Raw genomic sequence first — 72,089 nt, 5'->3', positions numbered from 1 at the left:
GTTTAAAAAGGAAATTTTTGAAAGGATGTTAAAACATCGATTTTTTTTTAAAAAAAAAAGTGGTGTGATACCAACTCAAGCGTTTAGCAAAACTCCTAGGAGTCAGTTTACCGTATTCTCGTTACAGTATGCTTTCGAATTAACCCTGCTTCAATTAGGACTTTTGAGGGTTGTAACGTGGCCAGGTTCATGGTTTTAGAAAAAAAAGATTTTTAGGCTCAAAATTTATTGGTGCCCACCCCCTTCGTGATGTTCTCCAACCTAAGTTCAGTTAACTTGACGTGAGCATTCATCCTTCAAGAGGAGTTTGAGACGTACGATTGAGGAGTAGACGAGGTGTTTTGAGATGGCAGTCACTTGCCTTTTATTCTTGGTGTCTGATCACACGATCTTGAATTCATAGACACACGAATTTGCCCCTTTTTGTTGAGGATCTTTTTTTGTTTCCCTAACTTTTGCCTGGACAAATTCTTTTGAATTATGAGTTTGAAGTCCAGCGGGATGCCCTAACTTTTGCCTAAGTCATATGTTTTCAATTTATTGACTTAGCGGGCTTTCTTTTCTCTTTCTTTTTTTATTTGTTCTTTTTTATCCTTTTTTAGCAAGTCGTGTGATCCTGAGACGTCTTTGATTTGTAGGAAAGATTGTGACTGCCGCATTTCTTGGTTGACGAGGGATAGTCGTTGTTGTATCGTCATATTTTAACCTCCTATTGCGAGAGATGACCATTGCGGTCTCGAATTTTCCTCAACCTTTTGAAGGATAACCATTATTGTATCTTTAGATGCGAGCTCCTGCTGAATTTTGACCACTCAATCAGGTTAACTGAACACTACCCTGCCCCTGGGTTAAATGTGAGGGTTTTTTCGTATAGAAAAGAAAACTCCTACTTCAAGGCTCAAAGTGGTTGACAAGGGATTAACTTCCTTATATCTCCAGTGTTTGGATTTGAAACGATGCCTGTACATCATCAACAGGGTTTTACTCGAAAGCACACCATTTGAGACTATGGGTATTATATGTTCGTCATTCTCCCTTCAGAGTCATCATGCTTTATCACTGAGAGTTTGGTATCACAAGCAAATAAAAACATATTAGAGCGAGAGCGAATGATTTTTTTCAAGACAAACATATCCAATGCATCGTTATTATAGTTCAAAAACAAACAAGTATTGCATATAGACAGTATTGAACAAGAACAAGAAAGATTACGCATGAAAATGCATGAGAAATTACGAATTGCCAACATTGAGGAGATTTTCTCCATATGGACTTATTGCTTCAGAAGGTCCATTGAGTCGAAGGAGAACTTCAAATCTGGCCTGCAGGTGTGAATATGATATCCTTTGCATCAATCAGGTCTTGTACCTTATCTCGGACTGGTTGGCAATTATCGATCGACTGACCAAGTGCCCCAGAGAGGAAACCAAACCAAGCGTTCGTATCTGAACTACAGATTACTTCTACGAAGAAGATTCTGAAGAAGCTACAAAGGAGTTGTAAGTATCAAACTTTAGGGATTTGAGGTAGAAAATGAGAAGCTCGTTGTCTGGAAACCTGTTATGCAATGATATGTATGCAAATGCATATGCAATGCTTTCAAGGATCCTTTTGGAACCCAATTTGCAACATTGACATGTAGTTGCAGCTTTGTTGAAGAACTTCGACTTCCATCTTTGAACGTCCTTTTGTAAGAATCAAGCTCACCATGTCCAGTGGGTCATAGCCTCTGATTCGGGGTAAGGTACTTTTGAGTTTGAAGGCGTATGGATAAAGGAAAATAAATCCTCTTGCCCCTTGATAGGAATTGTGCCTTTGAGTGTGAAGACATCTGGCTAGAGGAAAATAAATCCTCTTGCCCTTTGATAGGAATTAAGGCTCTTGATAGTCCTTCAATAACAGTGCCTGGGAATTATGCATCCTAAATACTTAAGATCTCTGAAAAAGGTTAGTCAACACGTTATGTAAAAGCATAGGGTAGTATGGACAAGTAAGTCCTACAAACAAAACCTGCAAGGAGATCAAGTGGTTAGATAACAAACATGTCACACAAGAGTCCTTAGGTTTACAGCTTGCATGGAGTATGCCCAGGTGATTACCCTTCCCCAAAGGTACTTCTAAGGATAAGGATGATATCAGCAACGGGTTCTACCAGTGACCCAGAATTGTCAGCCCCTTCTAAAGCACCCTCGAACATGGTACATGCATACCACGCAATGATACTTTAGGAAGAAACCTATCTGAGCTGTAGTATCGGGTCGCGACCATAACTTGGCATGCACCAAGAATAGCCCTCCCACTACGTCCCTAAAAGTTAAGGTGGGTTAAAGGTGACTAAAGGTCCTTGAGCTCCGACGCACCCAAAGATACATGCGTAAACCTCTCTCATGCAAAAGAGGTACACAATAACCAGTGGAGGCCTAACTCAAGTGCGAACTTCACATTGACCAATCCCAAGCATGCACAAGGGAGGTCTCCATGACTATGCCGCTCCTATCTTAAAGTGCACTCGAATCCGGGTATAGGATTCATCTTCCACAAAACCCAAGCAACAATGAAAATTAAAACAATCAAACAAACAAATTAGTGATCTAAGCCCTAAGGTAAACCCCTCTTTAGAGAGTCCCCAGCAGAGTCGCCAGTTCTGTAACTCGGTGAACTGACTTTATTATTTTAAAGCAACAGATGTTGCGGTGAGCATGAGTCGCCACCGACTTTTATTTTGTCCAACGTTAGGAAAGGTAAAAAGTACAGAAAAAGACCTTATTTGAAGAAAACGGGCTCGGGGGGTAAGTTATGAAAAGGGAAGGTGCAAGCACCCTTTTCATCCGTAGTTATCTACGGGCTCTTAACTTGCTTAGCTCATGTTTGTTTGTTTTGAGTTTGAAAAGGGACATAAGGACTTTAGCGTAAATGCGTAGCCTTAGTTTTTGAAAGAGTGTTGAGAAGATGTTTTTTAATTGAGCTAGGCAGATTAAGAGCACTACCCTAAATAGTTGGTCTTTTTCTATGCCTTTTAAAGTTCCTAGGACTATCCATACTATATAGAAGTAGGTAGTCCTTGTTTATATTGGACGTGTGGGTCGTCGAAGGGTCGTCGTATGGTCGTTGAAGGCAACAAGTAGAGGAACCTTAGCATTTTAGCAGGACTATCATCATTTTTTGAGGGACAAAATCATTTACCGAAGGCAACCTTAAGGGACATCGAGGGACTATGATCTTTTATGATGATTTTACTCGAGGGTCATCGTTTTGCTAAGATACCTCTACTTTCGAGGGACACGACCTTTATAATTATCCGTAAGGCAACCAAGAGGGGCGTACCCTAGAGGTGAGTGTGTGCAGCAATCACGTGTGTTATGTTCAGTTATTTTATTTATCTTTTAATTAAAGGTGATCTAACGATTAGTTTTATCTTGTCATACAATCCTAAGGCATACATCTAAACAGTTAAATATGTACAGGAAATAAAGAGCGGAAAATAAAGTTTCTACGCTATTACAAGGCTTCGGGGAGGGGGTTACAAACTTAACATATGGGGATAAAACTAAATTAATTATTACAACCCAAACGAAAATTAAAACAAAAATATATACAAAAAATACTAATTAAGTTGCAAATGTCGGTAATAGTCCAATAGTTCAAAGTGGCTCCTCAAAATCAAAACAAAAAAATGTTAGTAATAATATATAAAATGAAATATGAGAACAGACAAAAAACTAAACAAATATTGATCAAAATTAATAAATAAATCTAAAATATAAATTAAATTCTAAAATAAGCTAAATGATCAACATTAATTAAAAAAAAATCTAAAATATAAATTAAATTCTAAAATGAGCAAAGCATAAAATAACACATGTATTTTTTTTTTAATATTTTTTTGTTATATATAAAAAAATCAGTTATATCTAATAAAAAAAAAATAATCATAATAAAAAACTAAAAAAAACTCCTAAAAAAAACTAATGAGGAACGGCTCATCTCACCATTTTTTTTTTATTATTTTTTCTTATAGCTTTAATGTTAATTAAATGGAAATAAAACTAATTTAATCTATTTAAACTTTAATAACTAAAATGGGGAGAAGTCATGAGTTAACCGTACTGCCCCTTTTAATCTCTAAGTTAGTTTCTTTTTATATTTATTTATATATTTTTAAAATAAACTAATTAATTAAACAAGTAAAAATAATTAAATAGCAAAACTTTGACTTTTCAAACCAATAAACAAGAACTACACAATGTACATGATAGAAAATGTAGAACCAGAACCACACAACACGCATAATCTTTCTTCTTCCTCCAACAAAAGACTCAATCCTCTCTCTCTCTTTCTTTATATGAACTCAATTTTTTTTATAAAGCCATAAACAATCAAACAACAAGATGAAGGCATATGTGAATCAAATAGATCGAGGTTACCGGATCGAAGCGTGAGCGAATGAACTCGGTGGCGGCTGGATCTGGTCGGAAGGGAGTCGTTCGCCGAACCCGGAGGAAATCGCCGGTGTTGTGCTTGAACGGCGATGTTGTGGGGGGCTGCGCAGATCTGAACGTGAATTGGTCGGAGGATGCGTTGCGGTGATGGCCGAGTGGTGTTCGTCGGTCTTCATCGGAGGGTGAGCGCGGAGGCGCAGCAGCGGATGGTGATCCGACTGGATCCTGACCGGTGTTCGCGGCGGAGATGCTTTCTTCCTCCTCCCATGTGTTGTTTTTTTTTCTGCAAAATGACTTGAATAAACAAACAGATTAGTGATGATTTATGTGTTTAGGTTATGAGTTTATGGAATTCTTGGCAATTGGCTGTTGTTAGAGTTTACAGGTTTTTTGTTTTTGTTTGGGAGTTGTGTTATGGTGTTAGTTTATGTACGTGAAAGTTAAGATTAGTAGTGAAGTTGAAACTTTGTTTCAATGAAATTGTTGGTAAGTTCTACAAGTGTGTAAGGATGGAGGATAAGTGGGGTTCACAGGATGGTGTGGTTTGTACCGTGTATTTTTTTGAGTCCCCCTGAGGGTTAGAAAAGATGTCAATTTATAGAGTGGATGAGTGAACATTCATGGCAAGAAAACATGCTTTTGATGACCATGAAGATTGATGATTCTTTCCTTGTAATTTTGAAAAAAATTCCAAGTTTATGAAAACATGTTTCTTATGGTTATTAAAGCTTTGAAAAAAATGGATTTGGTTTCTAATGGGCGGCCAATTATTTTGTTTTGTTTTATTTTAAAATTTGAATGAAGAATTGCATGAATTAAAATAAATATATAAAAATGTAATAATAGAAAAAACAATTTTTGTGATTTTGAAAATAATTTTAAAAAAAATAGAAATAAAGTTATTTACAAATAGAAGGAAAAATGTTAGGAGTAGGATTTGAACTCAAGATCTTATACTTGCAAACCTTACCAATTGTGCTATATTACTTATTCGAAATAAAAAGCCAATTGAAAGTTTAAGAAGCATCAATCAATATTTTGCTATTTAAAATATAACAATTTAAGAGTAAACTATTATATTTTAAAATAGATTTTAAATCGAATATTTATAAAATTCAGGATATCAATGTAAATGAAACCTAGATTTTATAAAAACCCAATTTTTGAAATAGTTTTGAATTTTTGAAAAGTGTGGGCAAATTTTGGGGTATGACAGCTGCCCCTGTTCAATCTTCTTAAACCTGAGGATGTAGATTGGCTTGTGTGCCTATCAGAATCTGAAGGTGGAAGAAGATTGAACACTAGAATACCCAGAAATTTGCCCTTGTTGATGGAGGGACTTTTGTATGAGATGGGCTTAAAGATGCCATCCGGAGGTTGACAGAGAACTGTCTGAGATGGGCTTAGAGATGCCACCTAACTGAGATGATTGTCAGCAACCTGGGGGGTCATGCTTCCCATGGCGCGTATATGATAGATCTTCAGAATGTTTGGGGTTCAAGCTTCCAAACGTATATCTGGAATAGAGATTCATAGATGTTCGGGGTTCGAGCTTCCGAAACATCTACCATAGAATTCAGATCAATCGGGGTTCAGGCTTTCGAAACATATCTGCCGTAGATTTCAGAACATCCGGGGTTCAGGCTTCCGGAACGTTTCCGTTGTAGAATTCAGATTATCCAGGGTTCAAGCTTCCGGAACATATCTGTTGTAGAATTCAGATCATTCGGGGTTCAAGCTTCCGAAACATATCTGCCGTAGATTTCAGAACATCCGGGGTTCAGGCTTCCGGAACGTTTCCATTGTAGAATTCAGATTATCCAGGGTTCAAGCTTCCGGAACATATCTGTTGTAGAATTCAGATCATTCGGGGTTCAAGCTTCCGAAACATATCTGCCGTAGATTTCAGAACATCCGGGGTTCACACTTCCGGAACGTTTCTGTCGTAGATTTCAGATTATCCGGGGTTCAAGCTTCCGGAACATATCTGTTGTAGATTTCAGATTATCCGGGGTTCAAGCTTCCGGAACATATCTGTTGTAGAATTCAGATCATTCGGGGTTCAAGCTTCCGAAACATATCTGCCGTAGATTTCAGAACATCCGGGGTTCATGCTTCCGGAACGTTTCTGTCGTAGATTTCAGATTATCCGGGGTTCAAGCTTCCGGAACATATCTGTTGTAGAATTCAGATCATTCGGGGTTCAAGCTTCCGAAACATATCTGCCGTAGATTTCAGAACATCCGAGGTTCATGCTTCCGGAACGTTTCTGTCGTAGATTTCAGATTATCCGGGGTTCAAGCTTCCGGAAGATATCTGTTGAGAATCTGGGGTTCAAGCTTCCAGACTGTATATTTGATAGAAATTGGTTTTGTAAATGATATTTTCATGATCGGTTGGTCGACCTGAAAGGAAAAGTTAGCTTTTGTGCAATGTCATGATGCATGTAATGTATTGTATGTTTTTTTTGAAATGAATGGGAGTGTTATGCATATGCCACGAGGTATATGATGCATGAATGCAAAAAGTTGTTAAAGACGACAGCAGATTGCAATAGTGTTTTGCGGGGAAAATAAATCCCTGGCTTTTCAGCACCTTTGAGGGATTCTTTGAATCTCGACTTGACTTCCCCAGATGAATTGGATAATAACATGTCATGCCCTTTGTACGTATTGGCGTTTTAGACAACTGAGCCCATCGTAGGAGATATTTTTGTTTCTCGGAGTATTTCTAAAGCATGCCTGTCGGGAGGGCTTCTTGAGATTTATGCTGTTATAAGTAACATGCCCCAGTATCATGAACTTAGGAACAATGTCCCTGATTAATCCGGGTCGGAGGTAATTTTCAACTATGCTTGGGTGAATGCCCCTGATTGTTCAACACTTTTGAGAGATTCTTCAAACCTTGACCTGATTTCCCCGGATTGACTAAACTATTACTCAACGGAGTATCCAACTGCTTTTGCGCCCCTGAGGGTGATCAGAATTTGAGATATTCTCGCTCGAACTCAACGAAGTTTTGAAGACAACTTGTCCTTTGAAAGGATTAAAATTTTCATTTACAGTTCATGATGGAAGCTTTCCTGGTGTCAAGTACTTGTTCATATGCAAAGAATGTTTATTATGAGAAACACAATTTTAAAGCAAAGTTCATGTTTGTCTTGAAGTTTAAAAAGGAAATTTTTGAAAGGATGTTAAAACATCGATTTTTTTTTAAAAAAAAAAGTGGTGTGATACCAACTCAAGCGTTTAGCAAAACTCCTAGGAGTCAGTTTACCGTATTCTCGTTACAGTATGCTTTCGAATTAACCCTGCTTCAATTAGGACTTTTGAGGGTTGTAACGTGGCCAGGTTCATGGTTTTAGAAAAAAAAGATTTTTAGGCTCAAAATTTATTGGTGCCCACCCCCTTCGTGATGTTCTCCAACCTAAGTTCAGTTAACTTGACGTGAGCATTCATCCTTCAAGAGGAGTTTGAGACGTACGATTGAGGAGTAGACGAGGTGTTTTGAGATGGCAGTCACTTGCCTTTTATTCTTGGTGTCTGATCACACGATCTTGAATTCATAGACACACGAATTTGCCCCTTTTTGTTGAGGATCTTTTTTTGTTTCCCTAACTTTTGCCTGGACAAATTCTTTTGAATTATGAGTTTGAAGTCCAGCGGGATGCCCTAACTTTTGCCTAAGTCATATGTTTTCAATTTATTGACTTAGCGGGCTTTCTTTTCTCTTTCTTTTTTTATTTGTTCTTTTTTATCCTTTTTTAGCAAGTCGTGTGATCCTGAGACGTCTTTGATTTGTAGGAAAGATTGTGACTGCCGCATTTCTTGGTTGACGAGGGATAGTCGTTGTTGTATCGTCATATTTTAACCTCCTATTGCGAGAGATGACCATTGCGGTCTCGAATTTTCCTCAACCTTTTGAAGGATAACCATTATTGTATCTTTAGATGCGAGCTCCTGCTGAATTTTGACCACTCAATCAGGTTAACTGAACACTACCCTGCCCCTGGGTTAAATGTGAGGGTTTTTTCGTATAGAAAAGAAAACTCCTACTTCAAGGCTCAAAGTGGTTGACAAGGGATTAACTTCCTTATATCTCCAGTGTTTGGATTTGAAACGATGCCTGTACATCATCAACAGGGTTTTACTCGAAAGCACACCATTTGAGACTATGGGTATTATATGTTCGTCATTCTCCCTTCAGAGTCATCATGCTTTATCACTGAGAGTTTGGTATCACAAGCAAATAAAAACATATTAGAGCGAGAGCGAATGATTTTTTTCAAGACAAACATATCCAATGCATCGTTATTATAGTTCAAAAACAAACAAGTATTGCATATAGACAGTATTGAACAAGAACAAGAAAGATTACGCATGAAAATGCATGAGAAATTACGAATTGCCAACATTGAGGAGATTTTCTCCATATGGACTTATTGCTTCAGAAGGTCCATTGAGTCGAAGGAGAACTTCAAATCTGGCCTGCAGGTGTGAATATGATATCCTTTGCATCAATCAGGTCTTGTACCTTATCTCGGACTGGTTGGCAATTATCGATCGACTGACCAAGTGCCCCAGAGAGGAAACCAAACCAAGCGTTCGTATCTGAACTACAGATTACTTCTACGAAGAAGATTCTGAAGAAGCTACAAAGGAGTTGTAAGTATCAAACTTTAGGGATTTGAGGTAGAAAATGAGAAGCTCGTTGTCTGGAAACCTGTTATGCAATGATATGTATGCAAATGCATATGCAATGCTTTCAAGGATCCTTTTGGAACCCAATTTGCAACATTGACATGTAGTTGCAGCTTTGTTGAAGAACTTCGACTTCCATCTTTGAACGTCCTTTTGTAAGAATCAAGCTCACCATGTCCAGTGGGTCATAGCCTCTGATTCGGGGTAAGGTACTTTTGAGTTTGAAGGCGTATGGATAAAGGAAAATAAATCCTCTTGCCCCTTGATAGGAATTGTGCCTTTGAGTGTGAAGACATCTGGCTAGAGGAAAATAAATCCTCTTGCCCTTTGATAGGAATTAAGGCTCTTGATAGTCCTTCAATAACAGTGCCTGGGAATTATGCATCCTAAATACTTAAGATCTCTGAAAAAGGTTAGTCAACACGTTATGTAAAAGCATAGGGTAGTATGGACAAGTAAGTCCTACAAACAAAACCTGCAAGGAGATCAAGTGGTTAGATAACAAACATGTCACACAAGAGTCCTTAGGTTTACAGCTTGCATGGAGTATGCCCAGGTGATTACCCTTCCCCAAAGGTACTTCTAAGGATAAGGATGATATCAGCAACGGGTTCTACCAGTGACCCAGAATTGTCAGCCCCTTCTAAAGCACCCTCGAACATGGTACATGCATACCACGCAATGATACTTTAGGAAGAAACCTATCTGAGCTGTAGTATCGGGTCGCGACCATAACTTGGCATGCACCAAGAATAGCCCTCCCACTACGTCCCTAAAAGTTAAGGTGGGTTAAAGGTGACTAAAGGTCCTTGAGCTCCGACGCACCCAAAGATACATGCGTAAACCTCTCTCATGCAAAAGAGGTACACAATAACCAGTGGAGGCCTAACTCAAGTGCGAACTTCACATTGACCAATCCCAAGCATGCACAAGGGAGGTCTCCATGACTATGCCGCTCCTATCTTAAAGTGCACTCGAATCCGGGTATAGGATTCATCTTCCACAAAACCCAAGCAACAATGAAAATTAAAACAATCAAACAAACAAATTAGTGATCTAAGCCCTAAGGTAAACCCCTCTTTAGAGAGTCCCCAGCAGAGTCGCCAGTTCTGTAACTCGGTGAACTGACTTTATTATTTTAAAGCAACAGATGTTGCGGTGAGCATGAGTCGCCACCGACTTTTATTTTGTCCAACGTTAGGAAAGGTAAAAAGTACAGAAAAAGACCTTATTTGAAGAAAACGGGCTCGGGGGGTAAGTTATGAAAAGGGAAGGTGCAAGCACCCTTTTCATCCGTAGTTATCTACGGGCTCTTAACTTGCTTAGCTCATGTTTGTTTGTTTTGAGTTTGAAAAGGGACATAAGGACTTTAGCGTAAATGCGTAGCCTTAGTTTTTGAAAGAGTGTTGAGAAGATGTTTTTTAATTGAGCTAGGCAGATTAAGAGCACTACCCTAAATAGTTGGTCTTTTTCTATGCCTTTTAAAGTTCCTAGGACTATCCATACTATATAGAAGTAGGTAGTCCTTGTTTATATTGGACGTGTGGGTCGTCGAAGGGTCGTCGTATGGTCGTTGAAGGCAACAAGTAGAGGAACCTTAGCATTTTAGCAGGACTATCATCATTTTTTGAGGGACAAAATCATTTACCGAAGGCAACCTTAAGGGACATCGAGGGACTATGATCTTTTATGATGATTTTACTCGAGGGTCATCGTTTTGCTAAGATACCTCTACTTTCGAGGGACACGACCTTTATAATTATCCGTAAGGCAACCAAGAGGGGCGTACCCTAGAGGTGAGTGTGTGCAGCAATCACGTGTGTTATGTTCAGTTATTTTATTTATCTTTTAATTAAAGGTGATCTAACGATTAGTTTTATCTTGTCATACAATCCTAAGGCATACATCTAAACAGTTAAATATGTACAGGAAATAAAGAGCGGAAAATAAAGTTTCTACGCTATTACAAGGCTTCGGGGAGGGGGTTACAAACTTAACATATGGGGATAAAACTAAATTAATTATTACAACCCAAACGAAAATTAAAACAAAAATATATACAAAAAATACTAATTAAGTTGCAAATGTCGGTAATAGTCCAATAGTTCAAAGTGGCTCCTCAAAATCAAAACAAAAAAATGTTAGTAATAATATATAAAATGAAATATGAGAACAGACAAAAAACTAAACAAATATTGATCAAAATTAATAAATAAATCTAAAATATAAATTAAATTCTAAAATAAGCTAAATGATCAACATTAATTAAAAAAAAATCTAAAATATAAATTAAATTCTAAAATGAGCAAAGCATAAAATAACACATGTATTTTTTTTTTAATATTTTTTTGTTATATATAAAAAAATCAGTTATATCTAATAAAAAAAAAATAATCATAATAAAAAACTAAAAAAAACTCCTAAAAAAAACTAATGAGGAACGGCTCATCTCACCATTTTTTTTTTATTATTTTTTCTTATAGCTTTAATGTTAATTAAATGGAAATAAAACTAATTTAATCTATTTAAACTTTAATAACTAAAATGGGGAGAAGTCATGAGTTAACCGTACTGCCCCTTTTAATCTCTAAGTTAGTTTCTTTTTATATTTATTTATATATTTTTAAAATAAACTAATTAATTAAACAAGTAAAAATAATTAAATAGCAAAACTTTGACTTTTCAAACCAATAAACAAGAACTACACAATGTACATGATAGAAAATGTAGAACCAGAACCACACAACACGCATAATCTTTCTTCTTCCTCCAACAAAAGACTCAATCCTCTCTCTCTCTTTCTTTATATGAACTCAATTTTTTTTATAAAGCCATAAACAATCAAACAACAAGATGAAGGCATATGTGAATCAAATAGATCGAGGTTACCGGATCGAAGCGTGAGCGAATGAACTCGGTGGCGGCTGGATCTGGTCGGAAGGGAGTCGTTCGCCGAACCCGGAGGAAATCGCCGGTGTTGTGCTTGAACGGCGATGTTGTGGGGGGCTGCGCAGATCTGAACGTGAATTGGTCGGAGGATGCGTTGCGGTGATGGCCGAGTGGTGTTCGTCGGTCTTCATCGGAGGGTGAGCGCGGAGGCGCAGCAGCGGATGGTGATCCGACTGGATCCTGACCGGTGTTCGCGGCGGAGATGCTTTCTTCCTCCTCCCATGTGTTGTTTTTTTTTCTGCAAAATGACTTGAATAAACAAACAGATTAGTGATGATTTATGTGTTTAGGTTATGAGTTTATGGAATTCTTGGCAATTGGCTGTTGTTAGAGTTTACAGGTTTTTTGTTTTTGTTTGGGAGTTGTGTTATGGTGTTAGTTTATGTACGTGAAAGTTAAGATTAGTAGTGAAGTTGAAACTTTGTTTCAATGAAATTGTTGGTAAGTTCTACAAGTGTGTAAGGATGGAGGATAAGTGGGGTTCACAGGATGGTGTGGTTTGTACCGTGTATTTTTTTGAGTCCCCCTGAGGGTTAGAAAAGATGTCAATTTATAGAGTGGATGAGTGAACATTCATGGCAAGAAAACATGCTTTTGATGACCATGAAGATTGATGATTCTTTCCTTGTAATTTTGAAAAAAATTCCAAGTTTATGAAAACATGTTTCTTATGGTTATTAAAGCTTTGAAAAAAATGGATTTGGTTTCTAATGGGCGGCCAATTATTTTGTTTTGTTTTATTTTAAAATTTGAATGAAGAATTGCATGAATTAAAATAAATATATAAAAATGTAATAATAGAAAAAACAATTTTTGTGATTTTGAAAATAATTTTAAAAAAAATAGAAATAAAGTTATTTACAAATAGAAGGAAAAATGTTAGGAGTAGGATTTGAACTCAAGATCTTATACTTGCAAACCTTACCAATTGTGCTATATTACTTATTCGAAATAAAAAGCCAATTGAAAGTTTAAGAAGCATCAATCAATATTTTGCTATTTAAAATATAACAATTTAAGAGTAAACTATTATATTTTAAAATAGATTTTAAATCGAATATTTATAAAATTCAGGATATCAATGTAAATGAAACCTAGATTTTATAAAAACCCAATTTTTGAAATAGTTTTGAATTTTTGAAAAGTGTGGGCAAATTTTGGGGTATGACAGTTAGGTTTTAGGTATTTTTGAGGTTTTGGGGAGATTTGACGAATTGGAATGATGGTGATTGCATATGGTGTTAATTGGCTTCTCAAACATGTTAGTGTTGTGTTATAACATGTAGTTTGATGTTGTTTTGTGTTGAAATCATTTTGATACGAATCGGGTTGAATTAGAAATGGTTAGATGCTGTCAAAACTGAGTTTTTGGGACTGCAGGTATGAGGTAAATGGTTATCTGGGGGTGGTAACCGATCACCTGAGGTTACGTAGACGAATGAGTGCTATTCGTTGTGAAGTAACCAGTTACACGAGGTGAGGTAACCGGTTACCACTGTGTATTTTTGTGTTCTTGGTGTTGTCTGGAAGGCACTAACCGGTTACTTGAATTGGGGTAATTGGTTACCGCTGTTTGAAATTTCGTCTTTGGTTCTGTCTGGGAGGCAGTAACGGGTTACTCCATTTGAGGTAACCGGTTACCGCTGTGTGTTTTTGAAAAATAATTATTTTCTAAAATTCGTAACTTTCAAACCGTAAGTCCGTTTTGAGCGCCGTTTTGTGTGTTGCAAAGATAATTTGATTTTCTATATAATAAATTAGTTTAATGAGAAGTAGCTCGATTTTATTTTGGAAATCTCCATTTAATTCCTTATGGTGTGTTTTATACATTGTGGGTATAATTCTTGGAAGGTGAAAATATGGTGATGTTGTATTTTGACGTGAATATGTATGATGTAATTGTTTGATTTGTATTGAAGCATGAATAAATTATAGTTGGTGTTGTTTCTGGTGAGTTATGTTTTGATGATGTTGTTTATCTTAATCGGTATTGCTTTTGGTGAGTTTGTGCATTGTGTACATATATTGATAAACGTGACAATATGGATGTGTTGTGCCAACATGTTCATAATGAAATGTTGTGTTCGGTGTGAACAATATAATGTAATTGTTTGGATTATGTTGAGGTGTGAATACATTATCCATGATTGTTGTTCGGTGTTGAAATATGATAAAGACTGTTCATATTGTTTGGTGTTGATGATTAGCATGCGACAGGTGATGCATGCATACAAATCATAATTGTGGTTGTATCCTGGTGGTGTTGGATCAGCAGTAGCTAATTTCCATTGTTTGGAATTAGTGGGTGGAAGTAGTCGTATCCTTGACGATGGTGGATCGGTGAGATGGGTTAATCCCATGGATTGGTACCACATGCATGTAGTTGCATTGCATTAGGATGTATGTATGATTATAACATGAATGGAGGATGTTCAATGTTATAATGTGGTGTGATTGACTTAATTGGTGTGTTTGATGTATTATTTGTTGTAAACCTGAATATATTTAATTGGGTGAATAATATGCATGATATCTTGTTGTTTGTGAATTTATAACATTGATTAATTGCGAATGAGACTCACCCTTACTGTTGATATTTTTCAGATTAAGGAGTAGCGGCTTGTGCTGGGTGAGGATAACTCGTAGAGTTACTTCGTTAGTTCGGTTGTGTCAGTGTCATACTCTGGTCTTGTAACACTGGGGGCGTTTATTTTAGAGTTATTTGATGAATTATTTTCCTATGTTGAAATAATGTTTCGTTGGTTTTAAATCGGTGAATTTTGATGTGAATCCCGATTGTTTTATGTTATTCGGTGTTGAAGTATTTTCCGCTGTGTTAACATAATCACTGAATAATATGTTTTGACGTTCCTCCTAACGCATGACATGGTTTAATGTTTTAAATATTATGAAGTTGTGATGCCCTTTTTATGTTTTACTATGAATTTTATTTGATATTCCGCGGGGTTTTAGAAGGGTGTTACATAAACAATCCCAGTTTACAAACTTCTCGCCTAATCACTATCTTGTGCGACTTCTACCTAGAACCCTCTAGATATGAGATCTCCCTCCACTTCCTACCAATCACTTAAGTGATAAACCAGTCACAAACTAGTAACCAAAAAATAGAATATTGCACTTCCAATAAATAATACTTAGTTTTGCTTAAAAACTTCAATTAAGAACAATACTCAAATCTTTGCTTAAAAGCTCGTGAGAATAATGAATAACACTCAACTCTTTGCTTAAAAGCTCGTGAGTGAGAAAATTTTCTCTACCTCAATGTATCAAAAGATACATGAATGACATACACAAAAATACAAAGAACTTGAACTACTCTCAAAATCCTAAACCCTTATTTTGCACTCACAATTTGTTGTTGTGAATGCTTGCTCTTCTAGGTTTAGCAAGTCCTTATTTATAGACTCTTCCAGTATAAGCTTGGTCTCTTGAATGAAATCTAATCTTCTCTTAGTCAATCAACTGCAAGATCTTCAGAAAGAATAGGAACAAATGAAATTAAATGAAATCAAAGTTTCCTAAAAAGTCTCCTAGATCCTTTTTATAAAACCAAATCAAATATGCATTTTGCTAAAACATTCTTGATTGCCTGCGCTTGTATGAATACCAGAATTTTCCAGAATATCATATTTTTCAATCAAATCTTCAAGGATTTAAACCAGTTGTACTATCATGATGTTTTGGTGTGACATATCACAACATCTGGAAGAATATTTGTCAATCATGCATGACAGCAAAACCTATTATAACAGTTGGCTAAGATGTTACAACTGTTGAAAGTTATGAGGACAACAAACAATTACATCGTGTCTAACATATTTCACAAGTTTATGTTTGTTACCTTAAACAGGTTATCCAAGTCAATTGATCTAAGAAATTAATTCTCACACTTGATTTTGTTTATATATGTTATATCTAAGATTGACTCAATATACATTTAAATTGTCAAAACATCTAAGAGGATTCAACTTAGCAAAATCACATATCTCCTTCAAAGAATTCATTATTCAAAAGAACAGTAAACATGTGGAACTCCGCTGAAATGAATCAGTTCAAACATTTTAAGGAGTCATTACATCCATTGATTCAACTACCTAAAGGACAACTCTCAATAAAGCTCTCTCAACGGTTACTTCTCAAAAGTGGTTATATATACTCTCTTTCACCACACAGTAAAGGTCATCAAATTTATGAAGAAAATACCAACTACATCATACACTCAAACTTTGATCATTCTCATCAATTCAAATTAGCTTAGAAGTTATTCTTTCGAAAAGAGGCTTTTCACTCATATAGCGAGTAAACAAATTTGTCAAACATTGTTTCTTCTAGTATATCCTCAAGCGATATAAAACCATGAAAAGTGAAGTGTAATCAAATCTAAAATAAAGAATAATTTAGTAATTGTAAAAACCTTTTGAGGCTTAGAGAAAATTGCCACATTTATCCTTCTCATGGGTAGAGTGTGAGAACTGGACTAACCACGAATTGGTGAACCAGGATAAAGGATTGTGTGTTATTTACTTTATTTCCATTTCCTTACCTGTTCTTAAAATATTCCAAAAATCAATTTAAAAGTTTAAAAAAGGGGGTCGCTATTCAAACCCCTATTTTCTAGTGACATTTCTTGTTTCAACGATTGGTATCAGAGCGCATGCTCTGAACTAAAACACTTAATCGTGTTAGAGTAAAACGATTCTAATCAAGAAATGTATGATCTAAACAAATCTGTAGCTGAAGGAGGAACACCTCACAGACCCCCCTTCTTTAATGGCGCCGAAAACTACTATTGCAAATATGTGGTCCGTAATAGAAACATGAACTTTTACTCCAGTGACTACTCTAACAGATACTAGCCCTGCAATGGTTAAGCCTCAAGCAAGCTGGACCGCAAAAAAAAGAATCACGTACTTCCAAATTCAAAAGCTCAATTTATAATATATTGGGCTTTAAGTATGGAAGAATATAACAGAATAGAGGAATGCAACTTAGCCAAAGAAATTTGGGATACACTTAAAATTCATAGTGAAGGAACAAGTCATGTAAAAGAAGAGAGAATTGACATGGGAGTGAGAAAGTTTGAAACATTCGATATGAAGGAAGATGAAAACATAGATGAAATGTTTGCTAGATTTACCATCATCATCAATGAATAAAGATATCTTGAAAAAAAACTACATGACGCATGAAAGAATAAGAAAAATACTTATAATCAGAGTCGACATATCCTTCAATTACTATATTACTTTCTTAAAAGCCATTTTAGCTTTATTGAAAACTACATCTCGACTAGTGATACTCTTCTTGTGACCTGGATCTAGGCACCATGGCCTATAAGCTTTGACTCCTTCATGGTATCCCATGAACATGCATTTCAGAGCTTTAGGTTCGACCTTGTCTTTCCTAATGTGAGCATAGGCTACGCAGACAAATACTCTCAATTTGTCGAGATCTGGTGGATGTCTTGGCCAAAATTCTTTAGGTGTCTTCATATCTAACACTGTCAAAGGACATCTGTTTATCAGATATGTTATTGTCGAAACAGCTTCAGCCCAAAACACCTTCTTTAACCCAGCACTAGTAAACATGCATCTAACTCTCTCCAAAATAGTTCAATTAAAGCTTTCAGCCAAACCATTTTGTTATGTAATACCTGCAGTAGTTTTGTGCCTTGCAATACCAAAGGCACCACAAAAACTGTTGAACGCCTCATTGCAATTTTGGCCATTATCGGTTCTCAACCTCTTGACCTTTCTGCCAGTTTGATTTTCGACCTGAGTCTTCCAACTTTTGAAATTCTCAAAAGTTTCATCCTTAGCCTTCTAGATGAATACTAATAATTTTCTGAAATAATCATCTACTATGGATAGAAAATACCTCACTCCTGAAAATACCCCAGAGATCGGAATGGATATAATTAAGGGATCCATGTGTTCTTTGTTTGCCTTTGTCAAACTTCACTTTACAAGATTATCCAAGTACACGGGGTTCACAAAAATTCAACTTTTCGACTTTGTCTCCACCAAGTAGATTTTATTTTCCTAATTTGACCAAACCCCTTTCATTAACATGGCCCAATCTCATGTGCCAAATTTCCGTCTTCGACAAATGTCTCGTGGATGCAACATTTTTTGAACCACTTACAACTTCAGCCTCAAGGGTATACAAGCCTTGTTTTTTCACGCCTCTCATGACTTCCTTCGACCCCTTCATGACTCTTAGGAAACTTTTATCTCCTTGGAAAACATATCCTTTCTTGTCAAATTCACCAAGAGAAATCATATTTCTCTTTAAGTCAGGAACATACCTGACTTCAGTCAACAACCTTATTGACTCATCGTCGAGCTTGAATCTCACAGATCAAATACATGCAATCTTGCAAGCTTTTTTGTTTCCCAGGAATACAAACCCACCATATTGATCACATAATTCCTCGAACAAGTCTTTGTTTAGAGTCATGTGCCAAGTAACCTGAATCCATAATGCACTCCTTACTAGAGTCACTGCTCAAAACCACAAGAACATCAGATGAGTCAAAATCATCTTGAACAATGGCTGCATTGCCATTATCCTTACCTCCATGATCTTCTAGACGTTCAGGGAACACCTTTCTTGTGTGACCATCCTTCTTACAATGATAGCATCGAATACGAGATGCTTCGCCACTGTAAGACTTCTGCTGACTTTTTCCCTTCTTCTTGTCGAACTTACCATCTTTTCGCAAGAATTTTCCCTTAACGGCCAAACCTTCACCAGCGATCGAAGGTTTATGCTCCTTTCGTTCGTTCAAGTCCTTAGAATACGCAGCTGATTGAACTTCTTCAAAGGTCAGTGACTCCCTTCCATACAAGAGAATTTCTTTGAAGTGAGCATGTGATCGAGGCAAAGCGCATAATAGTAACAGTGCTTGATCTTCATCATCGATCTTCACATCAATATTTTCAAGATAAAGAATCAGCTTGTTGAACATATCCAACTGCTCAGCCAACACTTTGTCTTCAATCATCTTGAATGAATACAAAGCTTGCTTCGGGTATAGTTGATTTATCAGCGATTTAGTCATGTACAAACTTTCAAGTTTTACCCATAACCCTGATTTCGTCGTCTCCTTGGATACCTGTCGAAGAACGTTATCACCAAGGCTTAACAAAATTGCGTTGTGGTCTTTCTCTATCATGACCGTATTTTCTTTTTCCGTTAACGCAACGTCCATAGCCTTCACTCCCTTCAATGCTTCCAAACAACCCTGCTGAACCAATAGAGCTTTCATCTTCAAGCGCCACAGAGAGAAATCGTTCACTCCGCTAAACTTTCCAATCTCATACTTTATTGAAGGCATCTTCTCCATGCTCACCGCACCAATTTATTGTGAAAAGGATTTGCAATATGCAAAGATGAGAGACTAGTATGCTATTTATAATAAAACCTAACATATTAAACTAATGGGTTTTTTCACAAATACCCATTACAAGCCAACTTAGCGTACAAGCTAACTTAAACAATTGGACATAACAAACAGACTCAATTTGAAATACTAACAACCCTAGCATTTCGACACCCACATACTAGAACACACTTCGACTTCAGTATGAAGGTCTTCGACACATTCTCGGTCGAAACAGGAAGCTAATCTTCGACCTACTAGAGTTCGACCGAATTCTCACAGAATCAAAACTGCCATAACATGTCTAATGTATGAGACCAAATGTTGCAGCACACATGTTGGTACATTGTGTTTCACATGTGCCCCTTATGCACCTGAACAAGCTTGAACAAACTCCATGTTATTTTGCATAAAGCAGTCAATCCAAAAGCAACATCATATTTAATTAAAATATTTAATAATTTTTTTAATTTTTTTAATTTATAAAGAATTAAAAACTAATTAATTTTATAAGTTGATATATTCAAAATTTAAAAATTTAAAAATTATTTACTATCAAATTACATTTCTTTTAGGAAAGAAAAGACAACACAACAATAGCTAGTTGGTTTATAAATATATCAATTTTTATATATTTTTAATATAAAATTAATTAGTTATTTCTTTAGAATAAATAAAATATTTTAATTCAAAATATTATTGTGATTTTAAAAAAATATATTATCAATAAAATTATCTTAATAATATTGAAATATGTTTTTATAAATTATATTAGCAAATATAAACGATCTCGTCATTTCAAACTATATTTATTTGGCTGCAACTTTGGCGGCAGAAACTATTGTTGATGAGGATTCGTGCTCACAAATTGAGATTGCAATTTGACTCATACTTTATAGATACCTGGTAAAAAATGTTTATAATAGGTTGGATAAAAACTCAAAAAATAGGTATGAACATTAGCACGGGACATATGGATTTGTCTCTGCGACCTTAGCCTTCAAAGTTTTTCGATTCTATTCCTTTTTTGAATAAAGACTTGTTATCAACGGATAAGCTCCTTAGACTTTTCCCTCCTTTTTTGAATAAAGACTTGTTATCAACGAATAAGCTCCTTAGACTTTTCCCTAAAAGCTTATCCTAAGGAAAGTCGTTTTCACTCGGGACTTCTTTCTATGCTAGCATGCTTCTACTTCTATTCTTGATATGTTTTTCTTAAGGGTAATTATCCATTAAAATAAGCGGGTATGGGTGCGGACACGGGTATCTTACTACCTACTATGTCCCATATCCGCACTACGTATTTATATAATGTCTTTTATATTATTATATAAAGGGTTAAATATGTTTATGGTCCTTATAAATATTCTAATTTTTGCTTTTAGTCCCTCTAAAATTTTTCTTCAAACAATGGTCCTCATAAAGTTTTTCATCCACAATTTTGGTCTCTACCGTCAACTTTCATTAACGGAAGTTGACGTGGCACGCCACGTGGAAGACAGTTTGGTAAAATTTTAAAAACACTTGAAATTGTGGGGTTTTAAACCTCCTCTAAACAAACACAAAAAAAATTTGGATCAAAATTCTAAGATATTTCATCAAACACCATAGATGGACCATTGAAAATTGCATTCTCAAGACGAACGCCGGTTATAGAGGCGGAGACATTCAAAATATTGGACTCATTTTCTAATTCACAAAATGGTATGACTTGATTCATACTTAAGTTCAGAAACGAGACTGAGTGAGTATTTAAATTCAATAGATGATTACTGTTATCCACCCAGAAAACAGCTCTTAGTTGAGGGTATCCAACACCATTCACTGAAGAAACATTTTCCCCAAAATTAAACGCTGAGCCATTTTCACATGCCAAATACTCCTCAAAATCAACACAATCGATCTCATCACTCTCCCAATGTAAAGTGGATGAAACAACAATAGCACCGCCGAGGGTTCTATAAGTGGCACTAATGAACAGATCAGCTCCGATAAACTGTACTGCAGCGTCACTAAGAACTTTGTCCATCAGCTTTCCACCAGAAGACTTATCCCTAACGTCATTCATTTGTTTCCTTTCCCAAGATGTCGCTATTTTTTCACTAACTCTCTCAAAATAATCATAGAGATCAAGGACAAAAAATAATTGTTCAATGGAAGTGTTGGATACATACTATTCACAGGAAACCCAGACCCTCACAATATCGGCAGGAGGAGGAACCTTTAACAATGGGCTGCCATCCGCACTTGCCATAGCTACTTCAATGCAAGCATCTTTCAGATCAACACATCTCCAAAATCCAGTAGTCCATCCAAGAGAATTCTGATGCCTAAGTGTGCTAGTATTTATTTCCAAAGATAAAGTAAGGTGGGATGCTCTGGCAGCCCACTTCTTCTGGCTAGCATCAATGGGTTGATCTTCCCAGAGACAAAAGCAAGTAGGATCCTCCTCCAGGTTCAGTATTCTTAGTTTCATTAAGGGTGAATCGAAAACCAAAAGGTTTTCAATATGTAGTCTTGCTCCAACAAATAAGAATTTATCTGTATCATCTGTATTGCTTACGCATAAACAATGATACCAATTTTCTTTGGCTACACTTATATCAATTTGTTGAAGCTTCTTCCAACCTATGAAATGCTCTTTGTTATCCTGTGGAAATATGAAACTATGTATTAATTAGAAACATGATATTGGTGTTGTTATTCTAATCTCTCTAGTTACTGCTATGTTGTTTTTGGTGAAACAAATGTGATTGTGATTGAGAACAATGTTGCAATTTTGAATGGTGCTTTTAAGCGTTTTTCATATTTTTGCCAAGTTGTCTTCCATGTGGCGTGCCAGGTCAGCTTCCATTAATGAAAGTTGACGGCAGAGCCCAAAATTGTGGATGAAAAATTTATGAAGACCATTGTTTGAAGAAAAAATTTAGTGGGACTAAAAGCGAAAATTGAAATATTTATAAGGACCGTAAACATATTTAACTCTTATATAAAAATGCATGTTTATCAATTTTTTAAAAATATATCGTTATTAATGTATTATTCATTTTAATAAAACTCTTTATTTATTTCTTAACACAACAATAACATCCATATATATTTTTTAAATATTGTTAAAAAAACTTAAAATTATATGATATTTTGTAATTATTCAATTTAATTTGACTACAAACGCAGATAAACAAATACGGATATTGAGATACGGATATGAATATTAATGCACACGCAAATATGAATTCAAGTATGATATAGTATACTCTATTGATTATTATCTCTACTCACAAACTAGAAGACTCATATAAAGAAATTTCCGTGAAACACTCCGTTTTAATATATACACGTTTTGAGTTTTACTCTGATTAATACAAACACGTTTTCAAAATGTTGAAAGATAGACTTTGAATGCTAGTTGTCAACATGCGCCACAAAGGCAAACAAACATGGATAAATATCATACAATTGACATAAGAGAAAAAACCTAAGTACTCCATTTTGTTAGACCATGCATAACAAAATTTCAAAACTTGAACAAATCATAACATCTACTTGCACTTTGGTCATCATTCCTATCCACGACCACAACACAACCACATCCACGTTGAACAACAAACTAGTCCTACATATATTCCAACTATGCAAACAAATTATTCAACACTTTTCCGAATATTCCCTGCTATATATAGTACATCTTACTATTACTTATCATCACTTTTTCTTTTTTCATTTTAACAAATTATTTCTCGTGTTCCTAAAATGATTCAAATTCCTATAACGCACAAAATAAACCATCTCTTCAATATTCTTCAACCTCAAACCTCTTCCCTAGTTCTCAATATCGGCCAACTATGCTTTCTTTTTCTCGCTCTACTCGCCACCTTTCACTCCATTTTCATCCTCAAATTCCGCAAAAAAACTCCTTCTATCTCTCCTCTCATAGCCGAGTATGATGATTACACCGATGACGAAGATGAAACATGTTCGATATCGTCCGCATCATCGGAGTCTGAAGACGACGAAGAAGAGATAGAAGAAGAAAATAGAACCGGCGAGTATTTCCGATTTAGAGGTGATGACGGTGACGGTGGATTTCTAAGTAGTTGTCGTAGCATCGGTGATATGTTCTCGCTTTCGGAGATTACGAATAGTAAAAGCGTTGTGAAACTTTGGGATACCATAGGGTTAGGGTTAGGATTTGGGTTAGAAGATTCTGATTGTAATTACGACGGAAGTATCGTTGCGGTTTACGGCACTGACGAGAAGTTGAGAGCGTCGTCGGAGGTTTGGGACACGAGGGTCCGGCGTAGGATACCGGCGGTGATCGGGGAATGGGCGCCTGGTATCGGAAAGACAGTTGGAATTGTTTCCGGTGGTGGGCAGAAGATTTACGTGAGAGATGACGGACGTTGTAAGTTGACGGTTGGTGATACGAGGAATGTGATCTCGCCGTTAGGATATGTAACGGAATCACAACTGGATTTGTGGTGGCCGAATTCCTACATGCTTAAAATTTGATTCCCAGAGGAAGGATTGGATTTTTTAAAGATACAGAATTTAATTTGTAATTTGTGAATATTGGGTCTATTGATCTTAATTTTACCTTTTTATCAAAGGAATAACATTATACCCCTAATTTAACAGAGTTTCTTTTAATGATATAGACTATTATTATCAATATAAATCGAAAGAGGAAACTATTCATATTCAACTATTGTTTTTCTACTTTTAAATATATATTCTTTCACTTCTTATACCCCTATTGTTTATTGAGTATAATAACTATAAAGCATATATTTTTGTTTTTTAGTTTATAAATGGTATAAAACCAAAAACAAAACAGTGTTACATAATAGGGCTTCTAGGTAGATATATGTTGGTATGGAACATTAATTCTAAATGGATAATTTGATCTATAAACCAAGCAGACCCTTCAAAATATCCAAAGAAAGATCAGAGTTTCTGCAGGCAACTTAGTCTGCAGAAAGATCAACAATTTCACACAAGCTAAACTTGAACTTCAACATTCGACACCAATAATATTTCTTCTCATAATAATTGGCACTCTTCCTACCAGATTACAATCTAAAAAGATATCATATGGCTTTTGTTTTGGAATATTGCTTAACAATTGAACTCTAAACAAAAATATAATTGTAACTGCCGCCATTACATCTAGATGAGTATAAGAGAAACCAATATCATGTAAAACTACAAAACTTTTCTTTCTCATTAACCCAATAAAAGTTCAAATAGATAGAAAGTATTCCGTCATAGAGAAAGATATAGACATTGCTAACTAGAATTTTCACTTTTTCCCTTGCGTGTTCCTTTTCAACCTTTTTGTTTTGTGCTTTGGTTTACGGTTTTGTTTAGGAGATGAATGATCAACTACTTTCGCAATTTTCCCAGCAGAAGGGCTGTCGCTTGAGGGCAAATCTTCATCAGAACTAAGTACCAAGTCTTCCACAACATCATCGTCAACGGCTGTTTTTTCTTTCCGATGCTTTTTCCTCTTACCTTTTGTTTCGGTAGGTTCTTGTTTTATCCTGAAAGCAAAGCATTCCTCGGATTAAAAGTACGAAGAAATTTGTGTTAATGTCATCATGTTAGACATGTGCATGAACGATGTGTCAGTGAAAGATGAACAAAGAAAAAGAGCAATACTTGTCATTTCCGGGTAACCAGGATGAGCTAAAGGCAGCAGTTCCATCCTCGTCTTGTTCAGCATCCTCTTCATCACTTGCTGATACTTCATCGCCAAAAACAGAGGACTCTTCTCCAACAACAACACTAGAAAATTTGAAGTTATATAATAAACTTTTATCATAATGATATGATTAAATGCTGAACACAGTAATCCTTGTGAATGAACAAGATTTTAAAGCTCAAACCTGGATTCCATTAATGAGTTGTTTTTTTGTTCGGCTCTCTGGCGGAGTGTTATCACATACTTTGATAGTGCACTAGAGGCTGACTTCTTCTCATCCTAATAAAATCAAGTTCACTATTTACAATTCTCAAATATAAATATCATTTAAATTAAAGTACAGCAGTGAAAGTGAAACTGAGACATGAAATAAGCGAGCGTGTGTGTGTACGCGCGCGCGTATGCGAGCTTAGCAGAATTGAAATATGGAGCAGGCTTCAATATAAGTAAATAAATGAATGAAAAAAGTCAACCAAGATCCAACATCGAAACAATCAATACTCTCATTCTTTAAAAGTAAAGAGAAAACATGAGCAAACCTCAAGAAAAGATGATGCTGCAGGATCATTAGGTAGAAAAGAAACCGACATGCGCTTTTCATTCACAAACTGGACATTAGCCTCAATCTGAATGAGGAAAAGTTAAATATTAGAGATGAATGCCACAAGATCAGATGCATGCCAATGATAAAAGTAAAATATAAAAGGTTTATGATCATTTTAAATTATACCTCACGTAAAAGCTGCCTCATTTCTCTTCGAAACCTCTCAACTTTGGTCAATTTGCAAAAGCTACGCAACCTCACTATTGGAATAAAGGACAACTCCATGAATGCAACAGAATAACTCCACAGTGCTAGGTGTTCCGCAAGTTCTTCAACCACAGAAAAAACACAAGCCTCTTGAAATGCCCGTGTCTTTAGAGTCGGTTTGCTAACCTAATATATGAAAGAATGCCTCTAAGGTTAAGTGGATTTCAACAAATACACATTATCATCAAGTCATGTTATTAGTACCTTCAATATGCTGCGTAAATCAACAGCTTTGCCAACACCTCCTGTAGGGGGTCGACTCAACTCTTTCATTTCGAGCATATCCAAAAGAAGCATAGATACTGGTACAAATGATTGGGTAGAAGCAGCAAGCTGGTTAAGCATCCGAATACATCTCAACCTAAGGGGAATATATCTAGCTGTGGGAACTAGACGGGCTACCCCAGAAATTATTTGGGTCAACGGATATGCAAGTTGTTTAAAGTCAGATTGTGAACTGTAAGCGCGAACAGCATCAGTCCAAAGTTCAAGACAGTTAATGAACTTCCATTCATAAACCTTGCGAAAAGCTTCCTAAAGAAAACATTCAGACAGAGAAAGAGCAACATAAGAACCATAACATAAAACTGTAAAAAATGCACACAAAAAAATGTTTCAGTTTGTGAAAAGCTTCAATCAAATAGTGAAACAAGAACAATATGGTACCAAAAAAGTGCAGATCAGAAAATGGTAGAAAACTATGCCATTGCTCAGTTTGTTCGAAGTAAAACTAATTCAAGTCCAAATATATTCAGACTCAGTTAGCAAGGAAAATTCCATAAATTCAAAACGTTATGAGGCACTTCTTACAGTACCTCGGAAGAAAATAACATGCAGTGGATAAATAAACAGCACCTTAGTTTTTGTATTAAGTGCGTCCCTCAAAATCATGGCCAGCTGTCGGATAAAAATGAAGGCATGTTGATATGCATTCGGAAGATCCACACCGAGAAGTTCAATGACGCAGTTGCTAAGAAAACGAATGTGTTTAAGTTTCACAGCATTAACAAAATGGCAATTCAAAACATAGGCTTTATATATTCCTTTGAAGCATTCGTCTATGCAGCCAGATCCAATACAAATGCATAACTCTCGCATAAATAGGCACGAAACAACCGGAAGAGCACCTCCACCAGTACCCCAGAAATGAAGAGCCACCTGATCAATTCAACAAGAATGTGATTACCAAATGAATAAACATATGTTAAGTTAAATTGCATGTCCTAGAAACCCATAACATCTCTAGCAAGAGGCTACACAAATTTCCCTATACTGAAGCTTTTTCATTCACATTAACAGAAGTATGTACTAACAAGGGAAAAGAACTGTGTGCATCAGCAAGCTTACCAAATGAAATTATACTAATCTTAATCTTGCTTATGTAAGGAAAAATGTATTATTATTTTGTTGAAATTTGGGAAAGTTTTAGTTGATTGTTGTCTACCTATTAAGCTGATTCATTCATCAATTACTACACAAGACCGAAGGGTGCCACAATCAACTAGCATTGGCATACATATTCAGAACATAGCCACAGACTTAAAAGTACTAATGTTCATAGATGAGGTGAAATGTAGTGAACATTGATTAGATGATCCGTGACCTATTTGTACCTTAATGTATTTCCTTAGGAGCGAAGGAAAAGCAGCCAATAACACTGAAGAATATTTAAGCCGGTGTAAAGTAAATGATATCATTTGCGAGTCAGTCATTTGATTCAAAATATGGAAAGCATTTCCAAGGTAAGACTTCACTATATGGCCATAAGTCCTCCATTGTTTTGTGGTCATCAAATCTGTTACGATCTGTTTTTTTCCACCGGTAGCAGGAATCTTCAACAACTTTCTTAGTATTCCATCCATTTCATTAAGTACAGTCAACATTATTTTGTTGAACACAGCACTAGACATTACACTAAGCTTTTCCATTGACTCATTCTCCTCATCATCACCATAGTGACATGCTGCCCTAAAAGCCTTCATCAAGGAACGAACCGCATTTAAGCTCCCATTTTCTTTAATTGATTTGCACCACAAATCAACCATGGCAGTGGTTATAACTTTCTTAGAAGCTTTTTTATCCTTTCCTTGAACCTCATGCTCAGTAGCTTCCTCATCTACATGTAGATCTCCATCTTCCAAATCAGCATCCAAATCTTCCTGGACAAAAGAAGCAAAACAGTTATATAGTTTCTAATGCTAAGAGATTGTCATACTAATAACAATTTTGTAATGCACACAAATAGGTAACAAAAAAATAGACTGAAACCAATATTTTAAGAATTAGAGAATCCCTACAAATTATGATCATTGCATCAAATAAAGTTCTGAAATCCTACAACTTAACAGCAAAAAGGTGCAACTTTGAAAATATGAGCATTCCTCTTCAATGAAAGTTACCAGAAAACATACAAGCACCGACCAAATTTCTCTATCTATACTAAAGGGTAAATCATAAGTGTCAAGTAAAATCATCAGGTCCTGTAGCTAACTTACAAGAGATCCAATAAATACCATGTCTCTACCCCAAGTATCTTAAAATCTAATAGGAAGTGTTGTCGATGGTAGATGGCGGTCCATGGTGGAGAGCGGAGAGCCAAAATCCCACCATACCGGCCGTTATAGCGGAAAAGCCTGCAATATCGGCCGATATTTACCATTGTAGCAAGCTCAAAAACCGCCATCTATATCCACCATAGCGGCCATGGCGCCTCTATTTGATAACACTGAATAGGAGAATTGTAACCTGAACTTAAAAGATTTAAAGGTATAAGATACAAATCCCGATAAGCAAAAATTTAATTTGCATTGATTGATGGGTTGGTGGTTCAACCATTATGAGCTAATATTGATTTATATTTCCTTGTGTTGTGCCACAAACATGTCTCTAAAAGGAAACCCAATACCCATTTAGCCACTTTAATGACCTTTTTGGATGAACAATATAAGATTATTAGCTAAGATAAACAAACTTCCCCGTGTCAAAGAAAGCATTAGAAGATATTACATATTATTCATGATAATCATTTGAAACATACATCTTATTCTTACATCATCAACGCATCACAGAACCATATTCATCACAAATTCACATTTAATGTATGAAGCAAAAAAAACATGACAGATAATAGATAGGAAGTGTCTAACTGTAACATACATCAATATCGTCATCACTGAACTGAAGCAGCTCCTGGTCATGCTCTTTCAAAAACTCGTAGAAGTCTGGATCCTGAAACGGAAAAAAGGTTATTGAGAACATGACCAACAGAACGTAGCCAAATAAATATATAAAAGGCAATTCCCTAAACCCTTTCAAAAACTCGTAAAAGTCAGGATTCTGAAATAGAAAAGGTTATTGATAACATTGCCAACAGAATGTAGCCAAATAAATATATAAAAGCTAATTCCCTATCAACCACCATCTAGTTCAAACTTCACACATACAAGCATTTGCATAAACAAATCACATAAACAAAATTCAAAACCTACCCTTAAGGACATACAATATGTCTAATTTCTCTAATACAAATGTAGACCTAGAAAAAAAAACTAGTTGAAACTAAAAAACTTATAGTTAACTACTATATTAAAGAGAGCCTAGGTAGCGGTATGTCTAGCAATTAGGTTTAATTTATCCATTTTTTTCAAATTATTACTGATGTTTCCGTGTCAGAGTCGTGTTTTCAGTGTAAGTGTTTTATAGAAGATAACCCTTGAAAGCAAAGCCACAAACAAGTTACTAATATGTACTGAGAAACAACAATGGAGAGAGTTTAACCTTTTGCTGAAGACTTTCCAGTTGCCCCTTATGTTCCTTTGCTCCACTCCCAGTCATGGATTTTTTTCTGCTCCTTCTTCTTACATTACTCTCTCCATCCATATTCCTCTCTAACATAATCAAATAAATTACCAACGAAAATAAACAATTGAGACACATTCAAAACCTAAATTTTGAAAATTGAAATGAAATAATCAAAGAACCTGTATCATTTTCTGCGTCCATGTTTCTCTTGAAATCTAGGGTATAACCACCGTCGGGCAGGTTAAGAGATGAAGAGCTTCAGGGCTTTCGGCGGCGGGACTGAGAGAGAAAGAAGAGCTTGTGGGCTGTCCTACGGTATTTGTATTTTGCTTTTTTTTTTTAATGAACCGAACCGGTCTGTTTAATTAGTTGAACCGGAAACTGAACCGGATTCAGGTTCCATTAGTCTAAAAAATAAAAATGCAAGATGTCCCCGAACAGAATGAAAAGACTAAAATGTTCAAAATATAAAATTTATAAAACATTTTCAAATTTACGTGACATCTCCGCATTTTTCAAATTTGCAAGCGATACCGGAAATTCGGAGGCGTTACAGGAAATTTCACGAAAACAATAAGATTTACGGTATATTTGCGAAATTTTCGGTATATTCAAACCGGGAATTTCAAAATTTCTGGTTAATCGCTGTCGGGAATTTCAAAATTTCCGTTAATTTTTGAAAAACATATATCGGGATTTTTGAAATTTACTGTAGTTATAAATGTTTTGAAAAATACCAGAAATTTTAAAATTTCTGGTAATTTTATAAAAACATATACCGAAATTTTTGAAATTTACAGTAGTTATAAATATTTTGAAAAATACCGGAATTTTTGAAATTTAAGGTAGTTATAAATATTTTGAAAAATACCGGAAATTTGTAGTTTTTCTAATTTTTTTCCCTTTTTTTATTTGTTTCAGTGAGGACTAGAGGCAGAGACGGCAGAGTAGTCGGCAGGACCGTTGATAGAGCAGCAACGACTCGTGCGAGAGATGAGGAGGAACAGGCTTCAGAGCTTAGAGTTGGACACCGTCCTCCGACCGATTCTCGTTGGAAACGGTTGGCGGAGCAGGCGGCGCAGTTCCGCCCACCACGCCGTTAGAGACATGCAGCTACTCAGGAGCTTGCTGTTGAGGAGCCTCTTGTTGAGGAGCCTGCTGTTGAGGAGCCTCTAGTTGAGCAGTTGGTGGAGGCTCAGCCTGAGGAGGTTGTTGTTACTAAGGTTGTGGATGAGGTGTCTTCGACCGATACAGACACCACTGCCAGGGCGTCTACTGAGCCATCAGTGCACACTGATGGAGGATTTCCTGGAGGACCTATAGACGTGTCCGTGCTCACGAGATATGCTGATCATATCGCTCACCGAATATGGCAGGGGGAGGTATATATATTTGTAACTATGTAATGATTAATATTTTACTTTATGCTACTGTACGATAGTTTGCTTATAATATTTTAATTTTGTCTATTACAGGAGCGAGGAGCGTTGAGGATCGCTTCACATGGGTCGAATTGAAGGACTTCCTGAAGGATCCTATGCCTGAGGCGGTTAATCGTATTGTTAGAGACTTTCGCTTGCGGAAGTTTTCTCAGTGCTCCCTTACCATGCTGGATGCCTCTCTGATGTCTGCTTTTGTTGAGAGGTGGCACCCAGAGACATCATCCTTTCACCTTCCATTCGGGGAGATGACTGTGACACTCGATGATGTAGATGTCCTCTGCCACATCCCCGTTGCTGGTACGCTCTTCACACCTTCTTACATTAACCAAGTAGCGGCGCTGCGCTTGGTTATGGAGGACTTAGAGGTATCTTAGGAGATAGTGTATGATGAGTTCTCGTATAACCGTGGTTTACATCTTCTGATGTCTTGGCTCAGGGACAGATACCATGAGCACGTGGCTGCTCAGAGGTACCAGGCTGCCGCTAGGGCGTACATGCTACATCTTATGGCATGTACTCTCTTTGCGGACAAGTCTGATAACTATATTGATGTGCGGTACTTGTGTCTGTTTAGCTCCTTGGACACTCCCACTTGGGCGTGGGTGTGGCAGCTTTGACCATGTTGTATACTGCCCTGGATGTTGCTACACAGCCGGAGACGAAATAGTTGGCTGGTTATCTTAGTCTTTTGCATGTATATTTTAATTTGTTTATTTTTTTATGTATTTTTTTATGTATTTATTTTTATTTATTTGCAGTGCTGGATATACGAGCACTTCCCTCATTTATGTGATCGGAAGACTCAGCGTGTCGCTGCTGACTCACCGTGTGCGAGGATATGGAAGGCCAAGCAAGCCATTCCTGGAGGTGTCGCTCGACGCACTAATTATGGACGATGTGGTATGGACACCATATGCATCCCACTGCCCTCACTGTCCATTTGATGACGCTTCTCTGTACTCCAGGCATATCACGTGGGAGACCCATGTGACTAGACACTTGCCTGAGAGATGTATACGCCAGTATGGCTTTATTCAGACTATCCCTTGTCCTGTTCCCGTGGCTCCAGCTTGCGGTATCTATAGATGGTTTCAGAGCCACATCATCAGCTCTGCACGTGAGATCAGGGAGAGCTCAACTATTATTCAACATGCTTCTCAGAGCGAGGTGTAAGTTTAAGAGTACGCCTAAGAGGGGGGTGAATTAGGACTTTGAAAATTTATCCGGTTTTAGTGTTGATGGAATTATTCTTCTGGTTTATGGTGAGATTATGAAAGCAATAAAGTGCAAAAAAATAAACGACACAGCGATATATCCTAGTTCCCCTCACAATTCGAGAGTACTCCAGTCCACTTACGCAGTAAGAGATTTCACTAATTGTTAGATATTTGTACAAGCCTAATCCCAAGACTTATCCTACAATCTTCTAACACCCAAAACGCCAAGAACAAACCTCTTGGATTTATCAAGTTTAAATGAGAACAATCCTCTCACTTTCAACTTCTTGCTTCCAACAATCCTGAAAAAAAGGAATACACTTCACACAATCTTAATTCCAACAATCCTGTAAAAATAAGATGTGATACAAACAAGAATTTTTGAATAAATAAATTTGTAGTATATAAATCCTATGAAGGACTTCTTCTCTTTCAATATGGAATTTAATAACAAAATACTCTCTTAAGTGCACAATGATATTTGTGGAATGATATGAAAATTTTCTCAAAAAGCATCTAAATATGAAAGTTCTGTTGAAAATAATGCAGAGAGATTTTATGAGAATTTTGAAAGAGGTTTCTGTAAAATAAAATTTTGAAATTAATTTATATAGTACAAGCAACCATTCAAAAATCATGGCAATGGTTGGAAATTATTACATAAAAAATAATTTAGTTTAAATTGAAATGGTGCCATGAAATGGTTTGGTGAAAAGGTATTTACGTTACAACACTTTTCAAAATAACTTTGGTGCAATGGATTGCATCAAAATTGCAATAGATTGCATGGAGTAAATACACGTGAAAATATAGAAAATAATTTGGATGCAATGGATTGCATGGAAATATATGTGAAAATCACTATTGCAACCGATTGCATGATAAATATTTTTTTTTAAACAAATGCTAAGTAAAAAATGTCATACCCAAGACTTGAACCCAAGACCTTTTAATTCCTTAATACATGTCAATCAACCAACTAAGCTAATTCACAATTCATTGAAAGTATGCATAAGATATATCTAATGGCAAAATAATACTTTTTGACACTTATAAAAACATTTGAAAATAATTTTACCAAGGTTTTATATGAAATTTATAAATGCATGATAAATTTATAAATGCATGATTTTAAAAGGTCGAGCACTAAGATAATATTTGTTAAAGATTTCATATACCTTGAAACTTGATCACAAAGCTTGAATAAAGTCGTGCATCTTTTTCCTTCTTCTTTGATATATGTACATGGTCTTGAGAGTTTTAAAGTTGTCTTCATCAAAACACAATGTTGGAGAAGCTTGACTTCACACGAGGATGGAGACCTAGATTGGTATCTCAATGTATCACTCCCTCGGATCATACCTCTGACCGCTGCTTCTGACATTCTTGGGCCTTCACGTGCTAGGGTTTCTGTTGATCAACCACCACCACCTCCACCACCTGTTGGGGTTCAGGACGCCCGGTTACAGTATATTGCAGTTCATTTAGATAACATCATGGGTTTGGTAAACCCAGATGGTGAGCTCTTTACTAGTTTAGCTAGGTTGGCTGATGTAGCCCGTGGAGGGCCTATGTAGATTTATTTTATTTATATGTATATTTTGTAAAACCAGACATATTATTTATTGCATAATTTTGTTGCGTTTGCATGGTTCAATTCGATGATAAACATAAAAACCTAAGCACTACCAGAAGATTCAGGACGTTTCAGCATCTTCATTATATCGTCAACGGATCTTTGGATCTGAGCATCCAACTCGATCAGACCTTTCGTTATCCTACGGCGAAATGATTTCCACATGACCTTCACATCTTCATCATCCTTCAACTCGATTAGATTGTATTTCACCCTTCCATTTGTATCAATCCAGTCCTCCAAAAACTCGATCTTTGTCACCCTCCTGTTATCCGAATCAGTTAGCAATTCGTTCATCTTTTCTTTCAACCTTGCAAGAGATGTGGTGTCATCTGGAATTTTGAATTCCACTACAGGATTTCTTCCATTGAAATACACTTGCAGACCAATCAGAAACTCAGGAATAGACATTTTCGAAAGATGTATTACTCAACACCACATGTCCCTATTTATACACATGACGGAGAATCCTAGGCCACATAATTATAGGTGCAATCGTAGCCCTTCAAAAGTGTCGGCAAAATTCAGACTGTTTAAAAGAAAAACCCTAAAAATGAAACTACTAGAAATTTCAATATATCATAAATTCCCGGTATCACGTAAATTTGAAAATTACGGTATTCCATAAATTTAGCAGGGGGTGCCGAAAATTTTAGTTGTACCGAAAATTTCAAAATTGTCTACCGTAATATTGGTCCGGACATTGTTTGTGTTTCATTAGGGGCATTTCTGGAATATAAAAAATAGGGGGTGCCATGTATAATTTTAGGGGTGACATATTAAATCCTCCAAAACTAAGCATGGCAACAAAACCCGCCCTCGTGGGTACCCATCCGAATCCGCTCCGAAGTTGACGGGGAAAACCCGCTTGATTGGGTTTGAGTTCGGGTTTGGGATTTCCTCGATTACAAAATATATGGGGATGAGTCGGATAATGGAGACACTAGTACCCACCCCGAACCCGCCCCGTTTATTTCATTATATTATTATTTATATTTGATAATTTATATTATTAAATTTGTGGCTAATATTTTGATAATTTGATTTGTATTTATTATTTAAAGTATTTGAAATGTATGTATGGAATATTTTGAGATTGTTTTATTTTATTATTTATAATGTAATTTAATTTTGTAAAAAATTAAATTTCTATTTAAAAAGTTGATTTTAGTGAATGGATGGTGGCGGGGAGGGGATAGCTGAACCCGTTTGGGACATGTTGGGTTTTAATTATCCATCCTCATTTGGGTTTGAGGCGGGGAACAAGGATTGTTTGGGCATTCGGGTTTGGATTTGGGGGAGGTAAAAATCGTCCCCAACCTGCCCTGTTGTCATGCCTAGTCAAAACTGATAAAAAATCAAATAAAGCGTCCATAACTGAAAAACCAATGAACCGGACTCGTTTTAGATAAATCAAGCGGTGTAGACAATCTTTATTAACAAGTTTTTTTTATTTTACTCAAATTCAAAATTGCAAAAAGAAGAAGAGAATAGAAGATTTATGCTTTGTTGAAAAATTACAAAACTTAAAAATAAAAAGGAAAGATAAAGAGCTTTTAATAAACATCCAAAAAAATTGACTTTGGATCATCTCCACCCATACATCCCTTTTCATCAACCAAAACAAGTGTAATAATAATAAAAAATAATATATAAAAAGAAGAGAGAGAAAATGTTAGAGAAATAGAGACAAACTTGTGAAGGAGATAAATGGAGAGAAATAATAGAAGGAGAGGGTCTGATTTCAAAAAATTTCTTTTAAAACTCTTGAAAATGGTATGTGAGGAAATGTGGATTCCAAATGGTTGTGCAGTCGTAATGATGTCAAGGGAAGTAATTGAAGTTCTTTAGGTTAGTGGAATTAGAGTTGGAGAGCACCTTATACATTACTTATTCACTTTGGAAAATTTTCGAAAATATTTTTAGAATTTTTAAAAATTGGAATTCGAACGCACCCTAAACATAGCAAAGTCAATCTCTAAACCACGCGAAATACAATTAAAAAATAAAGTCTGGAGATTGAAATCTGAATTTACCATGATCAACACAAACTCGAATTTTAGAACCAAGTCAAATACAAATAAAAAGTAAGTTTGGAGATTATAATCCGGAGATTGAAATCTGAACACATTCATTTAAGTTTGCGCGGACAATCTTTCTCTCCCCGTTCCATTACATTTGAAACCAACTTCTCTCAAGATCATAATAGAGTTCTCATTCATCCAAATCTAGCATATTTTCAACCTTGCCCTCAATATCTACTTTTTCTTATTCAAACCAAGCACTTCTTCAACTTCTTCTCATTTTCATCCGAACTAATCACATTCATCTCACACATTAGGTAAGTTTCTTATACTCTTTTTTTTCTGATTCTTGATGCGTGCAACTACTTAATAGCTTAATAGATTATAGTTAAGTTACATTAAGTTACATCCAATATAAATGCAATTCCTACTTAAATTTGGTATGAATACTGGACATTTTAGGGTTAGGGTTGATATTTGATCTTATTTCTGCATGTAATTCGGATTTCAAAATCCAAACCCTCAGTACGGATAACAAAATCTGAATTTCTTTGTTTGTCATTATGTATCTTATTTTTTTTACTTATACATTATTTTCGCTTCTTATATTATCATATGCCTTTTCTTATTTGATTATAGAAAAATGACTGACGAACAACAAGGATACAGACATGGTCGACTGTCCTAACATGCTTTAATGCGTCGAGAGAACTAAATCGGCACGAGTAGTTGGATGAAGGATAGAGAAACACTTAGAAAGGGGGGGTTTGAATAAGTGTAGATTTAAAAACTTGACAGATAAAAATAAATTGCACAGTTATTTTTATCCTGGTTCGTTGTTAACTAAACTACTCCAGTCCACCCCCGCAGAGATGATTTACCTCAACTGAGGATTTAATCCACTAATCGCACGGATTACAATGGTTCTCCACTTAGTCAGCAACTAAGTCTTCCAGAGTCTTCTGATCACACACTGATCACTCCAGGAACAACTGCTTAGATACCCTCTAAGACTTTTCTAGAGTCTACTGATCCACACGATCACTCTAGTTACAACCTGCTTAGATAACTTCTAAGACTTCCTAGAGTATTCTGATCCACACGATCACTCTAGTTCCTTACAACTTAATGTAATCAATTCTAAGAGTATTACAATTGCTTCTTGAAAGCGATAATCACAAACTGTGATATTTCTCTTAACGTTTAAGCTTAATCTCACTAATATATTACAACAGCAATGTAGTGAGCTTTGATGAAGATGAAGATTCTGAGTTTTGATTTGAACAGCGTTTGAGCAAGTTTATTTGAGTTGTTTTTGGTGCAGAATCGTTAACCTTGCTTCTCATCAGAACTTCATATTTATAGGCGTTGGAGAAGATGACCGTTGATTGCATTTAATGCTTTGCGTGTTCCGTACAGCATCGCATTTAATGTTATACGCTTTTGTCAACTACCTCGAGCCTTGTTCACGCTGTGTCTACTGACGTAGCCTAGAATAGCTTTTAACGTTCCTTTTGTCAGTCAGCGTAGCTTGCCACTTGTACTTCCTTCTGATCTGATGTTTGTGAATACAACGTTTGAATATCATCAGAGTCAAACAGCTTGGTGCATAGCATCTTCTGATCTTCTGACCTTGAAGTGCTTCTGAGCGTGATACCATCAGAACTTCAGTGCTTCTGTTCTCATGTTCTTCTGATGCTTCCATAGACCCATGTTCTGATTCTGCTTCGACCATCTTCTGATGTCTTGCCAGACCATGTTCTGATGTTGCATGCTGAACCCTTGAGACAAAGCTTCTGAGCGCTGAATTATGCGTACTCTTTATATATTTCCTGAAAGGGAAATTGCATTGGATTAGAGTACCATATTATCTTAAGCAAAATTCATATTATTGTTATCATCAAAACTAAGATAATTGATCAGAACAAATCTTGTTCTAACAGTTGGAGAATCATCACATGCTTATGAGGGGTCCTTTTCATGTTCCCTTGGTTATTAATGATCCCTACATTATTTGAGACTTCTAAATTTTGAATAGGCCCAACATTTGAATTTGAGGGATTGGTCGAATAGGCGCTTAGGGAACACCTAAGAAATATGCAATTTGACCCATGTGGTGAGCCAATTGTTGATAATTGTGGTTTATGTTTTGAATCAAAGGATTGAACATAGCGTCAATTTGTTGTGTAAGCATATTCACCATATCATGGTTACTTTCATCCATATGTTATCTCATATACAAGAGGGAACTAGTAGTTAAAGATGACATAACTTGAAGGGTGTATCATATCCCTCCTTGTGGTTATGCCATTCAACTAGGATTTCTTATAGCCATTGCATTATCTGCATACATACATGCACTAAATTGTAGGTCTGCCATCATCTCTATTGGCGACCTTAAGGATATTCCCTATTACCTGGAGGTAATGTTAAACTTAAGGTAAAAGAAGGGTTATGGTATCCTATTATTGGTTGTGTGACCCTGGGAGTAGCTGGAACACTTGTTCCTTGTGGTGGTGCAACCCCTAATTTTGGTGATATCGTCGAAACTGATATCTAGCTTATAGTAATTGGCATTTCTCCATCAAATGTTGAAGTTCCTGCATTGCCAATCGTCATATTGTTTGATTGTTCTTCTACATTTGGAGCATTCAGAGGATTGTTCTAAGGAGGAGGATTCTTTAATGTCATAAGAGCCATTTCATTAAGAGTCTTACCACTCCTCAAACGCATACATACTCAACAAATGAAGGCATTTCATGTGTGAAGAACAATATAAACAATTAACAGACTTGATACTTTTCTGAAGAAATTTTTTTTCACAGAAGGGTCTCATTGGGAGTGCCGATTTGTTTATTGGTATTTTTAGCAAACAATCACGAGTTTGGTTCACATAAGAGATTAACTCGAAAAATCTCAAGGAAAATTTATGTAGAAAAATACAATGAAAAGTGTTAGTGATTTAGACTTGAATGTTTGAATGTGTATAACTTGAACGTGAATTCGAAATACAATAAGTTTTGGATAAAGATAATTGATAAAAAACGTGATAAATGTCATTAAAGTAATTACTTTGAATACAAAAGACTTAAAGAAATAAGCAAGAGGACGCAGACTCATATATTTCTCACAAACTATTTCTCTCTGTAACTCATATACTTTAGTTCTATAGAGAGTAATTGATGAATTTTGTGACCTCAATTACATGTATGAGCCTGCATTATATACAACTATAATGATAACAGTCAAAAACTGTTATTTCTATAGGAATCGGCACTTATACCCTTACATGGGATTCAACCACCTTATTTGCTTCCACGCGTCTTCACTGTTTAAAACTGCTGCAAACCATTTATCACGTTAATAACTGCCTTTAAACCTCCTAACACTATTACAAATAACGCTTTTCCTGACAAAGCTTCCATGTCATCCAAAAAAATTGAAGTTTTATTCCAAGGCGCGCCATATATATATATAGGGGTGTTCGCGGGCCGGTTTGGTTCGGTTTTGAGAGAATCCGATGTCCGAACCGATCAAAAATATATGGATTGGTTTGGATTGGATTTGCACATTTTTGGGATAAAGCCCAAACCGAACCAAACCGAAAAACAACGGATTGGTTTGGGTTGGATTGATTGGATACACTATAAACAAATGTGCACAAATATTTTTTAAAAATATCTAATTTACATCAACTAAATTTCAATAATAATATAAAATTCCTAATTTTTTCGTTTCTCCATATAGATTGTGAATGTCACAAATGTAATTTCATTTTTTCTTCTTGAAGTTGAATACTTTATATTAGTTTCTATGATAATTATGATATAAATTATACAAATGAGTTATGGTTGGTTCGGGTAGACGGGTCCGCGGGTAGAGTTTTGAAAATCCGATGCCCGGACCAATTAACATCGGGTTTCATTGGTTTGGTTCGGTTTTTGCCCGAACTAAAAAAATGTCCGAACCAAACACTATGTTTGGTTTGGATTCCGGTTTGGTTCCGATTTGCCCGAACCAATGAACACCCCTATATGCCCTATATATATATATATATATATATATATATATATATATATATATATATATATATATATATATATATATATAGGGCATATCATATGAGAATGTCTTCTTTATATGAGAATGTGAGAATGAATCAGAACCATTAGATTTTAAAATGAATGGTGGAGATTATGTGTGAATATTTTATTATCTCTCCTCCATTATTAAAATAAACCGAGATTAAAAAGGCGCTAGTTTTAGTAAATAATAAAAGTGCAGAAACTGTGGTTCGAACTCATGCCATAATAAACCTTTACCTTGGTGTTTTAAAAACCGAGGTGTTAAGTTATTACTTTTCATGACGTCCTTCGTTACCTCGATTCTTTTGCCGAGGTAAAATGCATTTTGGGTCCGACGTTAGAAGCGCTTTTTGTAGTAGTGTAACTGCCTCTGTCGAGAGTTTATAATTAACTTATATAGCATTGTCGGGACATCCTTAGTTTCATTGGTCTTAGACTAGAAAATACGCTAAGTACACATCATATGATGAACGTGTCGAATTTGACCATTAATCGAAGATTTGATTCATGTGAGCCTTTTCAAGATTCTGGACATGTTTTGAAGATAGAGTGATTATAATCTTATGAATTTGTTCCTGAGGCTCTTCTAAAACTAAGACTAACAAGTTAGTCGAACCATTTTGGTTGACGTGACTATTGTATCGAAGGTTTAGTCTCTTCATACTTAGATATCTTTTGAATGTGGTTACCCTCCTTTTTTGTTGAATCATTTAGCTAGATTTTCAGGCTAACAATAAGCAAGCAAGTTCAGACACTAATACCCTCAGAAGAAATTAATAACTGCAAATAAAGTAAGAAATCAAATGTTCGTTATTCTATAAACCCTAGGAAAGGGAGCAGAAGCAAAAGATAATGATGAACTTTATCTCAAAGAAGATGGAAGATTAATCAAACATGTATGACTTCTATCAATAAACGAAATCATATTAGACTTTATCAAATGTCAAACAAATACGCTCACGAAGAAAATGACAAAGGAAGAATAAAGGACTCTCTTGCAGGTCACAAATGGCAGAAAAAGGCCAAAATGGTGCTTTAGAAGCATTTTATACCTTATCCATCCACCAAGGATTGTATGATTCCTACGCGCTACCAATGATTGAGATCTCTTTGAAAAACGGTTCAAAACACTTGAGTGTTCTAAGAAAGAGGAAACACCATCATTGACTAGATTAAGGACACACATCATTTGCTACCAGCGAAACATTATCCATTACAAGAAAGACATTTGATGCACCTGTTACCAAGGACGATGACGTCCCATCAAAGGTTGTTACATCCTCGGATCCAGAGGTTGAACAAAGGAATGTATTACAAACCTCGTCCTATAGAGTAGAAACATGGATTTATTGGACAATTGTTTCGGGCAGTCCACAAGGCCTAATAACTAAATAAGAGGGGCAAAACACAGAACAAATAATCTCCTTTTTCCCTATGAGCAGACAATTTTATGCACGAGAATTTTGTTAGCCGTCCAGATCAATCTGACGGTGGCTGATTGTTATTAACACTTTCTATTGTTAATCGCTCCCATTTAAAAAGGAAAGCGCGTCATTTCTCATATATTTAAATTCATTCTCATTCATACACCTACTTTTCATTCTTATATTAACTTAAATGTTGGAGTGTTAACCTTCTAAATTAATTCCCTCTCCACCTCATTGAAATCTCTCAAAACCATTGCAACAAGCTCTATATATTTGGTCAACTCTGGTTTCACTGCGAAAATTAGAATAAATGTATGAGGAAAAGATCGATTAGCATGTTCATCTAACCATAACCATACGTTTTAAAAACTTTTTTTTTATTGACTAATTTTTTTATGAAACGTAAGCTTTAATATATACTCCAAATGGAGGTCTTGCCGGTGGTGTGCTATATAATCAATTGACAATTGAAACTTCAACCAAATGTTAAATATTAGTAATTCAAAGATAAAATATTTCAAAGTTGTAGTTATAAAAATGGTATCATATAAGCAAGAAGTTGACTTTTGCTCTTGTATTGTAGGTACATCTCTTCATCAAAAAGATTCCATAATCAGATAATAACAAGTTGACAAAAACACCAAAACCAGACACTGATCTGTGAAACTTGTCACATTTTTTTTAGCGTTGACTAACTAATTGCTTGAATGCATTGTTCCATTTTTATGGTAGGTTTGGTTTCATAATATATTCCTTCTTTCTTTTACCACTATCTGGTTTAGGGGTTGGTAAGAGGGAAGAAGCTTTATATATATATATATATATATATATATATATATATATATATATATATATATATATATATATATATATATATATATATATATATATATATATATATATATATATATATATATATATATATATATATATATATATATATATATATATATATATTATTGTATGAGGAGAAAAAAATTAACATGGAAATAAACAGAATAAGTAAGGGAAATGAAATTAATTAGGGTAACAAATTCCAAATGATTAACAAGTAATCTTGTTCTGATTATTCCTATGTTTAGAAAGAATGAATAAAATCTCCTAGTACTTCATGATAATTTCTTATGTCCATAATACAACAAACTTTACAAATTTAAATATGCAAAAATTACTAATAATAAGAGATCTGCAGCCCAATATATAGCACACAACATGAACAAGCATATGCACCTAATATTCAGGTAGATCTTGGATGAATCCCAATCCAGAAGGAGATATCAAACTTCCCAAAATTCCATATGGAGAATCGGAAAATTTATAAACCGGTCGAGATGAATTGTTTGGGCTAAAGAAATCATATGAAGTTGGAGTGAATAATGGCATCTCAGCAAATTTCATCATATTATTAGGGCTTTGTTCATCATCAATATTGCTATTCACACCTCCCTTATCAACTGAGCTAGTTGTTGAAGTAGTTTCATGATCACCATCAAGCTGTTTGTAGTTGATACTATTGTTGTTTGATCCATCTGACAAAGATGAATCAAAATTCTCAGAAACTTCTTGCTGACGTGGCAGTGCTTGATTGGTAGTTGTCATGCCTGTAAGTCTTTGAACAAGAGCCATGAAATCTTGTGCTTTCGTATGAATAATCTTTGGTGATTGAGTGTATATGATGATGGGAACCCTTTGCTGTTTGTGTGATGAATTAGGCTTGCGAATCATCAAAGGAGTAGGACGTGGACCATTGATGTTTACCTTTTGTTGATCATAATTAAAACCATGCAATTTTGAAATAGGTTTCATTTTGGTGTTCAGCAACACAATATAATTGCAACAAATTGAAAGATGTGTGTATGAAAAAGAAAGGTGATGTTTGCTAAAAGAAGAAAGATAAAGGAGAGACTTTTGGTGAATAGGGAAGAGATGGTTGGTAACATATATAGGCTGAGATTGACACATAACTTTTTGGCCAACAATGCTGACCGTTGACACTTGAACTACAACTATCTATTTAAAAATTGAAAAATATGTAGTTGATGAGTTGTGTTTTTTGATTTGACCGCTTGAGATTTTGAAACTTTTTACGAATAGTTAATTAATTTTACTTCGTTACTTTTCTTGAAATAGAATTTACTTGGAAGATGCGTACTATAACGTACATGAAAGATGTTGATTTATCACAAAATTAGAAAACAACTGAAGTGCTGAAGAAGATTTTTAAGGAGCTAGGGTGAGTCTTGGAATTGTGGTTGATCCTAATGTTCTAGTTATATTTCACTCAATACAAGAACTTGTGAGACTTTAAACACATCTCATCAGACACACTTTTATTAGATTTGGTGTATGGATATAAATGATAGACGATATCACGAGAAACGTCTAATAATTTTTGGATAGACTCTAATGATATTTTATAATTTTAGAATTGTAATTCGATTTAACATAATTTTACAAAATCGACTGAAGGTGGTGATTGTTCTAACTTATAACCATATGTTCAAACAAAATTTGGATCATTCTATGTCTTTTCTCCCATGTTTTTGCCATCACTAGTGCAAAAATGACAATACAATTTATAAATTTACACCCATTATACTAAAAACGGGTGTAAATAAGACATAAGATGGCAAATTTGTAAATAAAGTCTCATTTTTAGTATTAACAAGTAATCATGGACACCCTATTTTTAAAAAATGGGTGTAAATTAAAAAAAAAATATTATAATCAAGTGTTTATTACTCCTTTTTTTTTCAATAACGGGCGTAAATAGGAAAAGGAAAATAAATTTAATTTCTGTAAAATAGTAAAAGTTAATATTTGTATTTCTCTTCCTCCTTTCATTGAACCCTAATCACCATTTTTATGCTCTTAATTTTCACCGTGTCAACTCCAAATGTTTCAAACCTCAATTCCACATCCACCATGAATCATTCTTCCCAACCCGAAACACCACCACCCTCTGATTCCATCACCTCGTCACAACCCGAACCGCCACCACCGTCTGATTCTCTTCATCTTCGACTCGGAGCCACCAACCACCATCGTGTAACAAAAAACGACACCGTTTCGATCAATGGTTAAGGGTTTGCACAGCCAAGACCTCCCCGCCGATGTAGCACATGTCGTCGATCAGCTAGAGCGCCACTGCTTGGCTCCCGATGGATCTCTCATCTCCAAGCCTCTCTACAACGATCTACAACTCGTAATACTCTCTCAATGCTCTCTATGTGTTTGTTGAATTTCCTCACATAATTGGAAAATGGGTGCTTCATTTTATCATTAAAAACTCGACCCATTTTGTTAAATGTCCAATAAATTGAATAAAAGTTTGGTGGGTACTGAAATGTGCTGTTTGATTTGCAGGCTAGAGAGGAAATGTGCAGGGAACGACTTCGATATCTCGAAGCCATGGTATGTGAATGTTATCTTGTGTTTGGGTTACAGATTGGATTTAAACCATATGCCTTGTTTGATTGTAATGTAAATAATGAATTAAATTCACATAGGCCACTGCATCAAGAACATTTCAACAACTTCATTCATGTTCATTCACTTCTTTAAGCATATTTTGTTTGGGTTACAGATTGGATTTAAACCATCTGCACTGTCACTTCAATCTAAACCAATTGTACACTTACTTTCATTGAAATTATTCTGTTTGGAAGAAGTGTGTGATGAAGTATTGAAATGAGGTCTTGGTACGGTGGGTCAAACTTTCGGTCGTATACACATATGGCAGGTTTGAACATGTTCTTTGAGTATTTCCGACTTATTTTTTTGAATTGGAGTTCAACTCAATGCAATTTAGGAATCTTACATTTCCCTTTTGAATTCTCAATCAGGGATTGGACGATAGGGTGGTCCCGCCATCAATGATGGAATACATAGAAAGGGTGTTACCAGAAGCTGTAACTCACAAGCTTCCTAATGAGGGTCACTTCTCCTATTACTTTTTCTGTGATGAATGCCATAAGAAGATATTCTCCACTCTTTTTGGAACTCCTCAAGGTCCGCTTGAACGACAAGAGGAAACTGCATTTGAGAAAAACATGGAAGATGCTTTACAAGTATCTGATTCTGATTTCTGATATGGAATGATGTGAAACTGATGGTATACACGAGTTTGGTTTGGATGTAAATAACACAGGCGGCCCCTATAGGCAACACAGTAAAGCTTCAAAGGATAGAGTTTTCAGTATTCAGAAGGATTCTTAAGTTTTGAGCCACAAAAGCTTTTGGAGATATAGGTAAAAGTGTGCCACCTACATTGTATTTACTAACCTTCCACTGTCCGAAATCAAACTGTATCTTAACTGCATTATCGGATTTAGAATGTTCATCCGATTGACCGTTAACTCAGCTGCAAAACCATGCCTGTTACTTAGTGTCTACCACTTTATCTGTTAATACATTTGATGCAGGCGAAGCGTTTGCCATGATGATGGCATCTTTTGTTGCTCTTGTAGAGGTGACTTCTTTTTTAAGATATTCTCTTTTAAATTATGTTTTTCCTCTACTGCTGGATTTTGTTTTTGTTTTGGAAAAATCTTGGAAGATTTTTAAACCTAGATATCAGTTGTAATTAGTGGTTCTTTTTTATAGTATAAAATTGTGTATAGTAACTGATACAATTTGTAATTTGCAGCAGATAACAAAGCTTTAGAGGATGCTATCGCTGCCATTGACAAAATTGCAATGCCAATTGATGTTCAAGATAGTAAGTTTTATTATTCATTTCAAGATTGGTACTTTTTTGTTACAATACCCTCCTAGTAATTGCTTAACCCTGTCAATTTTGTATTACACCGATATTCGGCCACTCTATTCTTCTCCTCCAGCATGTTAATTGCAGACTGCTTCTTTCTCTGAGGTGCAGCCACTTTATCAGCAACAGCTTTTGAAGGATCAAGAACAGTTAACAATTCCTCAGCACGATCTTCAAGTTCTAAGTCTCCATGAACTCTTGCAAAATTTCCAAGAGCCTGCCAAAACTCAACTCCAACTTCAATTGGCATCCTCTCAATGAACTCCTTGGCTTCACTCAACTGACCAGAACATCCCAGAACATTAACAACCCCCAAATAGTGCTCTTTGCTTGGCACAATTCCATACTCCTTCAACTTCCCCTCCAAATTTCGATCTTCTAACGAAATCATGAACCCTTTTCCCTAACTCAAGTGACTTAGAATCCTCACATAATTTCAAGAGGGAAATGTAAACACTATAATCAGCAAAAACACCTTGACCCATGAGTTCCAAAACTTGATTGAGGTTACCCTCTTGAAGCAAACGCGGCAAGTCTGCATTTTGAGGTTGATTAAGGCTTGGGTGATGGTTCAATTTAGGTTGGATGGAAGGATTAGTGATACGCAAAGGTGGGGTTTTTCTGTGAGTGGAACGAGAGTTGTTGGTTCCGTTTGGGAGAGGGTGAAGAGCATAGGTGCAGAATGGTGTGGAAGAAGATGCAGTTTGGTTTGTGAAGTTTAGAGAAGCGATTGATTAGTTTTGCCATGGTAATGAACACTATTTTCCGGTCTGCCATGCTCCATTAGTTTTGCAATATACAAACGTAGTCCGCACTATTCCGGTCGGCCATGCTACATTAGTTTTGCCATATACAAACGTAGTCTTAATTTCAATTCAAAAAAATATAACATTGAATATATTGTAGCTTTTGTTCAACTTACAACGGAACTTTATATATCAAATTATGTCGTCCTAATATTTGTTTAGAATTCTGTTTCTATTCCAATTGTTAATTTTGAGATGCAACTCTTTCTTGGCTCGAATATTCACATTTTTTTTCTTCTCATAGGTATGAAGGTGAATGGGTTCGAAACGACCCAGAGGGTCATGGTGTTGTTGAAGTTGAAATACCAGTTATACTGTTCCTGGATCCAAGTATGCATCTCTGAAGTCTTGCAAATGGACGATACGAAATCCCCTATTATGAGAGGAAATCATGGATTGAGGAATTTGGAGAAAAGCCGTAAGTTCAATTATAGATTCTTGCTCTAGACATCACACATGCTGCATTGTATCTTTTTCGCTTCTCTCTGATACATTGTAAAATACTGTTAAATTTCTGTTAAACTATAATTTGAGTTTGAAGATAAGATTATACCCGAGAAAGTAGTTTCAATTAAAGAGAGTATACTCGAGAAAGTAGTGAATGTTTTGTGTGGTAAGAGGTTGTTGTTGTTGGAGATAAGATTATAGTGAGTGAGTGAAACTATGGCTTCTTCTTCAGCATCTATTTTCAAATCATCATCTCTTGTTCTAGATAAGTCTGAATGGCTGAAGGGACAAACTCTCATCCGTCAGCCTTCTTTTATGTCTGTTGCTAGATGCTGAATATGTCAAATCCTTCTGCCATTAATAAAACTTTGCAGGCAAATCCTTCTGCCATTATGTCACATGGGACGGTTATTGGCCCTGCATATATATAGTGTTTCTTAATGCACTACTTTTAGGTGATATTTGACTAACAAGATACTTGGAGAAAATTGTGGTTTTGTGTAATATTTTGTTTAAGTTTATGAATTTTCATGTCAGATTTCTTATTTAACTATATGTTAAATGGAAAAGATCTACATAGTTAAGTCATTGACATTATGAGCTATTGTTTCAGGTCAAAGATGATATTCCTGCGTGCTTAAAGATTGTGATTCATTCATCCTATATAAAAATTTCATTATGAGCTATTGTTATCGTAATCAGTACTTGATGCCAGTTTTCACCACATACAATATCTAGATATAGCAGACAAAAAGCAAACGGTTCAATATTTTCAACCTTTATCATTTTGTAGTTTATGTATATAGTGTAACTTATATGGTATTGTTTACAATGGAGAATTGTACTTCAACAGGTACTAGTTTTACATCATATTGATATGGTGTCTTGTTTTTTTTAGCTTCTTTTGCTGTTGATTCAACTGATCTCGTTCAACTGATTCCAACAGACAAGTCACATTCTCAAAGAAGGTTAACAATGTAAATTCTGAAAAGGTTTGAAAAAAAGAGAAGTGAATTAATGAACTTTGAGTATGTTTTATGTGATTGTTGCAGTTCTGTTGCATCATTCACTATGTGAGAAATAATAAGCTTAATTCTAAGTGAAGTGTTAATCTTTCAAGATTTTTATTATTGCAAATTTGCAATGCATTTCAGGTTTTGTGAACTATGTAGAAAAAGATGCAGCTATCTAGCAAGAAGAGGATAAGGACATAGAAATGTTGCCAAAACAAAAGCCAAAGAAGAAGAAGAAGAAGAAGAAGAAGAAGAAAACTTATATATGAAGAAAGTGTTATGACTTAGTTAAAATATAATTTTTATGTGTATGATTTTATAGTACTTGAAATATTATGACTGCACATGATTTTGTATACTTTTTGGTTAATATTAAAAATATTTTGACTTAGTTAAAATATGATTTTTATGTGTATGATTTTATAGTATTTGCAATATTATGACTGAAAATGAAATATAACTAAATAGTGTATATGAAATAGGGTGTAAATAGATATAATTGTTCATTCATAAATGGCGTATTTACACCCGATTTTTACTAAAATAGGGGTAATTAAGAATATATTTACACCCGATTTTTATTAAAATAGGGTGTAATTAAAACATAATTAAGCTCAATTACACCCGATTTTTATTAAAATAGGGTGTAATTAAAACGTAATTAAGCCCAATTACATCCGATTTTTATTAAAACAGGGTGTAATTAAACGTAATTAAGCTCATTTACACCCGATTTTTATTAAAACAGGGTGTAATTAAAACGTAATTACGCCCAATTACACCCGATTTTTATTAAAACAAGGTGTAATTAAAAACGTAATTACGCCCAATTACACCCGATTTTTATTAAAACAGGGTGTAATTAAAAACGTAATTACGCCCAATTACACCCGATTTTTGTTAAAAATAACGGGTGTAAATTCGTTAGACATTTCTCACCCTGTGGATATACACCCGATTTTTATTAAAAATAATGGGTGTAAATTTAATAAAAAACGGGTGTAAATTAACATTTTTGTACTAGTGCATGCATTAATATCACCCATTGATCTGTAATTTTTTCCTCTCTTTTGCCCTCTTATTTTTTCTTTATGTGACAATTAACTATAATTGGATTAGAAAAAGGATGAAGAGTGAACCAAAATAGCATGAGAGAGAATCTAAATTCTCTAAATTTGTTCAGGCTATATCTCATTTGATGTGGGGCTCTGTGAGACTCTTAGTTGTTCAAGTTCACAACCACAATTTACCTGATAAATTAGAAGGCCATTCTTTTGTTGGTCCTCTAAGTTTAGATGAGAGACAACATGTTGTTGATTTGACAAAACGCCATGGTCCACTTAGACACATACTGCATTCATTACAAGAGAGGAATCCAAAGAATGTTATTCAAATCACACAAATATAGAAACACAAGAGTAAATTACAAAAAGAGACTAAAGGTCATATAACTGGGATACAACATATATTTAAGATGATGAGTGATACAAATTATGTTTACATGAGTAGAAAAAGAGATGACACAAATGTTGCGAGAGATATTTTTTTGACGCACCCAGATTCAGTGAATTTGTTGTATATTTTCTTAATGTATTGATTATGGACATCACATACAAAACAAACATGCACTGACAATGTTTGTTTGAAATTGTTGGTATGACTTCAATTGAGTTGACATTTTTTCGTGGCATAAGCCTATATGGAATTAGAATAGAGGGAGACTTTTGTTGGGTACTTGGTAAGATGAAACAATTGTTTAGTAATGAATGGACTAAACCACAAGTGATTATGACTGATAGAGATCTCGCTTTGATGAAAGCAAATGAAATTGTGCTTCTAAGTATGATCAATTTTCTTTATCGATATCACATCAATAAAAATGTTCAAGCAAGATGAAAACAATATGTTGTGAATTATATGCAAGAGGCGATTGACACTCTATAGATGGAAATTGTATGGGCTAGAGATGAGGCGGAGTATCATCAACAGTTGCAACAACTTGAGCAAGCCTGCGTTGACTATGTTGGATTCATTAGTTACACGTTAAAGACACTTAGTGGATTCCTAATAGGCATATATTTGTGGGAGCATGGATCAATCAAGTGCTACATTTTGGCAACACCACAACTACCATGTACATGCTTTTAATAGTTTAGTTTTATTTTTGTAGTTTACCTTATTTGATTTTTTTCATTTTATGATTGAGTCTGCTCATTTAAAATTAACGTAAATGTTGGAGAATAATATAGTAAATTGTGCGAATGTTAGGAGGCTATGAACAACAACTTGAAGTTACAATTAGGCAACGTTAGAGATTCTTTTCAAAAGAGACTTTATGAGGTTAAGCATGCACAAACTAGCTCATTTTATAGGAATCTGCATGGATCAGTATCAATAGTTTCTCTAAGAAGAATTGCTAAAGAGTTCTTTAGGGATGATTATATGGTTACCAACACCCAAATCTATTAGTGTACTCCTAGAACAACATGTGGATTACCTTGTGCTTGTGATTTAGGAAGATAAAAACTAGGTGGTGATCTGATACTTATATATGATGTTCGTATCCACTGGGAAATTGAGCATGGAAGTCCATTAAGAGGTTGACATGGATGATGGATAATAGGTGCACATGTCAACTAAAATAGAAGCATTGTGGAGAGGCTTCAAATCATTAGATGTTGTAAGAAAAAGAGCATTAAAAAATAGAGTGTGTGAAATTTCTTACCCCACCATGACTTTAATGTGCCCACAAACTTAGTAAATAAAAACCAAATTAGAAGTTAAGAAGAAAAGGAAATAACTAGTGAAGTATGATATTTATCAAGATGCTTCATATCATGAGCATGTTGACCAAACATACTCTAATTTTCAAATATCGTCAAAGAGGCCATGCACACAACATCGTGTGAGATGCAAGCTAGACCTATTGAATGAACCACATCGAGCACGCTGGTATGGTATCCAATCCACTCAATATCAATATCAAGTGTGTTGCAATAGAGAGGTGGATGTGGTATATAATGCCTAAATCCAAACTCACGTATACACATGTCAAGTACGAAACCACTATGCCACCCCATTTCAAAACCCTCATGTACAAACATATAACATCAAAGGCTATATCATGTATATGACCCTCAAATGAATGTCATATGATATCAAGGAAATTCAAGTCGTCCAATAAGCTCATAACCTTATCGTCCTTTCCCCCCTTTGCTTATACACCCATATCATCGCCCGTGGTAGTCAACTATCACTTGTCGCACTCTTAGACTCTACTTTCTTACCAATAGTCGGAAAATACTCATGAATCCAACATTGTTAAAACAAAAATATTATCAACTAAAATAAATGAAATTAAATATAACTAAATAATTGTTAGTTCCATGATTTTGGGTCGGCAATAATTTTTCAAAAACATGGTTCTTAACATATGTCGAGCAAGATGTCGTAACATATTAACTAATACTAATACAACAAAATTCGAGCTTATATGAAAGACAAATATTCTAACATATGTCATGACATCCTGAACCAGAACATCAGTACAAGTTGTTTTAAATCTTGACAGATTAAATTTGATTTTATGATATTTCTTTTAATATATCTCAATAATGTTCACAGGTCAAGAAGATTTAAATCTAGAAATTTAGAATCAAATCACTTCACAATTAAAGTTTCTAATATTGGTTGATTGAACTAATTAGAAAACTTAAATATTTGTTCCAAGATTCAAAAAGGGAGCTCTGCAGATTTAGTGCAGTTTCTAGCCTATGGATTAAGTAAAGATTAGAGCAAAGGTTGCAAAGCCTATGGACTGCCTAAACATTATTTAAAGAGAATCCTAACCTAATGGAAAATCAGCTGAAAAATTACAAATTAGGGGAAGTCTTAGGTCTGCTATTTTGAGAGTCTCTTGTGCTTCAAGTCTCCCACATATCTTTTGATACTGTGTGGCAGACTGTATGTTGCTTGATTACTTCCCAAGTTGTTTGTTCTCACTCAAAAGCCTTTAGGTAATGAGTTGAGTATTGTCCTCACTCTTTAAGCTTTTAAGCATAGAGTTGAGTGTTGTTCTTGATCAAAGCTTTTAAGCAAGATCAAGTTTTTTTCTTAGTTGAAGCTGGAAAGCAAGACTAAGTTTATTTTATTGGAAGTGTAGTCTTCCCTTGTCACTTGTTTATGAGTTGTTTATTTGAAAGTGTGACATTCCTTTTTAGTTCTTTAGGTTGCAGGGTATATGTGAGTGTATTTTATCACTACGGTGATTTGAACTGGGATGGCGATTTCTCTAGTCTAGATGTCGACTTCTAGGCAGAAGTAGCATTGGATAGTGATTATGAGATAAGTTTAAAATTAGGGGGTTTAGCTTTGAACTAATACTGCTGATAATGGACTTCCTTCCTGGCTTGGTAGCCCCCAGATTAGGTGTTGTTTGCACTGAACTGGGTTAACAATTCCTCTCTGTTATTTACCATTTTGCATTTGTTTTCTGCATATATTTCTGGTTGGTAAATATGAGATTTGTTAGAAGATGATGTTAAGACATCTGTCCTGACATTGTTGTTTGTGTTGAGACATCAATTTTAACTTGTAAGTTGTGCTGGTTGTTACTCTGTGATCCATCTGCGTGCTAAAGTTACAAATAAATGTTATTATTCTGTATCAGAATCAGATACCATAACATATGTCTTGATGTCATGGTCTAATGTTGGAACATCAGTATTAACATGTTGTATCTGCCACTGTACCATATAATTTAAATAATAATAAATAAAAATAAAGAAACTAAATAAAAATAAATACTTTTAGTAGGGTGGCATATCCACTTACTTGCAGGTAAACATGGAAGCATTCCCCAAATATCTGTATAATGTGACTAATACGGTTGCACCCCAACTATATCTGCCAGAAGCTGACAGGTTCCTAAATAGTTGCAAATATCTTTTCTTTACAAGAGTAAAAGTCTTGTCGAAAAAAATAGTGCAACCAACCAGTATCATCATTTAGGCTTTGGCAGTACATTTAAATCGATCATCAGCTCGATAACGCACAAATAAATTGTGCATCCACTCCAGTTTATAGTATGGACCCCTGCAAGCACGAACCTCTCATGTTGTCTCCTCTATACTCACCCAAACAACTCAACATCATAAGCAACAACACCTTCTCCAATCATACCTAATAGGGGTCCCAAAAATCACCTAAGGTCGGAAGGTGAAGCAGAAAAGAAACATCGCCCAATGTAAGGGTTATCTCACCAAATGGCATATGAAAGGACGATGTCTCTAGTTGTCATCTCTCTAGAAATGCTTATAGTAGATTTCGGTAAATCCTACTCAAATTGCTTCTCTAAAGCGAAGATAAAGCAGAGTCATCCAACCAATCATGCATAATTGGTGGGAAATATACTAGATTCCACTTTATCAACTTACTTCCATGCTCAACCATCTTTAGTTCTTTCTTTGCACCTCTTTACTGAAAACAATTTAACAAATCAAAAATTTAAATTATAAACGATAATTAAAATTAAAGATTATTCAACATAAAGTGTTTGAGATTTACTTACCTCGTTGTACCATAAATGACGAGCAAAATATTGATGCTCGTACCGTACAAGAAGGGACATGTTGTATGGCCAATTTGGATACTAAAATGTCTGTTTGTCAGGTGCACCTACGTACTCTTCCTATACATCTGATACTAGTAGCGCTCCTCGTGCTATGCCCCTATGAGGAATAATTCTATTGGCATGTCCTCAGCATATCAGACTAATAAAAAACAATTTTTTCATCAAGTTTGCAACAAAATACCAAATGACTTTAACACAACAAGACATTTGGTGGCCAAAAAGAAAAAACATGTCCGAAGAACTTACTCAAAAAACTTTCGAGATGTTAGTTTGGAAGACTTCTGATGTTGTTATGTGGACTGGATAACTTGGAAGACTTTCAGCGTTGTTATGTGGACCAAATAATTTGAAGGTAAGACTTTAGGTCAGAGTTTTAAAAATTGGACTGAACTGGCCGGTCGGACCCGTCGGACCGGGAACCGGAGGGGTCACCGGTCTGGTCTGATTGTAGGATCGGATATGCTATTGAACCTGTGAGAACCGGTCAAAACTGGAAAAAAACCGATGAACCGGCGGTTTTAAGAAAACCGGTCGTTCAAATCCATGATGTTTTTTTCCGCACAAAACGACGTCGTTTTCATGATATTTTTTTGAAAATAAAATTAAAATATAATTAGATTTTATTCAAACCTTATTTGAAACAACTTTTCTCCTGTTTGCAATTGGACCTGATTTAAAATTTATTTAAATTTATATTTTGTATTATTTTATTGTGAGTGATGATTATATTTAGAATTTAAAATGTAAAGAATAAACATTTGAAATTATGATATTTTAAAATTTTGTAGGTGTTATGATATTTTCTAGAGATTGAGTCGTCTGGTTCGACCGATTTAATAAATATATAATATTACGAAACTAGTTTATTCAACCGAGTTATCTGATTTAATCTGCTTTAGTCATGCGATTCTATCGATAACTCAGTGGTTCAACTAATGAATTAGTGATCAAATACCTTCACCGGTTTAATAACCAGTCCAATATTTAAAATACTCTATTAGATGATGTTTTGTGGACCACATAAGATAAAGATAAGAGTTTCGGTGATGTTTCACATACTTAATAACTAAGATAAGAGTCTCGGTATACAAAATTTTCACAAAAATTCTTTTAGAGAATTTTTTTTATTGACCCGCCTATGGGGAAAACCCCCAGCGAAAATCCAAAAATACCCCTACTTCGGAAATAAATTTTCGAAGTAATTTTTTTCTAAATTTTCTCAAAATTCGGAAAATGCATTTCCAAAAATATCAAATGGGGGTGTTTTCAGAGATGGATTTCCGAAAACACCCATTTTTGAGGATTTCGAAAGTACACTTCCGAAGAAAAAACAGAACATCAACTTTCCTATAAGACAAAACTCAATGTGCATAAACAAACAGAACTCAGATGCCAAAATCACTTTTTTTTTCAACAAAGTTGAAAGAAAATAGAAATTTTGAATCCAACTGAGCAACAAGCACTAAAAAGAACAAAACTTCATTGCTTTGAAGAAAGTGAAATTACAAAGGTGAAGAGATTGAAAGATCTTAGAGATATGTGAATGGATTAATCGTAGAGAAATTTCATGTGAATTGTGATTGATTCCATTATTATTGCTACCATTATCTTGTTACTTTAGGAGTTGCAGGGAATAAAAAGCAAAGTGAGCATGAAACACGCTCACAACCAAAGAAACAAACAAAGGACAAACCTGCATTTTTTTTCGAAAATGAATTTCTGAAACACCAAAAAGTAAGGTATTTCAGAAATGCATATTCGAAAACACTTTTTAAAATATAGGAACATTTTAGGATTTTCGCCGCGGGTGACCAAGAAGATAGGGATCAATAAAAAAATTCTCTTCATTTAATCTTCTTCAATGTACCAGATAACTTAAAACTGGAATGAAATAAATAAATAAATTTTTGACACATGAATTATCTATGGTATTTCGATCAAATTAAATTAATTATAGAAATGAAAAGGTAATTGTAGGGGTAAAATTTCCATGCATGTGTTGACAAATCATTTCTCATAAAAGAAACAAAAAAATGTTTAGCCGCCCAGCCCGCAATTTTATTTTAATTTTTAACAAGAAAACTTCCATTCTTTTTCTAACTTTAAAATTACGTATGCATGGTGTTTTTTCTTATCACAAAAACTATATATGATGTTCTTCGAAAAACAAAGCTTATGTAGCGTCTGTGAGTTGTATTATATATACTCTTTGTTTTCCTATTAGTACTTTCTTTAACGTATAATTTGAATCTAAGATCTACGCCGTTTTCTTATTCTGCCACTTCATCATCTATAAAATATTACTAACATTTGAAAAGTAGTTAATTAAAAGCATGTTGTAATGTTGTTTTATTACTATCTTCCTTGTTGGCAACTACGTGCTGAGTTTGCTTATTTTATTGAAAATACAGCAGACTTAAATAAAATGTATATGAATATTTTAACAAAATGACGTTTTACAAATAGGTTAAATTCTCAGTTTTTAAAATTAAAATAGTGTCAATTTTGACAAAATATAGCTGACATAAATACAACGTATATGAATATTTTGACAAAATGACGTATTACAAATCGGATCACTCTTCCATTTGGATTCGCGACAACAAAAGGAATTGGAGTCCTAAACCGTTTAGATTTAATAATCTTTGGTTTAGTCACAAGGATTTTTTTTCCTTTGTGGAGAAGGAGTGGAATTCTTTGGAGATGAAGGGTAGAGGAGATTTTTGTCTTGTTGAAAAAATGAAGGTCCTTAAATCCAAATTATCTTTGTGGAACAAGGAGGTGTTCGGGTGGATCGATATATACTAATATAGAGGAGGCGGAAAAAGAGATGCACTTTTTAGATAACAAGTTTGCTCATTTTGCAGGTAACGTTCCGGAGGAGGAAGTGGTTAAAAGATCTAAGGCGGCCATTGCGTTTTGGGAAAATCTTTATAAAAAGGAAGGTTTTCTCCGGCTAATATCGAGACAATTGTGGCTTGCCGAAGGCGATTGCAACACAAGATACTTTCATAGTTCCCTTAAAGAGAGAAGAAGGAGGAATTCTTTGTGTTCTCTTTTGTCTAGTAGGGGTGTTCTTGAAGATGCCAATGAGGTCAAAGATTTCGTTTTCAACCACTTCAAGTCTTTTTTCGAGGAGTCGGAGGAGTATTGGCCGAACTTAAGTGGTGTGGATTTGAAGAGTCTTAGTGTGCCGGAGGGGTTGAGCTTAGAGCAGCCGTTTTTGGGGTTGGAAATTAAGGAGGCAATTCGGGCGTGCGATGGTAACAAAAGTGTCGGGCCGGATGGGTTCTCTCTTGATTTTTTCAAGAAGTTTTGGGTTGTGATTCGGGAAGATGTTATGAAGATGTGTAACGACTTTTATCTTAGAGGTTCTCTTGTGAAATCTATCACCTCATCCTTCATTGCTTTGATTCCAAAATCCAACAACCCTCAATCTTTAGGTGAATTCCGACCTATTTGTTTGGTGGGTAGTATTTACAAAATCATTGCAAAAATTCTAGCGGCTAGAATTAAGGAAGTCATTGGTAGCCTAGTTTCTACCAACCAAACCGCCTTTGTTCCGGGTAGAAACATGTTGGATGGTGTGCTTTTGGTCAACAAAATTATTGATTGGTCGAGAAGGAAGAAGAGAAGTTATCTCTTGCTTAAGGTGGACTTTGAGAAGGCCTATGATTCCGTATCTTGGCAATATCTTAGAGAAACTATGGTGAGGATGGGATTTGGAGTAAGGTGGATGAGGTGGATGGAAGCGTGCATCTTTAGCAATCATATGTCCGTTTTGGTTAATGGTAGCGCAACTAATGAGTTTAAGGTCCACAAGGGTTTAAGACAAGGGGATCCGTTGTCTCCCTTCCTCTTTGTGTTTGCCATGGAAGGTTTGACCGCTTTAGTGAAGAAATCGGTAGCGTTGGGGAATTTCAAGCCATTCATGTACGGGGAAAATGATAGTGTGGACATCCTCCAATTTGCGGATGATACCATTCTTTTAGGCGAAGCTTCTTGCGACAACATTTGGAATATGAAGGTGATTTTGAGAGGTTTTGAATTGGTTTCCGGGTTGAGGATCAATTTTTCCAAAAGCAACATTTTTGGAGTTAATGTTGGAGAGTGGTACATTAATGCCGTCGTGTCTTTTCTATCTTGCAAGAAAGGGGCAATCCCTTTCAAATTTCTTGGTCTAATTGTGGGGGACAATCCTAGAAGGAAGAAATTTGGTTGGATGTGGTTAAAAACATAAGGAGACGTCTCTCCTCATGGAAGGGTAGAAATATCTCAATGGGAGGTAGAGTCACGCTTATAAATTCGGTCTTGAATTCTATTCCTATTTTCACTCTATCTTTCTTCAAGATTCCCGGAAAGATTGCAAAAGAAATTAGGAAAATTCAAAGCGAGTTTTTATGGAGCGGTAGGCTTGATAAAAGGTGTATCCATTGGGTCAAATGGGAGGTGGTGTGCAAGCCTAAGGCGAAGGGTGGTTTGGGGGTTAGAGATGTCAAAGACATGAATAACGCTCTTCTCTTGAAATAGAAGTGGAGAATTCTTCATGATAACGATGCTATATGGAATAGATTTATCAAGGTGAGGTATTTATGTCCTAAAATTAGGATTCAAGATACCGGAGGTGTTATGCATAGAAGCGACGATTCTATTTGGTGGAGAGATTTGTGAAACATTAATGCGTTGGATGACATTATCGATAACGGCTTTTCCGGTTGCTTCAAATGTTTTTGCAAGAACGGTAAGGACATTCTCTTTTGGCATAATAGGTGGTTGGGAGAACAATCTCTTTGTTTGGAATTCCCGGATTTGTATGAATTATCAACCAAGAAGTTTTGTACGGTGGAGGAGGTAGTTGAGTGGAACGGCGGAGTTCCTAGGTGGGATTCGGACGGCCTTTTTTCGGCTGATTCTGTCCATGGCGCCCCTGTCACAACCGCGGCAGCAGCTGGCAGTAGCTGGGCCCGGTTGTGCGGCTGCCTTCATGCGTTCAGTCCTAGCGTGAATGCCCGCGACACTTTTTTGTGGTCCATTAATGATAACAACGACTTCACCGTTGCGAGCATTTCTTCCATGATTGATAGCGCTAAGTCAATTGCTTGGGATTATCAAGTGATCAACTCGTTGAAGGTGATGTGGGATCTTAAACTCCCGCCCAAGATCAAGGTCTTTACTTGGCGCTTCTTCATTGATCGGCTTCCTACTAGAGATCAATTATTGAAAAGAGGTGTTGCTCTTGACTCGTGCCCGAATTGTGTGATGTGTGGCTCCTCTCTTGAATCCTCATCCCATCTTTTCTTCATTTGTCAAGAGGTGAAAGCGGTTTGGAATCACGTCTTCATTTGGCTCGGTATAGCAGAGGAGGTCAATGCGGAAGACTTTTTTAGTTTCGAAGTCATTCAAGATAAGGTGAAGTGTTGCAAGCGTAGAATCGATATCAATTTCGTTTGGGTAGCTACTATTTGGAGTCTTTGGCTTATGCGGAATGCCATGATCTTTAGGGGGGAGGTATTTAGCTTTGAGGTGGTTTGTACTAACATTGTGTTTCTCTCTTGGAGATGGTTGGGTTGTGGATATACTAAGTTTAAACCAAACTACTACGAATGGTTTAAACTTCCTTTATCCGACAATCGTTTACCATAGTGCCTCGTTTTTTTGTAAGGGTTGCACCCCTAGTGCGAGCTTTTCAATCAATTGCTTATTAAAAAAAATAGATTAAATTATCACACTTTTTTTTATAAAAAATATTACGTCCATTTCTGTATGTTGGAAATTGCAAAAATATGATTAAGCCTAGCATAAAAGAATTTACGCAATTTGCAGTTGTTTATAAGATAGAGGTAATCCTCTAAATAGAGAGAGAATTTTATAAGCATAACGAGTGCTTGTAAAAATTAAATTTTATTAAAAAAAAACATTAGTTTTTACACGTCATTCATTTGTCTATGTTAGTATGGTTTGATAAGAGAAATATTTGAATGAAAACAAACATAGATATTCTAAGAAATAATTAATATAAAGAGAAAAAATTTTAAATTTATTTTAAATTTAATTTTTTTTAATTGAATTTATGGTGTGGTTGTGATAGAGTAGGAGAGAGAAAAATATATTTTTATTTTTTAATTAATAAAAAATTATGATTGTTGTTTGTAAAGCCACATATTATTGTTCGTTTTCATATTCTATCATTTACTTCCTTAATTTGTTCATCTGATAGGTAGGTCGTTTCATAAAATTACGTGATCTAAGTTGGCATGTCATAAGAAAATACTGAATTTTTTTCTAAAATAGAGAATTCATTCACACATAATTTTTGAGTTTCTCTTGATTGTTTGTCGAGGTTTTTAAGCCGCTTTTATATAATTTCTCCTTAGAGAAAAGTCGCTTTCGAAAAATTTCTCTTTAGACAAAATATTTTATGTAATCCTGCATAACAAGATTACTAGGTCACAAAAGAGATTTTCTTTAGACCAGTCTCAATATAGTGAAAATACCTTAAAAATATACAATTACTTAGAGCGCAAACTTTATTGCACCCCATATGATTCAAATGTTAAATGTTTCAAGAACACAAGTGAGAAAGTGTAAAACAATTTGAATATCTGAACGTACATCAGTGACAACCTCTGATATCTAACTTATTGTACTAAAACCAATATTGCTAATGTTGTAGGATGTTGTTCCGGTTTACTAGTAGACATAGGATATATCATTGGTACGCTATTGAGAATCATAAAATACCTAAAAATAACAATGAACCTCGACACTACAACGAATAACACTTTTTATGACGAAGCTTTCAATGATTTATCACTTGGAGTCTTTTCCAAATGCCATGTTTTTTTGTTAATTAATAATGCTCAAAAACTTTATTATCAATTAACAAAAAAACCACTCAACAAATTCAAACTTCTCAGTCCACTTAACTTCAACATTACCCCTAATTATCCCTAACTTATATAAAAGTTCAGAAAGAACTCTTCTATAAGGTATGAGGAAAGTCATTTCTTCCCGAGAGGTATTTATCATTTCCTTCAAGAAGTTGAAAATGGTTAGAGGAAGATTAACTCTGATGTTGTAGGTGAAGAATAACAAGAGATGCTTGTCATACCAAGTAAGCATTTCCAAATCTTTCTCTCTTGGGCGGAGATTTGCCACAAGAAGTTGAAACCAAAATTTTGTAATTGGGAGTAGAGAAGCAGAACTAGAAAGCTTATTCGGTGAAGTTGGGTGGAGTAGACATTGTTGAATTCATAGTGTTCAACACAACTACTTGTCTCTTGACAGTTGATTGTCATAGCAATCAGTGATGGAGTAATGAAGAAATAAGACTCATTGACATAGGAACGGATGACTTCATCACGACTAGCTGGCACAACGGAGGCATTCATCCAAAACTCTTTAACGAGATTAGTGTATATGGGGCCATAAAAAATGTGAAAGTAACCATTCAACCTCTGTTTGTTAAGGGCTTTTCTTAGTTCAAAACGATCGAAATCTTTGAAATCTACATACTTTTCATTAATAGAGAACAAATAGATTTGCATCCATTTTTGAAACAACAGGACTTTGAAACAAGGAAACAAGACACATAGGCTAAAACTGATTTAATTCACAATTGGAATTTTTCACTTTGAGGTGTTAACCCTTTAACTTTACTACTACAAATAACTAGATTGTGACCCGCGCGATGCGCGACTATATCATTTATTTTTGTCACTACCAACTCCCTAAATGTTAAAATCTTTATTATTTTCATATTCTATATTTCTCAACTGACACATCCTCTCATAATTGTAGTTTTTTTATACAGCAGAATAAAATATAGAATAATAAGTCAATTTATAAAAGAATTTTAAAAAAATATGTTCATAACAATTAAATGAAAATTAAATATTATTTATATGGTTATATTAGAAAGAAATCATAAATAAAAGAAGGAAATTAATTAATAAAAATAATTTAATTGATATGGTTAGATCTAGACGAAAGCAATGATAGTGTATATTTCAATCTTCATTCTAAGATTGTTATCTGTAGAGACCATAAACTATAAAACTGCTAGACATGTAAATTTATGTGAATGTTTATTACAAAGACAATAAACAATCTATATCAAAATAATTATGAGTACAAAATATGATTACAATAATAATTAGAATTTATATTAAAGAAAGAAATAAATATTTATCAGAAAGAAAACATAGTTATTTTAGACTTGTGAAGAAAGAGGAAAGAAATTAAACCCACAAAAATAAATAAAAATCAATACAAAAAAAATTGAACTCAGTTTCTAAAATTGTGATGCTCCAAATGATTGTAAGAGTAAGATACTTATATTTTGATCTTCATTCTAAGATTGTTCTTTGTAGAGATTGAAGCCTATCAGACTCTTATTCAAATTGCAAAAGCTGCAAAATAACAATTAGAAATTATATTAGACAATATGAATATAAGTATGAAATGAATTTAAACATGATCAAATTAATTATAAAATGAATTAGAATATGATCAAAACAATAAAATTAAAATTTATAGAGAAAAATATGGATATGAAATTGATTTGAATTGTTGTAAAAAAATAAACCTTTCATGATTAGATAAAGATAGAAAAAGCAATTTTTTTATGGGTGTTGAATAATTTGCCCATTCATCTCATGTTTTTCCATTTTATGCATGTTCTAAAATATACGTGTCATGAAGACAGCAAGAGGAGTTTATCTATTTAAGATAGAAAGTGGGACAAATTGACAGATTATAATAAAATGATATTATGGAAAGAAATAAAATATCACATATATTTTAATTGAATTTATTAAGAAATTAAAAACTATTAAATTTAATTTATATATTTATGTGATTGAATTTATAATTTAAATTTTCATTGAATTAACCGTTTCATTAAACTCTTTCTTTTATAAACATTAACTTTTACAATAATTAGAAATTTGTAACGGATAGTTGTACTTAAAATAAATCGTAACTGATATACAATATAATTATGATAACATTAAAATATAAAAACAAAAAATTGTATAAATTAATAATTACTACTAAAATACAATTTACTACAAAAAAAGAGTAAGAACAAAATTATTATACATTACTTTATATAAATTTTAAATTGCTTCAACTTTTAAAATTATTTGTAAAATGATTATTAGAAACTTCATTGATAGTAACCAAAACAAATATTGTTGGTAGATATTAAGATTAAAATAATATAATAACAATGTAAGAATTAATTCAATGATTTCATCAAAATGTTCTTAGATATCTTATATTATAATCGTAAAAAATCATGAAAGAATAAAAACGTTTTATACTTTAAATATATTATTTTTTTAAAGAAGTTCATGTATTTTTAATTTAATAATATTTTAATAATATATATAATACTCATTTTAATTATCCATATTTTTATATAATTTTATGTTATTTATTTTTTATAAAATTCTTTATAAATAAATTATCTTTTCATTTTCAGTGAAAAATGATAGGTTCTAAATACTTGGATTTAGTTACTTATATTTTTATGTATTTTCTATAATAATTAATTTTTAAAATTATTTTTAGATTAATTTTTTTTATTTAGAGTGAAAAATGATATATCATAAGACATTACATTGTAATTAATTTTCATTGAATTAACCGTTTTATAAATCTCTTCCTTTTATAAACATTAATTTTTGTAATAATTAAAAAAATATAATTAAAATTTTTAACTGATAGTTGTACTAAAATTAAACTATAATTGCTATATGATAACATTAAAAAATAAAAATGAAAAAATTAAATAAATTAAAAATTAATACTAAAATACAATTTGCTACAAAATAAATAGAATAGAAAAAAATTATTATCTATTACTTATATAAATTTTAAATTGCTTCTTTTTCAAAATTATTTGTAAAAACAGTTATTAGAAAATTTAAATAATTTTCAAAATAATTTTTAAATAAATTATTTTTTATTTTGAGTAAAAAATGATATATCAAAAGACATTACATTAAAATTAATTTTTAATAAATGTAATGTTAACATTATTTTTTGCTACAAAAAATCATATTGGTATACATATTTAGTTATATTTTAAAAATATATAATATTAACTTTTAACATTTAACTTATAATTTAAATTTCTTAATTAAATTTAAATATAAATTGAAGAAGAGATAGATTTTTCAACTTATATTTTAGAAATGATAAATATGTATTAAAATTTTATTTAGATTTTTGTATTTCTTCTCTATTGAAAATTATTTATACTTATTTATATATTTTTAATATAAATATTTATTAAAATTGTATTTATATTTTTTATTTTCGGCTATTGTATAATATACAAAAAATTATAAAATTTATAAATAACATTATTTCTAATAGTGTTATTTCGATAATTTATTAATATTAATATTATTGTTAATATTATTATTATTATTATTATTGGTGGTTTAATAATATTATTTTTAATAGTGTGATCTGGATAGTTTATTATTATTATTATTATTATTATTATTATTATAATTATTATTATTATTATTACTATTATTATTATTGGTGGTTTATTATTTTTATTATTATTATTTTATTAATATTATTACTATTATGTTGATTGTTATGATATTATTATATATTTATCAAAATTGTATTTTATTAATATTATTACTATTATCTTGATTATTATGATATTATTATATATTTATTAAAATTGTATTTATATTTTTTATTTTCGGCTATTGTATAATATACAAAAATTATAATATTTATAAATAAAATTATTTTTAATATTGTTATCTGGATTGTATTACTATATATTATATTATTATAATTATTATATTATTATTTATATGATTATTATTAATAGTAGTGCCGAAATATTATATTATTATTATTATTATTTATTTTTAATGTAGGGTCAAATTAGTAAATAACACATTAGGTGTAGGGTCAAATGAGTAAATAATATTTTAGGGTTTTTGCTAGGAATGACTATCATGATGACACGTGGCTAGGGTTGCCATCATGACAAACTTCCATTTATATATACTAGATATATGGCCCTTGCGTTGCACGGGTTTAATTATAATTTTTATATCAATCTAAATTTTAATTATTCATTTAGTGTTTACTCTATAATTTACAAAAACTAATAAATTTTTTATTCAATGTCAAATTAAAAAAAAAAATTTAAATCATACATTTTCTAGACATTTTCTTTTAAAATTATATTATATCTTACCATATTAATTTAACTGTTTCTTAAACATTTAAATCTTTTAACTTCTTAAATAATTTTTTATCTTTTATATTAAAATTATCTCTTTTGTGTAAAATTTTAGAATTTAGTATTTTTAAAACTACATTTTTTTAATTACTGAAAAACTACCATACCCAAAATAAATCAAGATAAAGAAAAATAAATAAGATAAATATATACCATAAACATATTTTAAAACATTTATCAATAATTTCTTTACCTATAACATATTTTATAAAGAATATCCACTTTTTACACCATGACATTGATCCCTTAAAATCCTTCCATTAAAATAAACCAAATAAAATGAAAATATTCTATCTTATTTCTCAATTTAAAAATTGTAATATACATATTAATATCATTAAAAAAATAGAGGTTAAATATTTGATTGATCGATGTAATAGTGACTTGAGCTTCCTATATTGACATAGATAATAAATTAATAGTCTTTTACGTTGCTAAAAAAAAAGACATTTGTATAAAGTAAGAAATAGAAGAAAAACTATCCTACAATCTCGAAGAGTACCAAAAGAGTGAAAATATAAAACTAAAGTCACATATTTAAACTCACAATGAGCAGAAATATGTTGAACATTAAAAATAAATAAAATTATAATAGAAATTTCTTTATTCACGGTCATCTCAAGCTCCTTTAACCATATTTTGGTCTAACTTTGTTGGATGAAGAATGTTATCTGAACAAAAAAATAGATTAATGATGATCTTTAATATTCATCTTTCGTTTCTTAAACGAAACATCATATCAATATTTGCATACCTGATTGCAACCTTCTCAATTAGATTCACTTCAACTGTGAACTCAATCACATCTGATCAACAAAAAATATACAATATATTTTACATGAAAATCGAATAATTAAATATGAGATTTAATAATAAAATAAACTTATTTAAAAAACCATAGAAAGAAAAAGAAAACAAAAAACATATTGAAGTTATCATGGTGAAAATCATAGAAAATTATGAATTTGTGAAATGTATATCAAAGATATTGAGTAAATAATAATGTGAGTTTATGTAGAATTTTATAGGTGTGGGAGAATGCAAAGGAACATAAAATTTATTAGTATTTTAGGTGTAACGTTATTATAGTTATGACCTATCATTTTCTATATAAAATATGATAAATTAACTTGAGTATTATTATGTATTATAAAATTTTAATTCAATTGAAAAATAGATTATTTTAAAAAAAGTATATAAAATATATATTAAATAAATGTTATTTTTTATTTAAAATTAATTGTAATGTAATGCTATATATTCTAACATTTTCCATTTAAAAAATAATATTAAAAAAATCATTTTCTTACTGAAAATTTAAAAAATTGAACAATTTATAATTATAAAAAATATGAATAAATAAAATTGAGTATTATATATTCTCAAAATAAAACTCTACTAAAAATATATTTTATTAATTAAGAAATTCTATAAAATAGAAAATCATTTCGCTTTTACTTCATTCTATTTGTTTTTAATTTTTTTATATAATAATTATTAACATATTTAATACTAATTTTTTAATTTCTATCCATTATTACTATATATTAATTACAATTTCAATAACCATTAAAATGAGAATTATAGGAAGTAAAATAAAAAATGGTGAGAATTAAAAAAAATAGAATAAAAAATGTTGGGAATTAAAGTTATAAATGAGTGGTTATATAATAAAATGGACCATTTAATAGATTGTTAAGGAAAAACTTTAAAAAGAGTAACGTTTAAAGAATAATAATTGTATAATACTGATAAATGAATTATGTAACTATAGAATAAAAAACGGTAAAAATTAAAGAAAGGAGAATAAAAACGGTGGGGATTAAAGTTATATAATGAGTGATTTTATAAAACGGACCTTTAATAGATAGTTAAGAAAAAATATTTTAAAAAAGTAATGTTTAAAGAATAATAATTTATTAATGCTGATAAACGAATTCTGTAACTATATAATGTTATTTAAAAGTTCATTAATTTTTTATTGTGAAAAACTTAAAATTAGTCTACTATATATAAATTTATAAATAAGAAATAAATATATCTCAAACTTATATATTAAATTTAGATTTTATGATTTTTATTTCTATATTTTATTAGATACCATTAAAATTGGAAAAATGCAAATATTTTTATAAGTTATATTTTTCTAAATTATAGTTAGAATTGGAATAAAAATATGATTATTATTATTAATATTATAATTAATATTATTATTATTCATAGTTTTATGATTATTATTATTATTATTCATAACTCATTACTTAGTTATGATACATAAAATTAATAATAATAAATATATTTATTACTATTTATTTATTATTTGTGGTTTATATAAATATATATAAAATATATATTAAATGAATGTTATTTTTTATTTAAAATTAATCGTAATGTAATGCTATATAATCTAACATTTTACATTTATAAAAATAATATTAAATAAATAATTTTCTTACGAAATTTTTTAAAATTGAATAACTTTTAATTATACAAAATATGAATAAATAAAATTGAGTATTATATATTCTCAAAATGAAACTCTATTAAAAATATATTTTATTAATTAAGAAATTCTATAAAAACACATAAGCATGAGGCTATGTGAAGATGACACATAAGCAAATGTTATATGAAAATGACGCATAAGCAAATGCTAGGGTTTTTGTCAAAGGTTGTCATCATGATAACCTTACATTTATATTAAGTAGATTAAGATACATTTCATGACAAAGCTTTCACCTCACCCAACAATAAAACTGAGGTATAATACCAAGGCGCGTCATGTTTTATTTGTTTTAAAAATAATAATCACATATTCCTTTAGTTTCTAAATATAACAGAGGAGAAAAAAAACTCAGGATATGCTTCGAACTCCAGCTAATGTCGTTTATGTTTTTATTTCTTTATAAATGGAACCTTTCTTTTTATTATTTTTTTACTTGTAATCTAAATGATCTATCCATTTGGTTTCTACAATAACTGAGGGATAAAATAATCATATTTTATTATAAAAGCACTCGTTAAATAGATCCTACCATAATCCTAATTTATATGTAGCCGCTCTAAACTCGTATGCATCATTTTTTGGGATGGATTGCTAGACAGAAAAAATCTTCAATGTTCTGTGTTCTTTTATCATGAACAAATTATTTTTCTGCCCTGACAATCTATATCATATAATGGTGTTAATGTTGTTGTTGTATTTTTGGAATAACATTCTTATGTTGTCAATCAAAGAAAACAACATTGCTTTCCTCTGATGACAATATTGAGAAATTTATTCTTAAACATGATGTAAATTGCACCCAAAAAATGGGTGAATGATAATAAATTAAAATGGAAACATAACATGTTACTTTCAATTTTTTATTATTCACCATTTTTTATTTGAAACTTATTACCTCGATTTTTTACTAAAACCCAAGGGATTTCCTTATTTTATTTTATTTTTTAATTAAAAAAGAAAATATATTTTCCCTCGATTTTAAAACAGAACCGAGGGATTTTGTTACACATCTACAACAACGAATCTATATCCTACATTCATAAAGGGACAACGCTCAAGGTATTGTCAATATATCAATCCACAAGAAATTATCTACATCCCCCACTATATATCTTGTTTTCTTTCTTGTGAAAGCATTTGCGATGAAATAAACATTTGTTCAAGATAATAAAATCTTGGAACTTAAAGAAGCTTGGAAAAGTTCTTTATGATGGACTGCAAGTGCAGAAAAAATATTTTTCAATGAGTATTAACGCTTAAGACATCGCCCTTAGTGATTCACGTGAAACCTAAAAGACATCCATTATAATAGCATTAAGAATATCAAAAATTGATAATGAAACATGAAGCGCTTGAAACGTAGAGAAGCTTGGAAGAACAAAAAATTCCTATGATGGATTGCAAAAGCAGAAAATATTTGGTTTAATTTTTGTGTTCTTAAATATTTACAAGAGCAAAAAATCATATAACTAGATATTTATTTCATTTATCTATTTTTCTTTTATTTATATCTAAAACAAATGCAAGTAAAATAATTTGAGAATATACTCACATTCAACATTTGATCTTTCCCAAGATTCAACGATCCAACATCTGATCTTCATTGACAAATTAGTTTTTACTTTAATATTCTGTGTAAACAATGTAATATTCCGTGTAAACAATTTAGTTTGTAAATAAATTAATTTATTAATATTCTGTGTAAACAATGTAACACATGTTTTTTTAAAAAAGAATTTATCTTACCCCTCAATTTTGTTCATATAATGAGAGGTATGTGGCGCTAGTTTTAAAAATATAAAAAATCTTTTATGATGACTTTCGTTACCTCGTTTTTATAGCCGAAATTAAATATATTTTGCGTCCGATGTTAAATGTGGTTTTTGTAGTAGTGTTTGTATCAAAAGCAGTTAACCTCTTTCATAATAGGTTTGATTGTCCTTGTTCTCCTATTAAAAAAACATTTTATACTTATTTACATGTAATAATAATATAAGTTAATTGAAAATGACATACTTATTTAAATGTAATAATAATAATAATAATAATAATAATAATAATAATAATAATAATAATAATAGTAATAGTAGTAGTAGTAGGTTTGTCTTATACCTATGGTACTATTTGGCCGAGGTTTTTTTAGTTGTAAAAGTTACTTTTAAGTTGAAATTTAAAATAAGAGCATTATAAATAAAGTTAAAGTTGTTTGGTAATATTTATAATTTAACTTTAACTTTTTTTAAAACTAAATTGTTTGATATATATCTATGAAAATATTTTATTTAACATATAGATGAAATAATCTAAAAAAAATGAGAAATCAAATATGATTTTTCGTCTAAAAACAGTGTTTGATGTAAAATATTTGCGAGTGAGTACTGATTTTTATTCATATTTTTAAAAATAATAAAATATTAGATATATGTGTAGAAATATTTTACTCAAAAATAGATACAAATTAAAATAAAATACTACTATAATACTAAAAGATATGAAATATGTTAAGAAAATTAAATAAATATTTTTTATAAATATTTGACAATATGTGAAGATAATGTTAGCACGTGAGTGAATTTTTATTTTTTGAATTAGATAAAATAAAATAATATAGGAAGAATTATGAAAATATACGTTGAAATGAAGAATTAAAAAATAATTTATGATAATGTGATAGTATAAATTGTGTTCAATGGGATTCAAAAATATATAATAATAAATAAGTAAATGTTTTGAAAAGTTATTGTAAAATTACTTTTAACTGCTTTAATAGAAACTCGTTAAATTATATTTTTATTCATAAAATAAAAGTTATTTTTTTATATGGAGTTTTTTCTAAATATTATTTGACCCTATTTCTCCTTTAAAGTAAAAGATAATTCAACAAAAAGTCAAATGTACCAAAATACACTCAAAATAAATAAAACAGTTTTTTTTTTAATTCAAAAAAGCTGGAAAAAATACATTAGTATAAGAATCATTTACAAATATGTACAACTTTACAATTCAACTATAATATTCGTGTTCTATGTTTTTAAATCTACAAATAAATAAAATCCTAACCAAACGTGAGAGATAATTACAGAAGAAGGCTAACAACCATATAAATGAATTAATATTCAGGTAGATCTTGGATGAATCCCAATGCAGAAGGAGATATCAAACTTCCCAAAATCCCATATGGAGAATCAGAAAATCTATAAACTGGTCTAGATGAATTGTTTGAACTTAAGAAATCATATGAAGTTGGAGTGAATAATGGCATCTCTGCAAATTTCATCATATTATTAGGACTTTGTTGATCATCAATATTGCTATTCACACCTCTCTTATCAACTGAGCTAGTTGTTGAATTAGTTTCATGATCACCCTCATGCTGTTTGAAGTTTATACTCTTGTTGTTTGATCCATCAGATAAAGATGACTCAAAATTCTCAGAAACCTCTTGTTGACGTGGCAGTAGTTGATTGGTAGTTGTCATGCCTGTGAGTCTTTGAACAAGAGCCATGAAATCTTGTGCTTTTGTATGAATAATCTTTGGTGATTGAGTGTATATGATGATGGGAACCCTTTGTTGTTTGGGTGATGAGTTAGGCTTGCGAATCATCAAAGGAGTAGGACGAGGCCCATTGATGTTTATCTTTTGTTGATCATAATTAAAACCATGCAATTTTGAAGTAGGTTTCATATTGAAGTTCAACTATTATTGCAACAAATTGAAAGATATGTATATGAAAAAGAAAGGTGATGTTTGCTAAAAGAAGAAAGATAAAAGAGAAACTTGGTGAATAGGGAAGAGATGGTTGGTAGTGTATATATAGAAGGAGCAACTTTTTGGCCAATAATGCTGACCGTTGACATTGGTAGTACTAGATGATTGTGTTTTTTGATTTGACTGCTTGAGATTTTCGAACCTTTTTACTATTAATTAATTAATTACGTACAATTTTTTGAAAAGGAATTTACATAGAAGATACGGACTAACGTACAAGA

At 33.3% G+C, this 72,089-nt stretch overlaps 7 protein-coding genes across 7 annotated transcripts; 2 read left to right on the top strand and 5 right to left on the bottom strand.

The window, feature by feature from the left end:
* Nucleotides 1–23,246: 23,246 nt before the first annotated feature.
* Nucleotides 23,247–24,005, top strand: LOC131646486 (uncharacterized). Its single transcript, XM_058916517.1, has one exon. It carries the CDS (start codon nt 23,247–23,249, stop codon nt 24,003–24,005), a length of 759 nt encoding a protein of 252 aa, XP_058772500.1.
* A 613-nt stretch (nt 24,006–24,618) lies between these two features.
* On the bottom strand, nt 24,619–30,113 carry LOC131642750 (nucleolar complex-associated protein 2-like). Its single transcript, XM_058912968.1, has 11 exons — nt 29,989–30,113; nt 29,786–29,895; nt 29,165–29,236; nt 27,622–28,167; nt 26,864–27,166; nt 26,213–26,542; nt 25,928–26,134; nt 25,737–25,823; nt 25,382–25,476; nt 25,155–25,280; nt 24,619–25,036 (listed from the first exon to the last, which is right to left on the bottom strand). The coding sequence occupies exons 1-11, from the start codon at nt 30,008–30,010 to the stop codon at nt 24,796–24,798; spliced, it is 2,139 nt and encodes a 712-aa protein (XP_058768951.1). The 5' UTR covers nt 30,011–30,113; the 3' UTR covers nt 24,619–24,795.
* Nucleotides 30,114–34,146: 4,033 nt separating this feature from the next.
* Nucleotides 34,147–34,515, bottom strand: LOC131646478 (uncharacterized). The gene has a single exon (XM_058916509.1). It carries the CDS (start codon nt 34,513–34,515, stop codon nt 34,147–34,149), a length of 369 nt encoding a protein of 122 aa, XP_058772492.1.
* Nucleotides 34,516–42,637: 8,122 nt separating this feature from the next.
* LOC131610048 (VQ motif-containing protein 8, chloroplastic-like) lies at nt 42,638–43,592 on the bottom strand. Its single transcript, XM_058881912.1, has one exon. It carries the CDS (start codon nt 43,444–43,446, stop codon nt 42,871–42,873), a length of 576 nt encoding a protein of 191 aa, XP_058737895.1. The 5' UTR covers nt 43,447–43,592; the 3' UTR covers nt 42,638–42,870.
* Nucleotides 43,593–44,530: 938 nt separating this feature from the next.
* Nucleotides 44,531–46,047, top strand: LOC131610039 (AUGMIN subunit 4-like). Its single transcript, XM_058881900.1, has 4 exons — nt 44,531–44,845; nt 45,007–45,054; nt 45,227–45,382; nt 45,486–46,047. Exons 1-3 carry the CDS (start codon nt 44,717–44,719, stop codon nt 45,332–45,334), a joined length of 285 nt encoding a protein of 94 aa, XP_058737883.1. The 5' UTR covers nt 44,531–44,716; the 3' UTR covers nt 45,335–45,382; nt 45,486–46,047.
* Nucleotides 46,048–46,412: 365 nt separating this feature from the next.
* On the bottom strand, nt 46,413–46,799 carry LOC131646468 (pentatricopeptide repeat-containing protein At2g15690, mitochondrial-like). The gene has a single exon (XM_058916498.1). The coding sequence runs from the start codon at nt 46,797–46,799 to the stop codon at nt 46,413–46,415; it is 387 nt and encodes a 128-aa protein (XP_058772481.1).
* Nucleotides 46,800–71,095: 24,296 nt separating this feature from the next.
* Nucleotides 71,096–71,859, bottom strand: LOC131610030 (VQ motif-containing protein 8, chloroplastic-like). The gene has a single exon (XM_058881892.1). The coding sequence runs from the start codon at nt 71,782–71,784 to the stop codon at nt 71,209–71,211; it is 576 nt and encodes a 191-aa protein (XP_058737875.1). The 5' UTR covers nt 71,785–71,859; the 3' UTR covers nt 71,096–71,208.
* Nucleotides 71,860–72,089: the final 230 nt, after the last annotated feature.

The sequence above is a fragment of the Vicia villosa genome, linkage group LG1 (assembly GCF_029867415.1).
Source record: "Vicia villosa cultivar HV-30 ecotype Madison, WI linkage group LG1, Vvil1.0, whole genome shotgun sequence".
NCBI lineage: Eukaryota > Viridiplantae > Streptophyta > Magnoliopsida > Fabales > Fabaceae > Vicia > Vicia villosa.
This window is presented reverse-complemented; position numbering and strand designations above follow the sequence as displayed.

Coding starts and splice junctions, on each gene's coding strand:
- LOC131610048 (XM_058881912.1), bottom strand. CDS start 43,446: ATGAAACCTATTTCAAAATTGCATGGTTTTAATTATGATCAACAAAAG.
- LOC131646478 (XM_058916509.1), bottom strand. CDS start 34,515: ATGTCTATTCCTGAGTTTCTGATTGGTCTGCAAGTGTATTTCAATGGA.
- LOC131642750 (XM_058912968.1), bottom strand. CDS start 30,010: ATGGACGCAGAAAATGATACAG. Junction 25,477..25,736: donor CAGCATCATCTTTTCTTGAG/GTTTGCTCATGT, acceptor TGATTTTATTAG/GATGAGAAGAAGTCAGCCTC. Junction 25,281..25,381: donor AACTCATTAATGGAATCCAG/GTTTGAGCTTTA, acceptor CAAATTTTCTAG/TGTTGTTGTTGGAGAAGAGT.
- LOC131610039 (XM_058881900.1), top strand. CDS start 44,717: ATGGTTAAGGGTTTGCACAGCCAAGACCTCCCCGCCGATGTAGCACAT. Junction 44,846..45,006: donor TCTACAACGATCTACAACTC/GTAATACTCTCT, acceptor TTTGATTTGCAG/GCTAGAGAGGAAATGTGCAG. Junction 45,055..45,226: donor TTCGATATCTCGAAGCCATG/GTATGTGAATGT, acceptor TTTGGGTTACAG/ATTGGATTTAAACCATCTGC.
- LOC131646486 (XM_058916517.1), top strand. CDS start 23,247: ATGATTCAAATTCCTATAACGCACAAAATAAACCATCTCTTCAATATT.
- LOC131610030 (XM_058881892.1), bottom strand. CDS start 71,784: ATGAAACCTACTTCAAAATTGCATGGTTTTAATTATGATCAACAAAAG.
- LOC131646468 (XM_058916498.1), bottom strand. CDS start 46,799: ATGATTTCGTTAGAAGATCGAAATTTGGAGGGGAAGTTGAAGGAGTAT.